Source organism: Megalops cyprinoides, chromosome 11, assembly GCF_013368585.1.
Source record: "Megalops cyprinoides isolate fMegCyp1 chromosome 11, fMegCyp1.pri, whole genome shotgun sequence".
In the NCBI taxonomy this organism is placed as follows: domain Eukaryota; kingdom Metazoa; phylum Chordata; class Actinopteri; order Elopiformes; family Megalopidae; genus Megalops; species Megalops cyprinoides.
The window spans coordinates 26,256,460-26,327,601 of NC_050593.1; the positions used below are offsets into that span (position 1 = coordinate 26,256,460).

Sequence of the window (71,142 nt, forward strand, 5' to 3'; positions counted from 1 at the left end):
CGATAGAAATACAGTTACCATTTGTGCATGTATGATGTTGGCATATTGCAGCCTGAACTAGACTGAACACTGCCAATATGTTTAGTGGAATGATGTGATGTACATTGGAATGTGTTCCTCTGGAAGTGCAGGTGTGCAATGTACTGCTCTGAAACAGTGCTCTGGAGTATGTAACTCTGAAACTGTGTTGTGGAAAAAGTTACTTTGACACACTGTTGTACAGAGTTTTTCATTGCAACAAGGCTATGGAATGTGTTACCTTGATGCAGTGCTGCAGAATGTTACTCTCTGGAAACTGTTGAGAAATGTATTACTCTGAAGCAGTGTTCTAAAATATGTTTCTCTGGAACAGTACTGTGGAATGCATTACTCCCAAACAGCAGCATGGAATCTGCTTCTCTGAAACATTACTTTGATCTGTAGTGTGTTATGGTGCATTCCCACCCGTCCAGCAGATATCCACACCGGGCTGACATCATGCGTCAGATATAGTTCCTGACATGTATACCTCTCGATAACAAGACACAGTCCGGTTAACAAATCATTCCGTGCTCGTTGCAGTGCAGCTTATGGTAATGAAACTGTGTTCTGCTCACTAACTCATGCTGTTTAAAATGTGTGAGAGTGACAGGTCATAACTCTGCATATAAGAGGGCACACACATATTAACGGCCATGTGTTTTTCCCATTAGTTTTTTCTCAGCCTGCGAGTCAGTGAACCAGTCCATAACACATATCACAACCTGAAAAAATTACACAGCTGATAAGTTAAATGCATGGTCCAGAGGAAATACAAGGTTGCATATTTGATTCGGAAGCTAAAAAAGATGTTTGTGCATTACACGGATATAGGTATTTAAAACCTAGAAAAAAACATGTGAAAATGTTAATTCACCATGAAACTTGAGTACTTTGATATGATGAACCTAAAACCCCATACATTTTTCCTGGCTTTTTAAAGGAGAGAAGACCTTATCCAACAGGAATGAAATGACATGGGAGCATGCCGCCACTGCTGCATGGGCTGGGCTGTTCTGCAGTTTAAGGTTTTATTTTTACCCCTTCAAATCAATGTGTATATCTATAGAGAGTTTTTACAAACAAAATAAGTATCTCACAAAAAAAAAAAAAAAATCATAATATTTTGTAAGAAGGGACAGTTTCCAGAGTATAGAGTATAGAACAAATTGTCTCCCTTCATAAATTCATGTGGATGTGTACCACATGTGTTAGCATCATGTTGCTACATGAAATTAATTTATGCATTTTTGACCATATATTGCATAAACGGTATATGCATATATATACATGGGGAAGACAAAATTATGGAAACACCACAATAATATATGAAAATTTATTAATTAGTAAGGAGTTGGGTTGCCATTTGCCTTCAGAACAACTTCAGTCCTTCTTGGAATGCTGTTAAGTTTGTAAGTTTATAAGTTTGCAACCGTTTCTTGTGGGATAGTGGACCGTTCATCAAGAAGGTAATCCCTGAGTTTCTTAAGAGATAAAAGAGATCTACACTGCACTCAACATTGCTCTGTTTAGATCTGGTGTTTGAGAAAGTATGTGACTTCATCCTGGTGTTTGTGAAACCACTCTTGAATTATCGTCATGGAATATGGGAACATCTGGTCATCTGGTCATCTGGTCACCTTAAGCCGTGTTCCTTAGATGTAATTCTATCATCCAGAAAAAACAGTTGGGCTCCCATGAGATAGCAGCCTATACCATATCATCCCCCATGTTTAACAGGAAATGTAGCTTAAAGCCTTCCTTTGGCTTTATCCATCCAGATGTAAGAAAAGAAGCAAAAGACTCATTTAACTATTACTTTCTTGACATATTTCTTTCATTTAACTGTGCAGAAATCAGGTTATTGATCAATGCAGGTTATGCATTGTTGTGCATTGGCCCTGGTTACAAGTGGCAGCCTTTCCATTTAGGCATAGATGTATATGGACATACTGTATGTATATAGTTACACACCCACATATAGGATCAGTATGTATATTGGATCAGTAAAAAGCTCTCTGAGCGCCACATTCCTAAACAGCTTTACTGTACATCATAAATAATACAGCACTTAATCGCACAATCTAATAAATTATGGCCATGTTTTCCACAAATAGCACTGCTGTTAGCCAAATTTAGTCTTAAATGTTTGTTTACTGCATAGTGTAGGCTCTAGTTTTGTGTACACACTCTCATAAGCTGGTGCAGAGCTCTTGTCAGGTCCTACTGTGTAATGCTGCAATGAAAGACATCAGGGATGAGCAAGGAGGAGCCTCTCCACAGTAGAAATGACTTTAAATAGAACACTGACAGTAAGTCTAGTAGATTCTGTTGCTCCCACCCATTAAACCAAGGTGCCAGGGAATCCCCAAACTCCCACCCAACTGGATGGCCCAAGACCCAGAACAAGACCCCAAGCCAGACACATCCCCTACACCATCTACAGCCAAGCATTCCCCCCGCCGGTCTGCTCAGAACTAAATCCTGGTTACCCCCCACAGAGCCACATCAGGTTTTAAATCGCCTGGCAAGACATCTGTAGGAGATCATGCAGGCTTCATGACTGTGTTTCAGAGGAGACATTGAACCCAGATCTTGACCTTTGTCAGACCATATTTGTGTCATCACAGTAATAACTACTCAGATTGTCTTTCCTCTTAGTGTTTAAAGGGGGTCATACAGTCAAATGTTTTTGACATTACACATATACACTTGCACAGGCATCAACATGCACATGTGCACGTGTATAGATACACACATGAACAGTGGCCATACAGGTGCGTTACAGGAAGGGGAGGCAGAGAACTGCTTTTATGATTAACAAGCTTTTAGCAAATTAATCACGTTTTACTTTTTTATGTCTAATGTAGTCACATTACCTTAGGGTGTGGTACATGGGGTTAATTGTTAAATTATTTTCATTGAAACAAAAACAGACTGTCAGAACCACCACATTAGCTGCTATGAATTAAAAAGGATTCAGATGCTAATACAGTGCCAGTCAAAAGTATGGACACACTGCTCTCTCTTTATTTTTACCATTTCCCACATTTTACAATAATAGTAAAGACATCAAAACTATGAAACAGCACAAATGGAATTATGCAGTGACCAAAAACTACTTTAGATTCTTTGAAATGGCCAAAAATATTTTTTAAAATTGATTTTTTTTTTTGGAAAGAAATTCATACATAGGCATCAACTTGATGATTTATATTTGCCTAAGAAAAAAAAATTAAAGCATTTAAGGATAAGTCTTTAGATCAAAATGTCTCCATATTTACATCTGGTCTTTCACATGTTAACTTTGTTCTTACATGTGAAAACTAAAAAAACGAGGTATTCCAAATGAATGTATACTGCTGTACATTGTAATAGTCAATTTTTAGCTTTGTACCTTTAAAAAATGTGATTCATGATTTACCTATATATGAACACCCTAGCTACATTAGTAACTTAGTGGAGACAAAGTCATGACAACGCTGTACCCATTAATTTCCCCCAGTTTCTCCTATCAGCTTTCAACAATTACAATGTGTGGTGTATGCCAATGTCTTTTATTCAAGCATGATAAGGGAAAAGCCGTGAGACCTGGCATTATATGGTCCATTAATATGAAGTAATAAATAAGCATATTAGCTTACTGATACTCAAAGCAAGGGTCATTCTGTCAGGCCCACACCACCAAAAGAGCGTGTAACAAAATACAGGAAGAACATATTAAATAAGACTCCTGATGAACCCTATAAATGATTACCCTATAAATGAAGAGCTATGATGCACAGGCTTGTCCCCTTACTGGGCACAGATCAGGCAGCAGCGCCAGAGAAGGACTGGGAGGTCCTTCCCTTCCTGGTGGCCTGGTACAGCTTTATGCTGAGGCTGGGCAGGTCATAGATGAGTTCTGTGTCGAAATGCTGCTGGAAACGCTCCACGAAGCTGTTCTCAGGGTCCAGACGGAACCGCATGGCCCACAGAATCACCGTCTGCTCCTGGCACAGGTGCTCAAAGGTGTCCATTAGCTCGTTGAGGTAGGGATGGGCGTACACCACATCTGCTGCCATGATGTAGTCAAAGTGACAGGAGGCACGGGGAAAGCGCTTTTCCAGGTCCTGCCCCCAGATTAGCTCCGTCACACATGGTCTGTGTCTGCAGCGCCCCCTAGTGTTGCGGGTAACATTGTACTGCAGGTTCCCCAGTACATCAGGGAGGTCAGTGGACGTCACCTTCGCCCCTGGAAGAGAAGGAAATAATAGTCTTTTCATCCAATAAGAACTAATTCATTTAGAGTTTAAAAACATGTCCCCATGTGATCAGAGGTTAGGAATATCCCCGCACCAATCAGAGGCCAGAAATTTTTCTCTCCTGACATCCATTTCATTTCAGTTTTTTAATCTGAAGTCAAAAGGACACAGACAGTTTGTTGTAAATGGACGTGAACTGAAATTTGAAGGTATTCAGTATATTTATGGCACTTACAAGTCAATGCATCAATACATTGTTCTGCTCTGACAGGTTGATTCTTACCCAACAGGCTGGAAACAATAGTCACAAGCCCAGTGCCAGCACCCAGTTCTATAATGTTCTTGTCGGTCAGGTTGTACTGGTCTTGGTTCGTGTCCAAGAAGTGACAGAGTACCAGGGCCTGCGGGATGCCAGAGGGCTGCAATTAAACTGCTCTCCCATATTCCCCCCTCTACAAAATACCATAAGACACTGATAAGAGATCAGTATTAGCTCTTTTCACATAATGGTTAGTGGCATGATTGGGTTGGATTGGCTGATTACACACACCTTCAAAAGATTCTTTTATAGCATCAATTTTCTACAAATTTCTACAAATCCTAACAAAATTTGAAATTCCTGTGTAAATTAAACAACAGCCTCTTCATGTGTTGCTTCTTCCAGAACTCATTTACTTGTTGGTGACATGCATTCAATGAATAAAGAGGGCATTAAGTGAACATAATCAAAAGGAAAAAAACATTTCATTACAGATTTACCACAGCAGTTACTATCCGGGGAGGAGTTTCTTCTCTTTAATTAAAACCCAATCAAAATTCTTCCTTCATTCTTGTCAGAACGCATCCGAAAATGACTATGAAGATGAAAATGATGATGATGCTGATGAAGATGAGGTACTCTTACCGAGGGCCACAGCATGGCTCCGTAGCAGTCAGTGGACTCCTTGATGCGGATCTCGCAACTGGCGAAGTTGAACCCCTCCCATGTCTCCGTGGTGATCAGCGAGGGGCAGAAACGGCGCCGCATGATGGCATCCGCCAGCTCATCCCCTGCCCCATTTGACCAGGGCAATGCCACCAGAGACAGAGTACAGCAGCAGGTTTAATGGACACCAATGAAGGGGTTAATGTGCTGCTGGTAATGCTGGAACCCTGCTCTACAAATACAGTACACACCACAGATAGTTCTGCAAAGCACAGCATACAGTATTCAGCCATACGCAAAAGTGGGACAAAGGACTGCAGGAAATAGGACCAGCTCAGGGAATGGAAACAAGAGTGTACAGGAATTACATTTCTCTTGAAATGTGGTGTCAAACACATAACAAAATACGTTTCTAACATTCTTGATCAAAAAAAAAAAACTATGTGAAATGTATTTTTAACTTTGCTTGGAGGTTAAGATGCAATTAATATTTAATAAATTACTTTTTCAGTTCCAGTGTTTTCATCGGTTATTAACATTCTACATAGTACCTGAAGACCATATAAAACCAATAAAATGATAATCTGTCTGTACTGTTTTACAAATTATTCCTTAAGGACCTCACTATCCTTGTCCATCTGATGACAGTGCTCACATCAGTGATGGCTAATCTTCCTTCTAACACTGTCTCTGCTGCAGTTTGGCAAATACCCAGCCCTCCCCCTCCCTGCTGAACTATATAACCAAGAGCAGAGGAGCCAGAAAAGAGGCTATCTAGCTTCATGATTCATACTTAAACACACATTTTAACACTATGGAGGAGCATAATTCACCCTCTCTACATACACATATGCACATATATACGCTCAGGCACAGATACTTTCACACACATTCCATGTGAACCAAAGCAACATTATATTAGAACTGTAAAACCAGTGTAGGGACACGCTGAGTGGTGTCTGTTACTTAAGGGAATGGTAACCGTACGTGCGCTGAAGGTCAGTTTAAAATGCACACCAATCGTGAGTGAGCGCGGTGAGGCAGACTCACCTGCAGCTGGTGCCTGTGTTTCCCCCTCAGCAGGCTCGGGTTGGGGGGGCTCCATTGTCTCTGGGTCCCAGAGGCCCTGGGGCCTGGTTCTAGGCTGGGTTTCTCGGGGGTACTGTCAGCCTGGCAGGCTACTCCCAGTGAGGCTCCCCTCTCCCTGCTGTTGCGGAGTCTGGCTGCGCTGTGGGTGCGTCAGCGGGACAGAGGAGACAGACAGAAACAGCTGCAGCCAGAAAACTGGGCCGGCCCTACAGAGGGCCGAGTTACAGCCAAGGATTGCCAGCACCCTGATGTAACACTGTGAATTCAAAACATTACAATAGTGTCACATTAACGCTCTGAGTACAACATTACAATACCACAACATGGCCCATGTAAGGCAACAGTCTCTTTAGCAGCCGAGTGGAATGTGCCAACACTCACACAAACTCTCAGTGCAACACTATGGTCACACTGTCAGTACGTTACAGTACAATAACATTGTCAACACAACTTTGAAATGCCATCACACTGACAGCATCAATTTGATCTCAGTTGTTTGGTTCAGCCTGGAGTCTTTTTTTGTAGATGAAGATTATGCCCAGTCTGGCCTTGACTGTAACTTGTTATAGGATACCAGGTCCAATTTGGGCTTGGTTACATCTCTTTGTAAAATGACATCACATCCAGTAAAGTGTCTATTCTACCTGTGTAAAATGGCACAAGGTGCAGCATGGTTTGGTGTCGTTGACTGCTATGTGTCTGAACGATGATTCTGGTATGCCTGCTGGAAGCTGGTGTTGTGGTTATCTCTGAGCGAAGGCTGGCTTATTATAGGACATGATGAGAGTTGGATGGAGTGTGGATTTCCTCTGGTAATCTGACCAGATGGCCATGTCACTCGAGAGAAGAGGGTCAGTGATGAGTGCCAGGGCTCAGAGAAGGGAAGACAGGAAAGGCAGGGAAACACAACCCGTAGCTATAACACAGTTCTCCTGGTTCTGGGCCAGTGCAACAATCAGATGAAAAGATGGATAAGGGGCAGTGTGTTTGCGTGTGTGTGTATTTGCTCAATGTGCTGGAAGTTTTATTTTCCCCTCATTATATGCAAAAGTTTTATTTTCTCTCTCTCCACAAATGACACAAATCTTACAACACATTTTCAGACAATCAGACAAGATACACATACAACCTGCTTTCCCAATGGTCCACCTTAGCTTTAGGACTTTACCTGAGATGAGCTGGAGGTGTGTCTACAATAGCTGAGCTGGGCCGACAGCATGCTAACTCACCCAAGATATGACAGGTTTACCTACAGCACAGATGTGACATAAGGAAGTAGGTATATTTCTCCTAGCCTAAAAATTTTGATGAATTTAACAAAGTTTATTCCTAGCCTGGAAACACAGTCTTTTCACACTTCATTGGACAATAATTTGGGAAAATAAATTGATCTTCTTTGCTGTACAACCACATCCACCTATAATCAGTATCTTTCACTGCAAGCTTTTAGTTGTGGTCTAAGCACAACTAAACTCAAATTAAGCATAATATTTCTTCAAAAACATACCAATAAAATGTTCATGTGAGGCAAGACACCTAATAATTTATATTAAAAATATGGTATAGGCAAGAGAAGGCAGTACTGAATAGGTTCAATAAGATGTCAGCAGCAGTACGTGACTCAAACTGCCATATTTGGTCACAGCAGAAGGCACATACAGCTAAGGCAAGTATGGCTTTAGAGAAATAGTTTAACCATTCCATTATTATTCCCAAATAGCTTAAAAATACACATCACACACAAGTATACAACAGTCTCAGATTCTGAAAAAACTATCATAGAATTTGTTTTGTTTATATTTTGCATGATCTCTTTCACATTATTCTTTTCATTTATTTTCCTCCTGTTTCAATCTGTGACACATACAATGACTGACTGTAAGACATGTCACTTACGTTGATGTAACATTTCACTTCCATAAAATTCATTTTATATTTTCTCTCAGTTCATACAGAAACATGGTGATGATCCTAATGGCTGTCCCTGGGCGACAGTGTTGTTCTCACACTTTCCTCTTGTTCTTCCCCCGCCCTCCTCTCCGTCCCCGACCCTGAGGTTTACTCTGGAACACAGAGCGCGCGGTGACCATGGCAACTTTATCGTCATAGTCACTGTCCTCCCCGCTGCTGCTGCTGCGTTCTGCCTTTAGGCTGCTGAGTTTTGGCGGAGCCACGCGGGGGGCGGCCTCCTCTTTCCAGTCTCCAGCCCCTTCCACTGCACCCAGAGAGAGGGTGGAGTCTCCCGACCCCAGGAACCCCCCTGCCCACTTCGCCGGCTCCTCAGACTTGGCCTTCTCCTCCTCCTCCCCTGTCTTCCCCTTTTTGGTCTTTGTTGGGGAGCTGTCCTCTTCATCCTCCTCTTCCTCGCCTTGCTCCTTCCTCTTCAGGCAGGTGACGGCCCGCCGCAGGCGCTGGCTCCGGATGGCTTGGCGGTCCTGCTGCTCCAGGCGGAAGAAGGAGTCGATCCTCAGCTGCGTCTGAGGGAGGGGGGGGGGGGGGGGGGGGGGGGGACACCCTGAGATGAGGACACACCAGGCCTACATCTAATCTCACGTTATATCAGAACATACAATACAACATATCACATTACCAAATATTACACACCACAACAAACAGCATCACCTCATACATGGGCATAGCGTGCCATCGTTTCATACCATATGTGCCTTACAAAGTGGTCCATGTTTACTCCTTTCAAATCAGAAGTATGTGCTGAGGGAGAGAGCTTCCAGAGGAGAAAGCTGCCGTTTTAATGATGGAGAACTAGTGGATTCAGCCTTTACAGATCTGTCTCATCTCAGGAGACAGTGACTCGATGCATTGACTGGAGCCCACCTTATACGGACTACATATTGACCTACCATAATAGCATAGCATACCTAGTAAATGATAGTAAATATAACAAATATTCTCCTGCCCTACATGAGTGGGGTTACCAATGCTGGTATGCCATGCATCTCCTGACTAGTTGTTGTCTGGCTGGCTGGCAGTTGGTCAGCTGCGCAGTCAGATGGACTGATAATCGTCACCCTGTCCGTCTGCCAATTATTACATTACTTAATGGTTTGTTTGGCATATACTCTCATCTAAAGTGACTTAAATGGTGCAAATTTTACATTTTATCCACTTGAAAAGCTCTTCACTTGAGCAATTCAAATCAAATTTGTTTATATGTTCATTTGGCCAGAGGGTACAATAGCTGACCAATGACCGATCAATGACCAATCTAAGAAACGAACCTTCAACTCCATTGTTACAAGACCGCTTCCATTAACACTACGCCACACTGCTGCCCAGTCATTACGTGTCACAGTGTAACTGTCTCCAGCCGTAGTTACCTGCTGCACGCTGAGCTGCTTCATGACCGGCTGTAGAACGTCCTCTGTCTTCTTGCCGCTCCAGCCGAAGCGACTCAGACAGAAAGTGAAGCGGGTTAAGGAGGAGATTCAATATTTCTGACAGCTACATACAAAGTGTGCATGTGTGCACACACGCCCCGTTTATAATGACTGTGGAATAATACTATATGCTTACACCCAGTGTCTCTTAAACACAAAAGAATAAACACTACTGCTCAAGTCAGTGTATGCAGTGCACAAATCTACACACGCAGACAGGATATTCCTTGATGTTCTCCAGGTCGGGCCGGCCCCAGGTGAAGGTGGCGCTGGATTGGTCCACGGCGGGCTGCAGGTAGGCCTGGGCGACCGCAGGATTGGGAAAGCCGGGATGCAGCTCGATGTTTCTCAGCTTCTTCTTTACTTTGGTTTCATTGGGATTTGCAACCAGCTTCTTATTCTCCTGGGCCTCTTTCCACCACTCACTGCATGAGAGACAGATAAACAGAAACCAATATTATGCAGCACAAATTCCAACAAATCCAAAGCTGAGGTTTTCTGAGACCCTGACAGATTACAGTAGCTTTTGAGGGTGCCCAGAGCAAATTCATGAGATACACACAGCACGGCATCACCACAGGAATACACTATTCACTAGACTTCAGTTACATGTTTAAATATTGCTTTCTACTTTGAATAAAGAAGGAAAAATTCAAGGTCTCACGAGAAACTGATTAGCGGCTCCATGCCTGGTCCTGGGAATTCATTGAGGATCTCCATGCCTGTCACATATCCCACACCTGCAATGCCCTCCGTGTAGTCACTGCCAAGCAGATATGCCAGATTTATGAGCTTGGAGCGGTCCAGGCCTACAGAGTCAGGAAACAAGGAAAGGCTCAAACAGTCTGACTTTAACCACCAGGAAGTGTCACACGACAAAGAGAACGTCATCCAGACCCCTGTTGATTCATCATGCAGGAGATTTTAAATGAGGGCTGGAACCATTTAACACCAGACTACACCAAGACCATCCAAGACCAATACACAAAAGCCTACACAAGATCCATGAATATGACCTCATCCTGGTAACCCCAGGCTGGTCCAGGTTACACTCACCCAGCTGAGCCTGAAGGTCGAGGTACTGGTAGTGCTCCACGTATTTACTGTGGCTGAAGAAGTTCTTGTAGACGTGGCGGCCACCGAAGAGCCAGATGTCACTGTCGTCGGTGATGGTGCCGTGGGTCTGGTCCGATCGGTCCAGCACTGCGCACTGGGCCTCCGCTTCCATCGGCGCCACCAGGAAGGGCACGCCAAAGAGACGCAACAGCTCCTGCACAGAACCAACTGGACTGAGCTGGCGGCTTGGGGGAAAAGGGATGCTTGGCACTGTCTTACTGCAACTCCAGTGTCACAGCTAGGACCAACCTCACCCCCAAACCACTCCCAAAGCAGGGTTTTCTTTAGGTCATGAAGAGAGTTTAGTGACATTCAAAACCCATCAAATGAAGCACACACTTAAGTTAAGGTAATACGAGGAGCACAAAAACTTTAGGTGTTGGGTTTAGTCGTGGTTTAAACACAGGTTAAGTGGATGATTCATCACTCTCAAATAGTTGAATAGATTATCTATGTGTTTAAGTTAAATAAGAGATTAGTTGCATGTGCTCAGTGTTTTGGTAATGTGTTTAAATATGTATGCGTTTGATATTTGTCATAACAGTTTGATAAGTGTGCATGTGAGATCATTGTTTATACACAAGAATTTGTATTTTATCACTGAAATCAGAAATGAGGTTAAATGTGTATATTTATCTAAACAGAGACCAAATATGTATTTAAACACTGATAGAGTTCAAATGTGTCAATTTAAACATTGATTAAAGCATGCATTAGATCACTTTTTTAAAATATTTCTTTTGATTCCAGCACATTGTCACCAGTTCAGTGGTCACTGAAGGCAGAAAGTACAGTGAACACAATTCAGAGAAAATCATTCAGAAAAAAAAGGGCCATCGTGGATATACAGGGAGGTGCTGTGTATGAAGTCATGTGTTCCACCAATAGTTAAACAGGGGGACGATTAGGCGCGCGCGCGTGTGTGTGTGTGCGTGTTTACTGTTAGAGGTGCCACCTGGGGGCTGTAAATCCTCTGCTCTCTTTCAGAGGGTATTAAACAGTTGAGTGAATCAAAACGGAAAATCCGTTCCTTGCCAGGGTATATTCTGCTTTATGGGAGCAGTGTGAGCATGAGGGGCGGGGGGTGTTAAGCTTCTCTAATCCTGATGGGACAGTATAATATATGAGAATATATTGGGCGGGGGGTAGAGGGTTAAACTTCCCACATACTGATGGGACAGTATTTGAATGGGACAGTGGGGTCACACCAGGGTTTCGACAGCTCAGATGGTAAATAACTGGCACCACTCCAGACATTTCCATCCGTTCCCCTAAGGCCCCCTTCCTTCTCAAGAAGGACACTCCACACCTACACACACACACACACACACACCTACACACACAAACACACACACACATACACACAGCTGAGTTTAGCTGCAGCTCTGAACTGTGCTAAACAGCAACCCAATGGCCCCTAACAACCCACAACTGCCGATGCCAATTACCACTCTTTACAACACAAGACATATGAGACAGAGCCCATGGATCTGGGTAGATCAACTTAAATACTCTGGAGGGCAGTGAAGGAATTTCTCTACAATGATCTTCACAATCAAATATGAAAAACACAGAATAGTCTTTCACTGTTCACACCCTGCAAACTACAGATGCAGTGCTGATAGCAGAGTAGGAAAAGTAGTGCTAGAGGTTTTTTCAAATTTAGTTGGAACTGAGGTTCTTTTAACTGTATAACTTTAAAACGTAAACTTTTCCGAACTTTTTCCGAATTAAAAGCCCCGCAAAGATCTGACTGTGCTTTGACTGAATATTGAAAATGGATCATGGCTGCTTCCCTGAAGGTCTGAATACTGAACGCTGAAAGAACCGCCTGTTCCTTTTTTGGTACAATGTATTCTTCAATCATAGGCTCAAATGGTCCTGAAGATGCATCTTGCTTTCCGATTGGCTCAACAGTGAAAGGCTGTGTGCAGAGGACAGGCCTATATTCTACATGTAGAGTCAGGGACAATGGCTTCAGACCACGGCTATTCGCATACCATGTTGGGCACATCTTTGGGGCCATCTGTCTGGTTGGCTATTGTTGCCACAGTCTACTCTGGCTTAAAGTTTACCCACTGGACTTGGATATCGGTAAACAAGAGCAGAGATCTAATTTTAGAGAGCGGACCAGGCCCTGAAGCACTGCCATTGGAAACACTGTCTATCCTGGTGCTTCATATCCACCAGAGAGACCTCCGGCCTCAAAACAAATGCACTACGAGACATACAAGCTCTCTGCTGATCCCCTCAGATGAGAGTGGTGATCTAAGAATGCAACATATAAATGATAGGGAATGCTGGCACTCTGTAGTAGGATGAAAGGAGGGCAGCTCCCTTTGTTATCCTGTCACCATTGTTCCATGTGTTCATGACAATAGCAGTGTTGTTTGGGGGTAAACAGCTGTGACTAAAGCCCTTGCTGATGCCCGCATCAAGGGACACATTTTTTATTTTTGCACAAGGTGATGTGCAATGAGTGCACTTATACAGATGAGGATATCTCCAAAAGGTGCTCTTGAAAAACAAGGGTGAAACTTATGGAAAAGAAATAGGTTCAAAAACTCCCAAGGGAGAGAAATCCCCATAGCAAAGAAAAATTCCCCTCAAAAAGTCAGCATACTCAACTAGTGAACATAATAATAATCTTTATTTTAAACAGCAGAGCAAACAGATCAATGTGTTCTGGCAATAGCTTTTTTGATCTCCCTTTTTTCATAAATATTTTTTTACTTGCAGTCATCACTTGAATAGCTCAGTGGGGAATGCTATTAAGTAACCCTTAATAAATTTTGCCTCATAAATGCAATGAATTACCGGTTCAAAAATTCCTGCAGAGACGTTGCCTGTTATTACATTCAAAGGAATGAGACAATTTTTCACCATGCTGCTGCAGGTTTGTATGTACACAGCTGAAGTCTAAGCAATACAAAACAAACAAACCTTTTGCCAGCAATTATTAATATATGTTTATAGTCTTCCGATTTGCAACACTTGTCTCTGCATTTAGAAGAAGCCAGCCGCACCCATTCTGCTTTAGCACCACTCCAGAGAGTTGAAAATGAAATGACTTGTGAAGGCTTGCAGGGTTGATTCCACACAAATGCGATGAATGGAACTCTGCTAGTCAATTACATCAGTGCCAGCATTCTCGTTTTATATTTTGCATTCAATAATTTCACATACAATTATAGTTCTTTCACTTAATTTTTATACTAAGCATTACAATTTAGCGTTGCACTGATGTATGAGGCGGACGGTTGATCAAGATATACATTCACATTGTGAAAATGTGACTGAAACATAAGTAGCGCATTGCTACATACAGTACCAGTCAAACGTCTGGACACACCACATGCATTCAAAGCCATTTTGATCTAAAAACTTGAAACTTGTTTCTTAAATATAAATGAGTTAAATAAATATAAAGTTCATATATCACTTCATAATTCCATTTGTGTTATTTCATAGCTGTGATGTCTTTTATTCTACTATTATTCTACAATATAGAAAATGGTAAAAATAAAGAATAAAAGTTGTGTTCACACTTTTGACTGGTGTACTGTAAGTGAACACCGAATGTTGTGAAACTCCAGCAGAAACTTGTTCAGCATGGGGGGAGACTCACCTGACTCTCTAGGCACATCTGCCCTGTGACCGTGGCAGCGACACGCTCCTGCTGCTGTTTCTGCGCCTTCAGGCTGCTCTCCTGTGACTGCAGAGAGCTCTCCAGCTGCACTAGCTCCTCCTGCAGGACAAAACGGGTGCCACACCAAGTAAAACCACAGACATGTGGGTACCAACTTTAACGGATACACTTACTGTATGTTCGATTGTGGGGGAAGTCGTTAATGGACGTCTTCTAAATGAATGTAATGTAATGTAACATCATCTCAAAGAGTGCAGGGATATGACTGGGAAAGGGGGAGGAGGCGGGGTGAAAGGCACAGATGGATAGGGGGAAGGGAAAGGGAGTGGGGTAAGAGGTGACAGCTGGGATCAGGCATGGCAATGGAAGGAGTGGGAGAAAGGACGAGAATGAGTGATGGTTGTGGGGCACAGAACTTGCCAGGAGTTCTATAATGTCATGTAATGTACGACTGTAATGAAGTTTAACAGGTGCAGCAGCAGCTTAGTTTACCATGTCAATGTGGGCCCAGTCGTTGGCAGCAGGAGCAGGGGAAGGCTCCTGGGGGGGCTCTTGGGGGGGCTGGATATCCTGCTGCTTCTCACCATTTGGAGAGGGAGACCCGTAACATGAGGACTCTGATGGGGGATCTCCCCCTTCTCCCTCCTCTCCCTCCACTCCTTCAGGGGCCTTCTCTGTCCAGTTCTCTTCTTCCATCTTCAAGGGTTGATCATCTGGCTCCACCTCCTCCTCCTCCTCCTCCTCTTCCTCTTCCTCAGACACCTCGATGAAGCTCTCTGTGGGAACATGAAGAGCACTGTTTGTTCCATCACTGTAGCACAAGCAGCAGGGCAGAACACATAGGACACACATGGAACAGAAATGACCTCTGAAGTCCACACAGCAGTACTGGACACTCGCGCTTAGACCAGGAATGAACACTGTAACACACTCGCTACTCATGAACACTAGCACATAGTGCACTAACTGTAACAGAACAGATGCACTACAACGCTAGTGGACCTACCTTGTGATTCACTATCTTCACTCTCCCCCTCCTCCACACTCTGTCTCACCCCCTGCTCACTTTCCTCTGAATTTTGGGCAGGCAGTGGGGTGACAGCTCTCAGAGGTCTTTCCTGTTGGGCATCTTCAGAGGTACTTCCTGTCTTGGTGGCCACTTCCTGTTGACTGAGTGGACAAGCATGTACAGCAGCTGCAGGGTGAGACTCTTCCCAGTTGCTGCCTCCATTCAGAGCCTCTCTCTGTATAGAGTTCAGTTGGTTCAGTGGTTTCTCCAGGGAGACATCTGAAGAGCTGGAATCGGAGAACTCTGCATCTTCGAGAGTGTGGGGAATAAGGCATCCATCCTGCTTGCGGTCTACACTCTCCGTCAGCTCTGCACTCTCTCTCTGTCCCTCACTCTCCTTTCGTCCTGCTCTCTGCCCCTGTTCTGCACTCTCCCTTGGACCCTCGCTCTCCCTCTGTTCTTCGCTCTGCCTCAGTCCCTCACCCTCCGTCTGTCCCTCGTTCTCCCCCTGCCCTGTTCTCTCCTTCAGTCCCATGCTGTCAAACTGTACGGTGGAGCTGAAGGCCCCGTTTCTTTTTTCGGTGGCCTCCTCCACCTCCTCCTCAGAGCTGCTGATAATGACGCAGCCTCCGATGGGTGAGGCATTGCGGGGTAACTCTGCATGCTGAGGGGGGGCTGTGTGGTCCTCTGTCAGGGCACGCTGGATGGCCAGCAGGGTGCGAGGGGAAGGTGGCCCTGCGACCTGCAGATTTTCCGGTTCCCAGCTCCTGACTTCGCTGTCCTCATCTGAGCCGCTGTCCATCATGGCTGCCTGGATGGCCTGCAGGGTCCGGGGGGAGGGAGGTGCCCCGGCTGTGTCGTCCCTGCCAGGTGGTGAGGGTGGCTCCTCCTCAGGGCTGTCCTCTGACACAGGTCGCCACAGTGGCTCCGGTCTCTTCCTCGCCGCTCTGGTGCTGCTTGCCCATGGCAGCACAGCTGGCTGCTTCTCTACAGCTTTCTCACTGTTCTTAGACCCTGAAAAGACAATAAAATCCACATCACACAACAGCCCTACAGCATCTTATTTGGTCAAATTCCACCGTGTGTGAAACTGGACGTGTCTTTTGCCAACAATGTCAAACTTCGCTCCATTGAGGATAGGGGTGGGCACATCGGTCAGCGTCCCCTAACTGCACTGATTCTGTTCTGCATCTGCCTCCTGGTACACTGTGGAACTTGTAGGGTGGGAAGTTCGCAGTAGGCATGAGTCTATGCATGACTGGTGACTAGAAAAGTTGGGTGAACAAGGGTGTAAATGCAAAACTACCAACAACTCATTCCTCTGTGCTCTGTGCACTCCTACCTTTTACAAGGATGTAGTAAGTATGTACCTTCATTAGTGTGTGTGCGTATGACTGCAATGACTGTATCTTTTATGGGGATGTCGTGTATGCACTGTGTGTCCTTTTGATTGTGTGCATTTTGTGCGGTCCTACCTTTGATGAGGATGTAGTGAGAGGTGTCCTCAGACACGAGGCGCTGGGTCTCCACGTTGTGCCCCTCCCCCTCCTCTCCCCTGTACTGCTCCACCACTGCCCCAGAACTCCTCTGGTTCATCTCCTTCTCCACACCCTCGATACGGTGGTTCAGCTTGTTCCGATGCAGCAGGCCCGCCAGCTGGTACTGAGAGAAGTCCCCAGATCTCTGGGAGGAGGAGGACATGACACACACGCACACACACACGCATGCACACACACAAACTTAGAGTTTCTTTGTTTTGAAACACATGATGGTTTACACAGGAGTTCAGGATGGTGAAAACACAGAGCAAACTCTAAGTCTGATGTGGAGAGATTTCCTGTGTGTGTGTGTGTGTGTGTGGAGAATTACCTCAGGAGGCTTCTCAAACATGGTGCGGCGCCTCTTGCTGAACTCTTTCATGTCCTTCAGGATCTCGTGTTTCATTTCTGCAGGTAAGACGGCGAATTCCTCTGAGTCAATGTCCATAGCGTTAGGGTTCTCAAACATCATCTCCTGCAGGACATGAAGAGAAATGCCACTTTCACTGAACAACCAAAGACTCAGTAAAAGGAAAAAACTAAGACTGATACATCTATAAATTGAACTAGACGGCACATCTGATGCACTTATTCATTGTGAAACACTGCTGTTTCTGCTCATCAGAGCATCAGTGTCCCTTTCAGATGTGCCTTCATCCAAAATGTTCCTCAGACACACCGTTGTGTGACACCAGCTTCTGACATGCCCCCACCTGAAACATATATTGCCTCTGCTCTGTCTGCTCCCACTCTTTCTCCTCCTCCTCATCGGAGCTGTGGGAACAACGCAAAGATCAGCTGCAAAGGAACCCTCAGAACGAACTGCAATAAGCAGAAAGGAGTAGAACTGAACAGAGCATACCCAGAATCAGGCAATGCCAACACGTTAGATAGACAAACAAAATCTTGCATGCGTACATGTTTTGTTTGATGGACATGTTGCACCAAATTAGCCTGGTCTATTGCCCCAGTCCACTCCACTTTTAACTCCATTAGTCACATGTGTCACTATCGGTCTCCTTTAGTCACAAGACAGAGTGCGTGGGACAAAAGAGCTGTTAGCATTAACTGTGGAAGCACAGACGTGCTGTCTGATATGCACTGATGAAGAGAACATAAAGGACACCATCAGGAGGCTCCTCCATAACCACAGATTTACTGTACATCACAGAGCCGAACTGATGTTGGAAAACAACTTAAAAAGCAGCATACAGTAGTGTAATAGGCTAGTGATTTAATGGTGAAGTTTCTAGGGCAACATATTAAACTTGTGGCATCTAGTGGTCTCTTGCAAGAACTACACCATGTTTGAACCCTGGTGATGTACAAGCGGCAGCTTCACCTGTTCTCCTCCTTCTCCTCCAGTGCAGGCAAAACGTACATATCGTCCACCTCCTCTCTTCTCACAGAGGAAATGCTTGGGAATTCCTCTTGACTGTAATAAAAAAAAACACAAAACAGACGGTTTGTGCACTGTTCTCCTACAATAAAAGCACCCCTCATTGGTCAACACTGTTCATTTCCGCCCTGCTTTCCTCCACTCTCTTCTCACCTCCTCTCCCCCAGCGCTGCTCTTATTGCTTGTCTCTTCATGAGGGTCTTGAGAAGCTTCTCATTGGTCTGCTTGGACTCTCGGGTCATCTCCTCCTTCCGCTGCCTCCTTTTGGCCTGATAAAACAGAAGGCAGGTCAGCACCCTTCTACCACACTGTGACTATCCCGCACGCACACCCTCACTATGACCACCCACCCATCTGTCCCTTCTATATTACATTACACTATTGTCATTTAGCAGACACTCTTATCCAGAGCGAAATACAATTTTTGTCCATTTATACAGCTAGATACTTACTGAGGCAAGTGTGGGTTAAGCACCTTGCCCACGGGTACAGTGCCAAAGTGCCAGGAGGGAACTGAACCATGAACCTTTCGGTTAGCCCTACTCCTTACCACTGTGCTACACTGCCGGCCCTATAGCATATTCACCAGCACAGTCGGCCTGTCCATCTGTCCCTCCACGCAAGCACTCACCACAGTCTCCCTCTTGAGCAGCGGCGTGTCTCCGTCGAAGACGAAGACGGGCCTGATGCGGAAGAAGAGCAGCTTGCAGAGCCGGTGGAAGAGCGTGAGGAGGTGGGCATTCTGCACGCTGTTCCCATCCCGATCCCTCACCCCCTTCACGGCCTGGTTCAGCCAAATGCTGATGTCTGCGCAAAGGCTGAGGACTATACAAAAGCTGCACACATACACACTACACATTCACAATCAGCCACTTTGCACACACACACACACACACGCAGACTGCATACAGTCGCCTCCTGGAATCTGCATGGATGCTATTTAAATACTAAGGTGGATTTTAATGTGACAAAATACATTTCCATCTGCTTGACACCGTGAGGGATGAGGCAGAACAAGTAAGATTAAACACTTCATTATGTAAACACTGTTTGACCATCACCTGCTGAAGGTGCGGTGAAGGTGAAGCATTGCCTTACAGAAACGACACGTGAAAACAAGATGACCCCAACCCATCCCACTGTTTACTTGGAGCACCTGGACGCAACTGGACATAAATAACGTATTCTCACTCTGTGTTACCGCCTCTTTAAAAAAACAATCAAGCCCTAGGTGACTACAGCACGCCGACAGAAGGATACCGACAGCCAGAATCTTCCCTTCCAGCGTCTCTGGATTGATGGGCTTCCCTGTGCTCTCAAGCAGCTTCCAAAGTCCTTGCACTCCCATGACAAGCTGACACTACACCTGCACAACACAGCGTTGTACTAGCCTTGCTTGTATCGTTTCAAACTAGAAAACATTTGCTTGCCGGCAAGGTGTCTGTCTGAAAAGAAGACCGGTAACAATACACACGTTAGTTACACAGGATCTGAAATAACTGCAGCCAGCTTTTATTTGCACTACTTACAGTCAGCTAAGTTATATTAGCTAACCTGTTCAAGAGCAATGTCATTTATAATTATGTGTATCTTCTACAGTCATATACCTTGCAAGCTAGCTAACTGGTAAACACGCAGTACTGTGTCCTTATGGGAAGAGTGAGCTTACCCCTGTTGCGCGTCAGTCAACTGCACTCAATGCACATGCGTATGGTAACTATATAGCTACCTAGACTGATCGGCACGTCGTGATTTTTGTCAGTGTGTTCTATCATAATAATAATTACACAGATGTCGTGTGAATAACAGTTACTCAGACACAGGATGTGAACCGAGTTTGCTTTGTTACTGAGCCTTAAAAGATGGCGACCTATGACGTAAATCTGAGACCCCAAGTTCAATCGTACTTGTCCGCTAAATTTAGCCTAGTCAACCGCCACCGTGTACCATCTGGCGGAAGCAAGGGGCTGAACTGTGTATCAATATTTATCTTCCTTGCGACACCGTAGATGTGCGTGCTGATAGTTCCGCCTTTGCGTAATCTCTTACATGTAGTTTGTTCGACACCCAGATACGAACCATTCATGTTTAAAATGTATTTTTGTTTCCTGCGATTTGGCATGGAATTGTTGGCTGGATTTCAGTTAGCTAAAATTGCGTCATCATTTACGTAGAGGATCTACCTGCAGGTGACGATTTCCGGTGATACCGAGATGGCGGATATGGCTGTGAACGCGTAACTATCGCAGAGGACGTGTCAACACGGTAATCTTATGGTTTTTATTGACTGTATTAGTAATAATATATTTTTGTCATATGACTGATAGATTATTTACATGTTGGACGTAGCTGTGTATCTGTTTTTTTTCACTTGAGAGTTTAAAAAGTCAGCTTCTCCGTTCAGATCGGAGCATGCCGGTTTCCTCAGACTCAAACAGTTAGATAAACGGATTAATGAGTAATCGAGACGTTTAATTCTCTCCTGGCTGCATTTCTGGCAGCTCATAGCTGGTTTTATTTTAAATTATTTAAGGTAGCGTAGGTTTTTTTTTCTTAGTGTAGTTAGGAACGGATGGTGTTTTCTTTGTTTACATTTGCTTCGTATTACGATAACAAGTGGGCCACAGATGCATGCGAGAGTGTTGGCACTTGTGAACGGAAGTAAAGATGTGAGCTTCGTAGTAGTGTAAACATACCTTACATCGACATAATTTATCCTTTTTTGTTAGATATGGACAAATGTTTTTTTCATGAAATTACGACTAATTTATATCATTATAAGAAGAGACACTTGTTATCAGACCTCTAGCCGCTCCATATTCTTGATGGCATGATCGCTTTTTCTTAAGCTACAGGAGTGGAAAAGATCCCCTGCAATCATATCTGGTCTCCCTCCTCTGCCTGCTAGGAACTCTCCATCATGTCTGCTGCTGTAGACCTCAAAGGTGAGAAGCATTATATTCATCATCATATCATAAAGTAGTTTTAAAAACAGTTTTTTCAGGTCCTAAAGTTTTTTTTCTCACTTCATCCAGTACTGAGATGCAATGTAGCAGCCACACAGTCATGGCACACCAGCCATCGTGACATTTATCTAACATGGCACTGAACCTCATTACGTTTCAGATGTCTCGTCTCCAGCCGTGGTGCCGGTTCGTGGCCTTGGCGATGGGATGGAGATGGACGAGCCACCTGTTGCCCAGGAGATCACCCCGGACCCGCCGGTGAAGGTGTCCACACCCCGGCACAGTCCCTGGGCCTCGCCCCCAGGGGTGCTCCACCTGGGCAAGGTGAGCAGGGAGGCCTGTGCGGAGGTGGAGGCGGTGCGCATAGTGGTGCCCCGATCTGCCATCTCGCACCACGTCCCCAGTAAGAGTGCCCGCTCGGGGGCTGGTGAGGGAAAGGGCGAGGCCCAGCCGCAGCTCGAGGACCCCCCAGCGGACCCCCGCAGGGAGATCCAGGACTGGCGGAGCGCTCTGGACAAGCTGCAGAACTCAGAGCGCAGACTGCTGCAGGACAAGGAAGGGCTCTCCAATCAGCTGCGTGTCCAGACTGAGGTACCTCTTGTTGTTATTGCCCCCTTGCCTTACCACACTTATCTTTTTGTGTGCATGTTGATTCTAAAGAAGCAGTTAAGGGTTCCAGTAAAAAGTACGACATTGCCATAGCCATAACTGCTCATGGTAGTATGTTAAAATGTGAATGATAACAACATGAATGACCAATTTCATGTCCTTGTAATGAATTGGTACGCATGTACAGTACACAGTTTTTGTAAGCAGAAGACAATGATCCAATATGTACTTTTCTCCTGTTTAGTCAGTGGTGTGAATAGATATGGAGGGCACTATGTGAACACAGTATCTGTTACAGGCTGGAGGGATGGATATGTGACTGTAGCCATGTGCTGCTGTATGCGTGATACAGACAGAATCTGTGTCCAGGTGTGATTCAGCGGTGCAGGGGTACAGATACAGATGGCTTTTCTCTTCTGTGCAGGTGAACCGGGAGCTAAAAAAGTTGCTGGTGGCCTCTGTGGGGGATGACCTGCAGTATCACTTTGAGCGTCTGGCCCGGGAGAAGAACCAGCTGATCCTGGAGAACGAGGCATTGGGCCTCAACTTGGCCCACACTACAGAGCAGCTGGAGCGCATGAGCATTCAGTGTGATGTCTGGAGGAGCAAGTTCCTCGCCAGCAGGTGTGTGTGTGTGTGTGTGTGTGGGGTGTATCTCTGAATGTGCGAGGTGCATGTGTGCGTGTGAGAGAACTGACTGGTTACCTGTTCTCTCTCCAGAGTGATGGCAGAGGAGCTGACCAATGCGAGGGCAGCTCTTCAGCGCCAGACCAGAGAGGCCCAGAGCGCCATCCAGGACCTGCTGAGAGAGCGAGAGGAATTCTCCAGGGACATGCTGCAAACACACAGGTAACATGCTCGCACAGTAAAGTCCTGATTCTTAAAAGAGGATGCATAGAAGGAAATTTAGGAGTGTTCTTACATTCTCCCTTTTCCAGCGTGGCAATAATGAACGTGTGCTGTGGTCATACAGGTCTTTGGAGCAGCTGCTGGTCTCTCTGCAGTGGGGCAGACAGCAGAGCTACTACCCAAGCGCCCAACCCTTGAGCACAGGAGAGCTGGCTGCAGCCAACCGTAAGCTGGCTGATGCCGTGAACTCACACCTGCTGGGAAATCTAGGCAGCAGCAGTCTGAAGAGTGATCAGGCCTCCGAGCTCTGCAACACCCCAGCTGAGAAGATGGCAGAGAAGGTAGGGGGCTTCTCTGCTCTCATAGAAAAGAAGTAATATTTTTTCCTTCAGTATGAGCATTTGTGACATTGATAACCCTGTTTTATTCCCTCACAGGTGCTGAGGATTCTGGACCCCATTTCTGGCTCAGACAGCAATTTTGCAAGCCCCCTTTCAGACTCCTCTCCCTCTGCCTTTCTGCCCAGTAAGAAAAGCATTGGGCGATTCCACCCCTACACCCGTTACGAAAACATAACCTTCAACTGCTGTGAGCGCTGTAGTGGTGAGCTCATTGTGCTGTAGGTGAGGCCCTAGGCTAAAGGTCATATATCCTCCTACTGGTGCTGTGCTGTTAGGTGACTAGCGAGTGTCCCGTTACGGTCGCCTGCTGCCCCCCTTCTTCACCAGCCTCCTTCAAATGACAGCTCGTAAGGGTAAGCACAATAAGGTTTAAGGTTAAAGACATTTTCTGTAAATAGCAAGGCTTTTACTCTGGAGAAGAGTGAAATTGCACTGTGAGTATGTAAAAGTTTAATCTTACTGAATTTACTACAGATGACCTCTGTGTCTCCTGAATGATGATTGACCCTGGATGTGTAAGATCTATGTACATGTGTTACACTTGACTACTAGCGATCTGGGCTGCTGTGGTTGTGACAGATGTTATCATGCTTTCCTGGCAGTGCTTCATGGGAACACCCTCATTGAGAAGGTACTACGTATTGGAGCTCTTGATAATATCTGGAGTTTTGTAAAATGGCAAAAGTGCAATTTCACAAATAATATACTGTATATAAAGACACAGTATTTTTCCACAAGGATGGATACAATTTCAAAAGGTGTAATTCAGTGTTTTACAGGATATTTATTTATCAGCTTGATTTTGTATTACTGGAGTATTATTGACAGGAGATGCATTTCATTTGTGTGTGAACTCCTGGTGCTGCAGAGCAATCCCTGCTTGTACTTGACACACCTTTCATGACATTGAGTACAGGTTAAATTTTCAGTGGGGTGCATCTGTGCTGGGGTTCTCACTGTTTTGTTCAGGCCGGTGATGTGAGCTATACTGGGCTCAGATGTATTCTAGATTGTATACAATACAATATAGGTGGACAGTTTGTGTGTAACATTAAGCTGCTGTGGAATCATGTATAGAAAACAGAGCTTGTTGTTGTGTACAACTTTGTGAATCATTTGATAATAAAATGGATGGAATTTAACCAGAAGTAAAGTGTGATATTGGTGTAACACACTGCCATTTCCTCTTTAGCAGCACAGTCTCAGAATTTCAGAATGCCTACACCTCATGGTCAGAGCTACAATATGTCAATCACTGTATTCCCAAATCCAGTTAAGGTAATGGAGTCATCTTAAGAGTCTAAACAACACAGTTCTGCTATTACAAAAAAGGTATTTAACAATCCAGGGCTCCACAACTGCTTGTTGTTACTGTCTAGTATGGGGTAAAATGTTTAACCAAGAAAATCTACATCTGTAAAAACCTTAAAAAAATATTAGGCAGCTGTGATAGCTGCAGTGGCTACACGATGTGTTGACCAGCCTAGCAGATCATGAAATGTCATAGAGAAAAGGGATACAAGGATTTTGAACGAAAGCTGGTCATGGATTGCACCGATTACTTGATGTATCAACGACGTGTCCATTTTTGCCAAATTGAATTGACTGGGGAGGACAAAGTAAGTTCTCTACATAAAGTCCCTAATCATTCCACAGTTACAGATACATCTCCAAAACCAGCTTTGACTGTAGTTTTTCTTGCACGGTACCAATACCAGCAGCATGGTTGGACACTACATCCTAAAAATGATTGCTTCTCAATCTGTGTATCATAAATATTTATTTTGAAACTGTGTATAACCGCCTGCAGCCATATGAATATGAAATGAATTTGGTTAAGAGATTCGTAAACAACCTCTGGCAGAAACCAGTGGGCTCGCTCACTGGAGACATGTAAGGAAATGTTTCCCTGTTGAAATACAAACTTCCATTAACTTCAATTTCTCTGGAAGAACACATGCGCTGGATATGATTTCTCAACAGAAAAAAAACTTTTATTTACACAGAACTGCCCCCTCCACCGTATGTATGACTATTAGTCTTTTGGACTTCATGTGGGGGCAGGTGAACCGAATGAGTAGATTAAAAATGCACATGGTAGCTGTGGATAAGAATGAGGGAAAGCTTTCGGCACTTAATTGCTTGCAAAACAAAATGTCCAATAAGGTTATACAGCATTTTCATATTTCATTTTGTGAGTACTGCTAACAAGAGAGATAGGGTGTATAATTAGCTTGCCTTTTAATCTTTGTTTTTCAAAAGTCTGGATGTTGTAGACTAACAAACAGCTACTAGCAACAACAGGCGGCACGCCAGTCAAATTAAGTTGACTGCTGTAATGCCTTATCAATCCTGGATGAAATTAAACACAAAGTAAACAAACCGCTGTGCTTGGTAAATGGACAAACTCTGCAAGTTGAGGCACATTTTATGAGTTTCTTTGAGGCGCCCAGGGATGAAGCACCCATTTCTAACCTTGTGAATTAAAAATGGCAGTTACATTATTCACAAAAAACTAAACTGGTAGCACAGGCCTAACAGACTGTTGTCATCAATTGTGCACTGAAGGATCAGTGGGCTGAAACTTGCATTCTCTCTGGAGATTGTTATGCTCATGACCTCAGTCTTGCTATTCGTCAAATGGCGAAAGCCATCTCACAAGCACTTTAACTTTATTGAGTTTAGGGCTGGATTTTACATTCATAAGCAGATATAATGGATGGATATAGTTTTTTCATAGCTATACCTGAATCGTAGTTTCACTATAGAGCAGTGTGGAGTGTGCAGAGCATCAGAGCTTGAGGAATAGAGGAGAGAATGAGCCAGTCAGCCACCCATTTTTACACAATTACTGTACTACAGCCAGCACATCCTTACAAAAAGCTCCTGTGGCTATATCAGTTAAAATGCACTGTAAATACTTTTTCTTAAATGTTGCATCATCATCTTAGATTAGATCAGAGCTGTTTAGATTATATGTGTGTTATATGTAAGTTAAATATACAGAGGATTTATTTTTCTTGAACACTTGGAACTCGCCCATCTACACAACTGAACAGCTAAAAGGTCCTTCACATTTATTTATACCCTTGTTATATTTTAACAAAAATGTGACAACAGGAAAAATGGCAATGTTTTGTTTTACATGAACTGAATGTACGCTTACTTTTAACACTGAAAACTTTCAAAAGAGCAACATCTTCAAAGAATGGTGTTTTACAAAAAACTTACAAATTTATCACAAATCAGTTATTGGCAAAGTGACAGGCCATTGTTTTTGGGAGGGTTTATACAGAAATCTCTCCATCATTCAATACAGAAGCATTACAGTAACAATTACAACATGTAGACTGAAGATGCATTCTAAGAGACAGGGAGAAAATCCCATCATAATTATAACTAAGGAACATTAATAAGCAAAATGTATGCATTATTTGCATCTCTCATGAAAACAATACAAACCAACACAACTTGCTAACAATGTAACAAGCTTAGACTTACCAGCAATATGAATGAAAAAGGTGAATTTAAAAACATCAATATTAAATAACTGATTTATTGATCCATTTATAAACGTATTTATTGAACTAGCTAATTGAACAGAATCTATGTAGTGCCTTTTGGGATCTTCAAAAACCAGTGGATTGGGGGATATAACATCCCATTTACCTATAATGTAGAACATTAATGTTGGGTGGTGCACTAGCAGCCATTGGATTCTAAACTCATCACAGTCAAAGCAAAGACTCAAAAGGCGCATGAACACCGCTTCCAGCAACCTGGTTCTCACATTACAATCATGTGGCAAAGGTCACCTCTAGCCACCCCCACACTCTTGCCTGCGTAAATAAACGTAGCACTTACTATAGTTAAAACGGGAACAGTGAAAGGTTAAGAAACTAAGAGAAACTTATGGAGCAGGGCAATATACTGTAGGCAGGACACAAAGAGTTATTTACAAAAATCTATTTGCAGAGATGAGAGGAGTCTACAACTACTTAAAATCTGGCACTCAACAATCTTGCCTTTTGAACTCAAGACTAGGCAAAAAATGTCAGGAACATCTCTTCGAAATTTCCAATGGTCTCTCAGCAGTGTACTTCTCCTTACTTGTCTTTAGGTCTTCACACCCATTTGGTCATGTTTTGCTTTAATGATTTCTTCTCCTGATGAACTCACAGCATGCTTCCAGTAAATAGCGGTCATCAGAAACACTTGCTTAAGAGGGACACCAACTCTGGTCGATGTTATTAACCCCTTAAATCGTAAAAGAACGTTTCTTTCAAATCAAAAGGAGAGGTTCCTATCACATTGTCTCAGAAATGTCTCCAGCACGCTGGAACAGGATTTCTCCTTCAATAAACAACTCAGGCTAAAAACAACCTCTTTACATATAAAACACTGAAAGTACAGAAGAACGAACAGTTAAAGCACAATTATATGTGCCATCCCATTCTTGGTAGATAACTGTGTGCGTGTTTATCTGTGTGTGTGTGTGTGTGTGTGTGTGTGTGAGTTGCCAGCTTGTCTCTTAGCGGCAATGGTGTGTGTATTTGGGTTCATAATTTGGGTTCATAATTTACCAGACCAGACAGGCGAAAACGACATTTGTTTGTCTGTGTGTGGGTGTGGGTGTGCGTGGGGTAAAAATTTGGTCAGAACTGTTGGAACGGGCAGCGCTTGTGTGCGTATGTAGGAGGTTAGCCAGTGGAGGTGGCAGCTGTAAAGACTGGGCCACTGTACACACTGTCCCCGGACACCTCCCCCATGGCCTGCAAGGCCACCGTTGCTGCCATGGCTTTGGCATGCTTCTTGTTGGGGCTGGCAGTCTGAGGCTGGTAGTCCGTGCCATTGATCACCACCTGCATGTGGGAGCAGACAGCAATCAGGTGTCTCCAGAGAGATACAGTTACACACATGCACATGTAACGGGTGGTCTCTTGCGTTGTGTTTTAATGTGATGTTACGTGGGTCGGCGAGTGAGCGAGTTTCGAACTGAGGTTCTTACTGCTCGCTGCCAACCCCTTAAAGCCAGCGTCGTTGCCAGTTGAGCAAATTGCCGTTAGGCTGTCGGCGAAAACGCTACTTAACCAGGTCTCAGGGGGAGTGACGTAGCCGCTGCAACCACTCGGCTACCTGCTACCCGCTACCTAAGGCTTTACGCAGGACTCACACGAGCTGATCACTTCAGCTCTGCTACACACATAGACACACCGTGCTCTAGCCAAAAGCCAAAAGGCTCTTTCACACTTGCACACTGTCCGTCTGTCTCACACACTCTCTCACACACACACACACACACACACACACACACACACACACACACACACAAACATCAGTGCTCACAAGCGCACTCACAGGGACACAAACATGTCCAGTGAAATCACTCACCCTTAGGGCTGTAGCATTCTCACACATACAGCTGAGCCATGCTGCTCTACACACATGAGCATGTACACACGCACGCACCTTGAAGAGGAAGTTCTTGCGGTGGTCAGGCCCGCTGTCGTGCACCATGACAAACTCTGGGGGCGCCCACTTCTTCTTGTTACACATCTCCATCAGCGCTGACACAGGATGTTTTCCTGGATGGAACAGGAGAGGATCAGCTACTGAACTTAGATTTACTTAGCCGTAGTTTTAATTTAGATTTACTTAGATACTATTATTTGGTGGTCTGCTGATGAAGGAATCGTTACACAACAATGGGACGCACCCAGCAAGTCCTTCATTACCACCAGACTGCCAGACTTCTGGGTCTTCTCCCCCTCTGCTACCAGACCTGTGCCAGAGACACAAAAACAGATAAGCTCGCGTCACGCTTTTAAACACACCTGGAGAGACGTCCTCAGTATGAAAAAGTTCCTTTGTTTTTGCTGTCACTGAAACACCCTGACTACTACTTCTCTGCAGTGAAACATGCCAGTGACACATGGTCTCTCTCGTACCTTTACGGTCGGTCTTGAAGTCGATCACAATGGGTTCCACAGTACCCTCTCTGTATTTGCCCAGTCCCTCGCCCGCACGCCAGCCCATCTTCCTCATCAGGAACTCGCCCACACCCCCGGAGACGGGCGCAGCTCGCAGGAACTGGTCCTGAGGGAGGGGGGGCAGAGAGAGGGGAGCACACAGGGTACAGACACTACATCAGCATCTCAGCTTCACACGTAACAGCAGGACTGTACATCCAGTACAACGGCCAGATTGTGTGTGTTATTAGGAAGGTAAATCCTGTCTGACAGCCAGATGGAGTTTTGTGTCAGACTGTTTACTGCACTGCAAATGAATGTACCCACACTTAAACAGTAATATCTCCCTCACTGTCCTGAAACATGGACCTGTGAGGAACTCAGCGAGCTTATGACACTAAAGCTACAGGTCTTTACATCATGGAGAAAATCAGTCACTCTTGTCAGATGCAAAATTCTGTATGATGACTTTAACATGTTACAAAAATGCCTCATATCCTGACAGCCACACAGAAAAACTCATCTGCTGAATATGAAGCTGGCTGCTCAGCATACTTCCTGCAACATACCTTTAGAGGGTGAAGTAAGTGGGGCGCTACGCTCAGGGTCTAAACCTGGGTCTTTGAATCATCAACCGACCCCCCCCCCCCCGTGCTTGTGTGATCACAAGCTTAGAAATTCCAATGAAATGGCAAAACGCATGCAAAATTAGTCTTCTGTTACGTGTTTAATCTAATTACGCTGCGTCACTCATTGGAAAGACTTGCTGGAAAAGTGTTTACGTGAACAAGGGCGCGTCTGTCTCTCTCTACTGCCACGTCTCCACAGCCAGGCCAACGTGATGTAAATCTAACAGCCGCACAGTCACACTGGGCTGAGAGGGGCAGCTGCTGTGGATGTAGGTGCCTGAGGGACATATCACTTAATGAAATGCAAGGGGTTGTGGGTGCAGTCATGAGTCACAGTCTCAGTTCCCGGATGCGTTTTGGGACTGCCGTCACCAGGTAGGACATGAGGAGGAAGGGGAGCCCAATCCTGCAGGCACTGGGCTCAGGAACCAGAGAGAGACAGGGGCCCTGATGATACTCAGGGATCATGCCATGCTCTGCACTCAACTGACTTTCATTTTGGAGATCACCTCTGAGCCAGAAATAAAAGCCCCACGGGAGAGAGAGGCAGCGCTAACTGCACACTTACTGAAACGACTCAATAAATGTACACAAATGCACACATAATTATATATGTATATAAGGGTGTTGTTGATGTACATACCTTGGCCCCATCATCGGCCGTGCATCTGATGAGAACAGAAGGGGCCTGACAGTGACCATGGCAACAAGGCAGCTACAAGGACTGACCCTGCAACAAGTTTCCATACAGAGGGGTGAAAGTTCACAGGTCAAACTGTGAACTCCCACCTCTCTCACCTTAAACCCCCCTCCCGCCCCGAGCAAAGGAACACTCCCCCTTTGCTGGGTCCATCCCCAGCGCCTACAGCAGCGATGCCCCAGACATTCTGATCCAGACACTCAGCATTGATGTCATCAAGTATCCCCCAATTCTAAACTATTAATATGACTACTCAAATCACACACATTGGACCGACTTTTATAGAGCAGAACCACACTCGTAAATGTACCCCTGTGGCAGAACAATACCTCTGCCACAGATGTACACAGGTGGAAGCTGGCCAGAATGGACATTATGAGATGATTTCATGTTTCAAGAGGCCTGTTACTATGTGATAAAACAAGCAAAAGTGAAAGAAAAAAGTGAAAGAACCTCCATAGATTTTGTGAACCATCGACTCTGGCTTGGAGCTGCAAGTTGTGCTGGGAGAAGGCCAAGCTGTGACAATCTGCTGAAGGTGAAGCAGAGCACCGTGCTGCCTTCTGTAGGTTTCTGCATATGACTGCCAGGAGATTGCAAACTCTATAACAACTCTCCTACCCACTGCTCCAGGGCGACAGTGCCACCCAAGTCCTGTATTATTCAAAAAACGTGGTGTAGTGTGTCCATTTAACAAGCATGTCCTACAATATGTTAGGAGGGCTGTGTAAGTTAGCACTTGGCACATAAAAAAAAAATTCCAATTATAAGCCCTTGACAATAGATAATATGACTATCCTATCAGAAGAGGTCACTGCACTATTGTGCCCCCATGGTGTGCGGAGGGGGGGGGGGGCCTTCTAACTTGATGACATTCAGAGTGAGTGAGCAGAGGGGCTCCGGGTGCCAGCTGCAGCGCCCACACGGTGCCACTCTACCCTCCGCGGGAGAACACCCAGTCCAGATGCTGGCAGACGTGGTGGGGGGGGGGGGCCGTCGGGCGCACTCTCGTCCTCCTCCCACCCTCTCTGCAGAGTTAAGAGCCCAGAGGCAGGGCGCCCATCCTGTACCTGCTTTGATAAAATTTCACACATAAAGAGCTGCATCATCGTCTCCAGTGGTGTACCCGCTTCACACTGTGGACACAGGCTGGGGGAGGGGGGAGGGGGGGAGTTGGGGCTTTTGGGACTTTTGGTTGCCATGCATCAAAACTGCCTTTTCTGTAACAGACCAATTCCCTCTATACTGTTCACATGTTGAGGATTGAGCTTGATGATTTTGTTTTTAGATCACTATGTCTGCTCTTCCCTTAGAGTAGGTTTTATGGTGAAGAGAATACCGTGTTAGAGTGGGTCCCCTACAGAGATATAGGTCTCTGTGTTGTGGGGTACAGTGTTGTTATGCCACCTGAACAAGGCTCAGTGTGTTAACGTGGAAAGGTGACCTCTGCGGCGCTGCACGTTTTGACAGGCAGCTGAAATGGTCATGTTACAGTGACGAGCGGAACAGACAGGCAAGAGTGGACCTATCTCAGCAGGGCAGCGAAAGAGGCGCTACAGGTTTGGCTGCATGAAAACCAAACAGGCCGCTTGGGATGCGGTCGCTGACCGGCGAGATGCGTGAAGCGGGTACACCCATGGACACAGACGAAACAGACACCAGCACACCAAGTGTGTTTCCTGAGTGGGCCAGAGTGCAGAGGGAAGGGGGGCGGGGGGGCAGGTGTGTGGCAGGTCAACAAGGCCTGGGATTCCTCCGAGACATCAGGTCAGTGGTGTTTTTACATGATTAGGGATGCACAAATTACAGTGCGTGTATGTATGACTGAGTGGTGTGAATGTGGATTACTGCATTGAATTTAATTATACCTCAGTGTAGCTGGTTTTCTTTCAAGCACACTACCACCAGGTATACCAAGGTGGAGACAGGCCCGGGACTGGGATCTACAGATCATGTGACACTCCACGTAGCCAAAGGGCACAGAGGAAATAATTATGCTTATTGTGACATCATGGATTACAATACATTTTAGTTTGCACACAGTTCCCAAATATAAAGTGCAGCACTAAAAGTGTTTGTGGTGGTTTTATTGCATACCGTGAGATTGTGAGAAACTTCACAAATGTGGTGCAAGAATATTGATTTAATAACTGCTGGTTTTTATTACTCCAGAGTCACAACTGCCTTAGAATGTAATATCCGTAATAAAATGGCCCCAGGGCGACAGTCGTGACTACCTACTCCAGTGACTGTATATATGTGGTTGCATGTATGTTCAGATAGTTTGGAGGAGGGGGAGGGGGGGGGGGGGGGGGGAGTACTCTGCTCTCAGCCTCACACAATCTCTCTTTCTCTCTGTGTTGCCATCCCTCTCAGACACCCAGTCTGCAGTGTGCACACACAGGCAGGATGTTCAGGAGGAGGGGTGAGGCTTTACCCAGTTTGCAGTACACTCACAGGTGCGGGGGTGTTACCTTCTTGATCCAGGCCTGAGGCCCACTAGTGGACAGCTCTTCAGAGGACAGCACCTGGGCGCCCGTGGAGCCAGTGAAGAGACCCGGGATGGTGTTGGACTGGGCCCATGCATCCACCTGTGGGGGTTAAGGGTAAAAGGTCTGAGGTTAAGGTCATGGGAGGTTCTGCCTCCATTATCATGGGGCAGGAGAATTCAGGTTTGTGGATCATGATTCTTCCATGGGCTTTAAAATATGCTCCAATTATATGGGCTAAGACATTGGGAGCCCTCACTGACTGATTTAGCACAATGGTAGGGCAATAAAGTGGAACCACAAGGTCTGCTGTTCATTATGCGAAATGCTTAAACCTGGATATGCATTAACCACTGAACAGGTACAATAATGTACTGTGAAATCAAAACTAAACACAAATGAGTATGTGTGTACATGTGGTGCTAGCTGATATTGAAAGATACAGTACCAGTCAAACCTTTGGACACACTTGATTAAGATTATGGGAAACATGCATTCAAAGAAATGTTGATCTAAAGGCTTGTGCTCAAATGCTTGAAATTTGCTTCTTAGACAAATATAAATAGTGAATTGATGCCTATGTATGAATCTAAATTTTAGGATAGTTTTGATTTGTTTAACGCTGCATATTCCCATCTGCTTTATTTCATCATTTTGGTTTTTTTACTCTTATTCTAAAATGTGGAAAATAATGAAAATGAAGAATAAACGTTGTGTCCATACTTTTGACTGGTACTGTTTGTAGATCAGTTCAACTCACTTTGAGAGTACATCGGGGGAAATCCCTGAGTAGCTGACATTCACTCATGCAAACAGCCTTTAATCTGACACCAAATAGCTGGGGCAGATGTGTTCATGATGTGTAGAAGCCTTCTGTTCTTTGGTTGTGTGTGTGCAAATGGGGATATTAAACCTCCCTTGCAAACACAGTCCTGCTGCAGGTGAACAGTATATTGAAGGGCATGGGTTTGAAGGATGTAGGCAGAGATCTGAATCTCTAGGTTTCCACAGCAACATCGCAGTCACCACTGAATTTGAGAACTCAGTTTTAACACTGAAATCCTCCTGTAATGTTCAGGCTGTATGTCAATTGATGTTGAGCAATTTATTAACATAGATGACTGATAAGCTAAAAAAATCCAGTATGAGTGAAGGAACCCTAAAACAGGCACATTCCATGAAAGAATAATTTTCTGCACCTTCCTCACTGTTTCCATATGACTTTTTCCAACAGCACAACTGACCCGCTTGGTTCAATTTCTGTTGCATGACTGGACAATTTCAACTCTACTCGAGCAGAAATTATGTATATTAATGAGTATCTGGCTAGTTAATTACTTTTTACTGGCTGTCTAAATGGAATATGCTTCCAGTATAAATGTGTTTGATTCAGGATGCAGAAGCTAAAATCCAAATCTACCAGACTTACTGAACAAAAGTTGCTTAACAGAAGACAGTGTTAGGAAAATCAGCTGCGAGGAAACTGGCATCTTTTTTAAGTGGGTGGAGTTACTTGCTTGTGGAAGAAACATGCTTTTCATATACAGAGGTAACGTAGAGCTTCACCAAAGATGAGCACAAGGAGAGCAGAGGTTAGCTCGTAGGTAAGTATTACTCAGAGTGGAAACTGTGGTTTGGGAGCTGTGTTAAATTTGGTGGCCCTTTTCACTCTAACTTTGAACAGCAAAATGCAATAGGCAAGGGCCAAGTTAGGAAACCTGCAGTGGCTGACACAGCACATGAACACAGTGATCTCTCTCTTGTGTGTGTGTGTGTGTGTGTGTGTGTGTATATGTGTGTGAGACTGCTGAGGAAAAATAGCAAGAGGTGTGACCACACAGCTGGATGTCTGGCATCTGAAACACCATATTTTGGGTAAATGATTTTTTTCCACTGACAAACTGCAACTTCACAAGTGGGATTGCAGGAAGAGTGGAAAACTGGAAGCAAAAACCATACGCTTGAGTGCTTGAAATGTGTGAAGGAAAACCTTTGCCTTTCCCCCAAAACTGTCTGTTTGTTCCACTGCCACTTTCTTGAATGTATAAGGATTGTTGTCTTTCCATTTCCATCATTGTCAATAACTGAGCTCTTCGAACAAGTAGATGCCATACAGGTTAATTTTTAATTGTTCATTGTAATAGTCTGTCTGTGGGAGCCAACCAATAGATTAACAAGCCATAGCTGCCTAATTTGGGGCATGTTAAATACAGATATGTGGCTGGAGAGCAGGAGGCTCAGTTTTCAGCTACCTGTGCTTAGGTGGGTTTCATTCCTTTGTTGGATTTCTGAATGTTTTTTTAAATAAATTTTTGTTTTTTGGTTCATTTTTGTGAGAAATGTTAGCCAGCTTCTCCACAAAATGAAACAATAATCCAAAGCAAAAAAAAAAAAAAAATCATGAGTGTTCAGCTTCATTTCTGCCACCAGGTGATGGTTACAGTAATTTTCACAAACAGGCAAGTGAAAGAAGCACGTCACTTGTCTGTGTGTCTGCTGGTAGGTGCGTTGCCTGACAGTTCTCATTCTCTCTCTCTCTCTCTCACACACACACGTACATCCACACACTGTGGAGTGAAGTCACCGGGAGCTTACCTGCTCCTGTGCCCGACTCAGCATGCAAATGGCGTTGACATCGAAGGGGTTCTCCGCCAGCCGCTTCTGCGCCACGGCCCTCTCACTCACGGCTAGCGTGATGTCCACAGGCTGGGAGAAAAAATGCCACCGGTCAACCAAAACACAAGCACACACATCCCCATACATCCTGACCAGCTTGCCATGTTTCTCCTGGTTTCCCAGGTCCAGCCAGCATGTGTGAATGTCCAAGGGCCCAGGTCTCTGGGGAATCCCAGCTGTCTGCTCTAAAATCAAAAGCAGGATAAATAACAGCAGGCAGGGAGGGCAAAATGCAAGCCTGCCTCCTACAGGTGGGGTAAATATATTAACTTATATTATTAAATATATTATGTTTTTTTTATTTTGTTTGTGCTGCAGTTGACTTAAAAAAATCCATTATGCAATGGAACATAATGCACAACAATACACAAATCAAAAACTGAATTTTCCCATACATCCATCTGTGAAAGAAAAAGAAACAATTCAAAATCCTCTAACGTTTTTGGCAGGTTAAATAAATTGCATCTAAACAGCGGCCATATGAAGACAGCTTGATTAAAAGAATCCCACAGTTTAAACCCAACTTGAGCAACGCAGTGTGTTCAGAGTTAACTATATATCGTCCAGTAGTTGGGACCATGCAGTGCAACAGCAATCCTGGAAGAAATGACAACCTCTTTCTTTCTCTCACAAACACACACGCATACTGCAGATGTGTACTGTTCTACTTTGGTTAATGAAGTCTCAAAACAACTCAAATCATACAAACAGAATGAAAAATCAAGCATGCTAGAATGATTTTCAGAGCTTAGTTTAATAACCAACATTGCATTGTACAGAAAGCAAACAGAACATCCTAACAACTAAAAAAGGCTAAAATGCTACTTTTAATGAAGAAACAAGCCTAATGTGGATACATCAGAGGAGAGGAGTTCAGTGGGAATGTTGAGTTCTGTATTATACAGAATAACTAGATTGGAGACTGCAATCTGCCATCTACTGTCCAATTTAGTGTCCAGAATGACCATATAAAATAAGGAAACAGACATTCTAGGACAAATGGCTGCTCTATGTGCAAACATTTGACCTCTGTTCTACATGGGTGTATCCAATCTAGCACCACTCATTATCAGACATAATCTCTATTGGCTACAGTCTATGACCTCTATAGGAAACTACAGCCTGCTGCCCTTGCAGTTACTTTACAGTTTCCAAAACACCCAGGCACTATCTACACAGATGTTTTCCTCACCCTCTTCTCACATCCCAGTCCTGCTGTTTAAGGTATTAGGTGACCCACTTTTCTCTTGCTTAACAGACGTGTTGTCTTTTCTTAAATTTGTGTGCAGGTGTTTGGCTATCCTTTATAACTCACGTAAAAATTACTGACGCAGATTCACAATGTGGTTTTGAGTCACATGGAAACAATGCCATCAAAAATTCACCATTTTAAACACTTGTCAAAGGGATTGGGTATATGGCAGAAACAACAAGCCATTTCAAAATTAATATTAAAAAAACACCACTCCTAAATAAGGACTGTGTCAAAATGACTTCATGAATTTATCCAGAACTTTCTCCAACATTGTCACCCGATAGCGGAATGGACTTCCACACTTCATCCATTCTGCCAAAACCCTCATTATCTTCAAGAAATATCTGAAGACAGAGCTCTTCTGCACTCAGCTGAACACCAGAAACACTACCACCTAACGCAATTTGTGTCCTAAACTTTATTTTCCTTTAAAAAATCAAATATAATGGTTTACTGCACTCGTATCTCTACCAGCTAGCTTCTACCTTGTCTGGCCAACTACTACTAAACATGGTCATGCAGCACTTCTAATACTGTTGACTCATTATAAGGCTTTTTGCTTGTGTTGTATTCTGCCTCACTTGTAAGTCACTTTGGATAAAAGCATCTGCCAAGTGAATAAATGTAAATGTAAATGTAATTGTAAATGTAAATGGCCTAGTGTCAACAAGGTGACAGTTATGCACAGGTAAGCCACTCAGCAATGGAATACAGTTGCAACACAACTGGCCACAGACGTTAGCAATCATTCTCATATTGAATTCTTCACTGAATATTTAAGGGTTAGAAACGGACATATAGTAGTTTCACTATCTGCAAAAAACTGTCACTTCTTGTGTTTTGCTTCCCTTTTGATTAAAAACTATCCATGAGTTTCTTTAGAAAGACCATTCAAACACCTAGTACATGCACAATAGACTAGTTTTACAGTGATTTTTCCAATGACCTTATTTATTTCAAGGAAATACCCAAATATACAAGGCTTGGTTACACAAACTGAATAGCCTAATCAATCTTCTAACCTGGGAGTTCACTGAGGGAAAGACTGTTTGCTATGAGTTGTCTTCGCAAAAGTGTGGTGCTCTGCAGCTCTGTGTAGTTCCTCCTCCCTGCAGACAGGGGGTGAAATAGGAAAAAAACAAAGAGGCCTGGCATTTTGTGTAGATGGCTGGTCTGGTGGAGGAGGATGGGGGTCAGGTCAAGGGGAGTAGGTGCCTGCCTCTGGCAGGCCAGATCAGCTCTAACAACCACTGTCCACCTGGGCATCCGCGACAGCTGGGGACTGTGGCATAGGAGCATTTCCCACCTGAAGAGGTGCGTCAGGGAAGACGCTGTCGTTCTCCTTGCCTTCTTCGTCCGCTGCTGAAGCTGTTGTTCCTGCAGCCTTATCTCCCTTCTTGTCTACAGGAACCCACTCTCCATAGGCCCCATCACCCTCCCTCTTGCGGTGCTGAGACCCTGAAGACACTGGGAACTCCTTAGCGTAGGCCGCTTCGGTTCTTGTTGCTGGTTTTGCCGATGAATTCTGGACAGGGTGAAAGGTGGGAAAAGGAAGGGAGAAGGTTACTGCAACATTAGGCGAAAACAGTGAATAATGCAAGCATTTCAGGAATGTTTGCTTTAAAGCAGAAAATAACTTTCAACCGCAGACATGTTCAGCCACATGTGAAAAACCTGAGATGACATCTGATGTTTGATGAACACAAATAGCTGTGAAAAGATAATACCCAGTTAACAAAAACACTATTGCAGGAATAGCTGGGTAGTGTTGTGCCTGTGGAATCAAAATCTGTATGTAAAATAAAGCAGACAGAAAACAATAAAATGAATAGATTTCACACACAAATAAAAGCCTGGATGTATAATGAATACATTGGACAGTTTACATTATATTTAATGAAGTGGGCATTACGATGCTGAAAATTTTTTTACAATAATACTGCCTGACTAAATTCTAGCCACTTCTCTGGGTCAGGTTGGCTGCCACTGATGTACAGCACATCTATAAATCTTCACACAACTGAACCCATTTCTTGCAGGAAATGGTGCTGTGGCACTGGGAGAACACCACGACAGTGAAGCCTTACACTGAGGCTGAAGGTAATTCCCTTGTTCTCCCTGAGACCCACTCCTGCGAATGGCTTCTCGTCATCCTCGTCATCAGACACATGCGGCTTGTTAACAGCCATCTCCTCCTTACTCTCTGCAATCTTCTTACACTTCTGCAAAAAAAGAACAAAAAAGAAATAGTTATTCACAGTGCGTTTCCCACATTTACCCCCATCACAGCTGCTAGCAAAACACAACTACTGTTTGGGTCTGGATGCCTAAATCTCAGTCTATTCACTCTCTAAACTGTTTTCAACATTAACATGAGAAATAAAAGATTAACTCTCATTCAATGAGGAAAATTCTGTGATAACTCTTGGGAAAAACAGGATCTTGTGATCTTTCTTTTCTTTTCAACAAAAAGTATATTTTCACACAACTGCTGGGTACCATGCATTTTATGTGATCTCCACGTAATGGGGTGCATGGGGCTCTGTGGCTGGGCTTCTCCATTCTCCACATCTCACCTCTGTGAGCTCCTTGATGCTGATGCTGTTAGCCTTCTGCGCCACCTTCCTCTTGACCTCCTCGATGTTGGCAGTGTTGGGCACAGCCGTGGCTGGCGGCTTGTTGGTGATGGTGGGCAGGGCAGGCATCGCTGTGAGGGCGCTCATGGTGGACAGGGCTGCGTTCATGGTGGCCACGGCTGCACTCATAGTCATGTTGGGCATGTTGGACATGCCCATGGGCAGGTTTACTGGGAGATTCATGGACAGGGGCAGGGACATGGGCGTGGGGACTGGGGCTGGGAGAGGCAGCTGGAGGATGGCCTTGGGCCTAAGGCTCTCGGGAATAGGCATGCCGGCCTTAGCACACATGGCAGCTGCGTTGGCCTTGGCGATTTCAAGCAGCTGGTCCTTATCTGCGTGGAAAAGGGAGATATGAAGAACATCATGCTTCAGATGAAATAATTCTGGTTACAAACTGTGTTAGAGAGAGGCTAACTTGCCAATTTACATACAGTATAAATGTAGGTTCTGGGTGTATATGTGTGAGCGGAGTGCTAGAACGAAGCACTCATGAGAAGTGGCCCATTTACAGTATGGAGGTCATGAATTGATTCAGTTAAGATCCAGCAGCTCAGAACACAAAATGTCACATATGTACAATCTTGATCGTGGGTTCTCACTGTGATTGCTGGTTTTAGTTCTAGCCCAAATTACAATGCCATAGTGAGCTGCTGTTGGTATAAACCAAGGGATATATGACATAAATGATCACTGGAGATGCCTGTGGTATGGAAAGAAAGGGCAGCCGTACCGAGCTCAGTGAGGCGCGGTGGGGTCTTGCTAGAGCTTCGGCGGGCGCGTGAAGCGGACCTCCTCTTGCGGAGGATGAGGACAGGGGAGTGGCTTGGGGTGCGCTTCCACCGGTCCCGCCGATTCAAGGGGAAGCCACTCCTCCTCCGGCGAGAGCTGGAGCGCGACTGCCGGGACCTCGAGCGGCGAGCCCTGGACCGCGACCGCCTCCTCCTGGCCGGGGAACGGGATTTTGAGCGTTTGCTTTTGTCTGCGGACTTAGATCTCCTCCTGCGGCCCGGAGACCTGGACTTTGAACGTTTCTTTTTAGTGGGCGACCTGGACTTTGATCGCTTCCTTTTGGCAGGAGACCTGGACTTTGACCGTTTCCTTTTAGGGGATCTGGACTTTGAATGTGACTTGCGTTTTCTAGTCACTGACTTCGACCTTGATCGCCTTCTCCTTGCGGGAGACTTAGACTTGGACCTTTTCTTCCGACTGCGAGACGGAGACCTGGATTTCCTCTTCTTTGCTGGAGACTTGGACTTTGATTTCTTCCTTCGAGCAGTAGTTTTTGATAGGGACCGTCTTCTTCTAGAAGATGAAGTGGACCTAGAACGCTTTTTACAAGTAAGTGACCTGGACTTTGATTTCTTCCTCCTTGAGGGACTTCTTGACTTTGAAGATTCCTTTCTGGTAGGAGATGCTGGAGAATGTCTTTGTTTAGACAATTTACTTTCCGGAGTGGACTTGGTGTCTCTTCCAGCATGTGGCTTTGCCTCTGTTAACGGTGACTGGGGTCTCAAAGAATCACCATCATGACTGGCAGGAGATCTTGAATGTGAGCTTCTAGGCAATTGTATAGACTTCTCATCACTTTCAGTTTTCTTGTCCATTAATGTAATGTGATTCGACTCTTCCAGCACTGATCTGTCTGACAAGGGAGGAAGCGATTCAGACCGCCTGTCAGACTGTGGGGAAACAGACCTGGACCTGTCAGTCTGCTCGCCTCTACCATCAGACGCACCCTGTGACTCAGAATAGTGCTGTTTACAGGTCAGTTCTGATTGACTGTCAGCACAGGAGTCTGAGGGCACTGAAAAATCCTGATGAGTCAAAGCCATCTCCGCTGTAAAGCACTTTTCAGTTTCACCCCTCTGTGGAGATCTACTGTCATGGGGCTCCTCAGAAACATTAGCCTGGGCTTTAGAAGAGAAAATACTTGCCACTTCTTTCATAGGAGAAGGCTTGTTCCCCACCTTGCTATCAACTAAAAAGGGCACTGGTTTCCAGGACCCAGTGGGGACAAAGCTTGTCTCTGAGCTGTCTGTGCTGTGTTCAACAGACACAGCAGATGGCTGTCCCATTTCAGGGCTGGCAAAATCTAAAGGGGGTTCTTCTTTCACTGAGTGCCCAGCTAGAACTTGAGGAGTAATTTCTTCAGAAATAGCATCTGCCTCATTTGTCTTCTCCAGAGTCAGACTTGTATGGTGGCTGTTTTTTGATTCATTTGATTCATTTCTTGTGGGAGAGCTTGATTTCGAGTGCTTACACATCTTAGGAGAGGAACCTTTTCTTTCTTTACTGCCATGTTTAGGAGATTTAGATTTTGACTGATGTCTTGTGTGGGATCTTGATGTTGATCGCTTACTCCGGTGAGCAGATCTCGATTTCGAAACGCTCCTCCTCTGAGACTTGGATTTTGATCGCCTCCGCCTCACTGCTGACCTCGACTTTGAACGCCTGGAACGCCGCGGTGACCGAGATTCAGACCGCCGTCTTTTTGGGGACCTTGTTCTGGATCTATTCCGCCTTGCTGATGTGGATCTTCTGTTTCTCCTTGAACTCCTCAGGATAACTATGGACCTTGATCGAGTCCGCCTGGTTCGCCTGGTTGACCTGGATCGTGACCTTCTACGGCGTGAGCGGGACAAGGATCTGGACTGCCTGGTCCTTCTAACAGACCGGGACCGAGAGCGTCGGTTTTGCCCATGAGACCGAGACGTCCTTGATCTGGACCTCGAATGCTTGCGTCTAAGTGATTTTGACCGAGACTGACGCGAGCGTACAACAGATCTGGATCTTGTGCGACGAGTGCGTTGCACTGACCTAGATTTTGACCTCCTTTTCCTGGTACAGGACCTGGACTTAGAGCGTTGTCTCCTCTTGGCAGAAAGAGATCTGGACCTGCGCCTCCTTGAGCGAGACCTAGAGCGCTTTTTCCTGGGGCTGTTCTTCCTCTTGGAGGCAGATCGAGATCTCTTCCTGGAGGTGGAATGGGCCTTTGGAGAACCAGATTTACCAGACAATTGCTTTGGGCTCCGGGAGGGACTGCGGCTCTTCTTTCTTGGGGTATGACGAGTTGTCTCCTTCTTTACATCCGAGGGGGATCGTGATCTGGAACGTGATCCAGACCTGTTTCCACACCTCTCTCCACCTTCTCCATCCTGCTTCCTGTTTTCATCTGTTGGGATGTCCAAGTCCTCCTTGTGTTCTCCCCTGTGATCAGGTGAATGTGCATTGTGAAAATTCACCTGCTCACCATTGTGCTCTGCAGCCACACAGTCCACAGCTGAAGAGTCTTTCCTATCAGTGGAGTCCACCATTTCCTCAACAGGCAGTCTGCATGACATGTCTTTGGTGCTAGGTTTTACGTGATCCGCATAGTGTTCTACAAAGGTGGATTCACACTTTACAGTCAGTGCCTCTATTGAGGGCGTTGCGTTCTCCATGTGTCTGACATTATCTGATGTGACCACAGGCGATGAGGTGGAAACCAGCTTCAATGCTTGCTTTGACTCCATCTCAGATTCAGTTCCAGAAGCCGAAGTGCTCTCCGACCGAGAACGGGTTGGAGATTTCTTTCCCAGCTTCTCCTCCTCTCTCCTCCTCTTTTTTTTCTTCTTCTTGCTTGTGTGTCGCTTCTGTTTTCTTGTCCTTCCCTCTCCCTCCTCTCCTGTTGGATCTGTGAAAATATCATTGCAGACTGAAGTAAGAATTAACACAAATGAACAAAAATGATCAAAATATTTTATAACAACTTCAAATATAAATGTAGTTTTTCAGTGGAATGGACCACACACATTCTCTGCTGACATTCAATGGTTTTCAACACATAAACAGAATGCTTGCACCAAACCAAAGCCCCAGGCCCGATATCAAAATCTAAAGGAAGTGGTTGTGGATTTATCAGAGATCCTACCAAAGGACCTTGGAAAGTGCAGTTTTAAGATGATTTCATTCATTTCCCCTTAACAATGAGTTTGATGTGTTGCCAAAAAAGGACTTGGAAAAAGTGCTTCCATTTTGTCTGCATCAGCAGTGTTATACATGATGTTCTGCTTCTTCAGGCTGAATCCGCTGTTCACAACTTGCCTGTGTGCAAACGTCTCGAACCTTCCTCCACATCATCTCCTTGGTCATTGTCTCGTCCCTGTTTATTGGCTGTGGCTTCGTTCTTTGCACTATATTTATAAAGGAAAAAAAATCACAAGTTACTTCTATGCATTCAAATAAGTCTCAGTTTCCCCATAAACAATGCCCCACTATATTTATGATGTATTTGTATGCATTTATTTCTAAGAAAACTCATTTCAACTGCCTTTTCAAACGTGTACGTTTAATGACATTTTTATACATTTTCCCAAAACAAAGGAATATTGACCCCCATAGTGTACCTACCCGTGTATACCCAAGATAATAAATTTGCATGTCAGATTAAAATAATCCTTTAACTAGTGATTCTAGGTGGGTTGCTGACAGTATTATTTTAACTAACTATTTAAGACTCACAGGAAATGAATTTTCAGAAAAGGTGATGAAAACCACACTGGAAGACTAGGTGAAGGTAATATTAACTGGGATTATCTATATCCCTTTTGCACATCCATCATTCCACATAAACGGGGTCCCACCTGTGTCGATTTCGGGCGTCTCCATCTGAGTCCAATCCTGACTCAGAGCTGCTCTCTTTCTCTTCTCTCTTTTTCTTCTTTTTCTTTTTGCTCTTATGTCGTTTGTGCTTTTTACTTTTCTTACGTGGCGTTTCACTTCCCTCCTTGCTGACCAGCTCCTTCACGGCGACCGTATTGTCAAAGACTTTGTCTGCCTCTGCTGAAGAAAAATGCAAAGTACTAATCATTTATTTCAGTGTCATGAATACCACGCATTCTTTAGGACAGATAAAGATCAATTATCCCCAGTCCTTACACATAGGCCATATTTCCCTTTACAAACACTCATAATTTCCCGAATCTCATAACACTACACATCCATCCAAAACAGATATTGGCAACATCTTCACTCAAAATATTCTTAAGTCTTCATTGTCTTATAAGTTAGGGGTATTCATTCCAATAGCCAGAATAGTCATTCCATGTGAAACAAGACCGACTCTGGCTTGACTCTGTAATGAAAAATTGCACTGTCTGAAAGATGCCTGGGCAGGCGTGAAAATGGCAAAATGTACTACTGTAATGATACGATCGTACATTTTGCCTATGACAGAAAAACATGAAAAACATAAAGGTTTAGGCTAAATTTCCAGAAAATGGGGGTTATGCCAAAATTGGTCCCATTTCACATGAAATAGCCTTAAACTTCCTTAAGCAAAACAACAATACAACTTCCCTTACTTTCACCATGACAAATATTTTGTCCATTAAAGAACATTTCAGCAAGATGAAACAAGAGCACACAAAAATTCAGTATCAAGGACAGAATGGTAAAGTTTCAGGAGAGATTTCTCTTGCAAGCAAGTTACCAGAAAAATTTCCTGTTGGCTCAAAATAACATCATATGCTCCCATTCTGACTGGCTGCCATGTTTACATAATCTGATACCAGGGGTAGGGAATCATGTCACTGACTTCAGCATATACATTTGGTCAGTTTTTGGATTTTTGATAAAGAGGTACCTTAAAAACTAATATTATAATAACAGTATTACAATAACATAATACACAGTGAAAATACTTGAAAAAGATCTGCACATTGTGCGTCCTGATATGGCATATCTGGAGCAATGCTAGTTTGAAAGTTGTATGTCCAGTATTTATTATGTTTTGAGTAGAAACTGAATAAAATTAAAATCCAGAACAGTCTGCATGATATTCACATGCAAGTGAACAACACCAAAACCACACAATGAATCTTGCATATCCTGAAGGGCAAAAATACTACAAATAAGGAAATTTGACAAGAAACTACAAAAAGGCCTAAAGGGACACCGGTGTTGGTCCCTGCACAGAAAAGTGGCCTTTGACACTGAAGGAAACTCACCTAGTTGTGCATTTGTGGGATTTTCCATTGCTTCAGATGGGTGGGGGTGTGTACGGATTTCCTCTTGGCTCTCCATTTCATTGGTTACCCTTCCTTCATTCTCCACAGAGTGGGACACTCTGCCGTTTGGATGTCCTTCGCTGGTCACCCTGTTTGAGAACGAGTCCATCAGGCTGGGGACAGCATTTCCTTGAAACATCAAAGCTAAATTCTAACACCTCATGGCAAAAAAAAAAAACTTTACAGTGCTACGTGTGGTCCGTAAAGGAAGCCCCAAACCAAATTCAAAGGATAAACTGCTCGAGTTGAGTTTTGGCTATTTGCGAATGCAAAGTGCTCCTTGTTATCTGCATTCAGTGGATGTGCTGATGAAATAATCTATTCATTGGGAGTGCTGCTTGGTTCGTAGATAGAGGACTGAACTACAGACACAGTGCTGTTAAATTATGAACAAGGACAGTTCATATCCTCACAGTCGGAGTAGTATCATTAAAGCACTGTTGCAGCTCACAAAAGACTTGCATGTGAATCCTTCACTTCCCCAAACAAACACAGTTAAATTTTTTCAAATGAATAAGTGTCACAGCACATTCAAATCCTTACTACCTGACAAAATTTTAATGACATTTTAACATGGCAGCAGAAAACAAAGACAAACGCAGCGCCATAATCACTTGGTCTGGCCTTATTTAGTTTCTTCGGTTCTTTGTTAGTTTTCAAGGTCATTTCTAAGCTTCCCTTTCGACTTTCAAGCTCATATATCAAACCGTAACTAAATACAATGGCAGTAAAAATCACAAGCACTTCTCTATGGCACTGTATTAATAGCTGGAGTATAGTGAGAAACAGCAGTGTGGCAGAGTGGTAAGCAGTCAGTCTTGTAACCAAAAGGTCCAGTTCCCTACTGGGGCACTGCTGTTGTACTTTGGGCAAGGTACTTAACCCACAATTTCCCCAGTAAATATCCAGCTGCATAATTGGACAAAACTGCCACCTAAACAAGTAACTCTGGATAAGACTGTCTTGTAAATGAAAATAATGTAATGTATTCCTCATACTTATATGTAAAGATTTAAAATAAACTGTCCCATATCAAAATAAAGTCCCAGCTCAAGTGAATATTACAGCTCTGATCATACTTAAATATCCACTCTCCCTACCAATATTACATGCTTGGTGCGTTGTCTAAATAAGCTACTCTTGCTTTGCTCTACTCTCAGGTATCTGAACTCTGCAGTTTTGTCTTTTTTCCACAGCCTCCTCCCACTACCTTAATAAAAACTGCCAATCAATACTGTGAGAAAGACAGATTTCATTTAAGATACTCCCACCTGCTGAATGAACGCAGCACAGAAAAACATAACGGCTAAAAGGAACCAGAGTGAACACTATTTTTTCTATGTGTGGGTCTGACAGCTAAAAACAAATCAGAAATATTCTTTCTCTGAACATTTAGAGCTGCACATTTTGATGGTGAACATTTCCTTTGCTGGATAACTTACAACTCCCACTTGCTGACTCACAAAATCCCAGAAAGGCTTTAAAGCTGGCACACACTATGACTTAAGCTCAGATTTAGAACTGTCTTTTCAGGTTTTGTCACACTGAAACTGTACCATGGCTTAACACCTAAGATAATGTGGTGTGAGAATCCCAAGAGCGATAATTGCTCGTCCATTTACCTTATGAGCTGTGAAGAGATATCAAATCTTGATATTTTTGCCAATTCCTGCTCACAGCAGGGTTTGATTAGCATGGAGGAATTGCCAGCAGCTAATGGAAAATGATCGCTCAATTAGGATGCTGTCACACTGCTGGCCAGTGCACTGCCTATACACATACATTCAACCATCACCACTCAATTTATAGATACAAATAAAAAACATGTCACTGACTTTGCCAGCAAACATTTTAAACCAGCAGTGTTACACAATTTTCTTTCACATAAAATTAAAAATAAAACATTGTGACAAAGACATTGACATAATTGACAGAATCTACTGTTTTTTCCTGTGGTTTGCAGTTACTCCATAATGAAAAAAATTGTAAATCAAACTGCTTCTTGGTTTATTAAGATTACTGTGCGTAATAAAATGTTGCTCATTCGCAGACAGACTGTATATAATGTGTTTCCTTGAATGACAACTACACAGTCTGTCACAGGAGAAGAGAGTAACTCCTGACAGACTGCTTCAGGAATATGGAACAGTACTGGGGGACAAGGTCAGGTGCACAACTAGCTGTGCATAAGATTGAAACCAAGGGAGTGGCTCCTGAGCAATGCAGACAATACAATTACTTGCCTGTGAAGAGACATCATCAATAAAGGTTTTGTGTAGACTACCGCAAAGTAAACACGGTCACTGCGTTCAATTGCTGTATATCTTACTTAGATGACACAGCCTACTCTCAGTCCACTGGGGACCATTTGCTACACTTGTGTCAGGTGTCGGAATGCCTTCAGACACATGGTCTCATGTGAAAGCCAGAGAAATGTGTGTTCAGTAGCAGGGACACTGCGGGCTGTGATGGCATCAGTCCTAACCCAACAACTATGGAAGCTATCCAGTCTTACCTGACACCAAAGAATGTGAAAGACATTCAGTGTTTCCTGGGGATGTGCAACTGGTACAGGCCCTTTGTGGAAAATTTCAGTGATGTAGCTCAGTTGCAGGAGCACTGCCTGGACCTGGACGATGGAGTCTGAGATAGCTTTTACAACACTTAAGGAGGCCCTAGGGGCAATGAAAAAACTCCATTACCCCGACTTTGACAGGCAGTTTAAACTGCAGACCGATGCAAGAGATGTGGGCCTGGGCACAGTTCTCTATCAAGTAAAGGATGAGAAAAAGAGTATCATAGTGTTTGCTAGCCGTGCACAGAGTCAGACTGGGTGAAATTATCAGATGATAGAAAAGGAATATTTGGTGGTTGTGTGGGCCATAAAATAGTTTTGGCCTTACCTAGAGAGCAAACTGTTCAAACTGGTCACTGACCAAAATTCCCTACATGGGCTCTAGACGATCAAAGACGGCAACAGCCAAATTAGCTGACTGGGCTATCCTGTTACAAGAATTGGATTTGGAAGTGGAGCACTGCAGCGGAGAAAATAATCAGATGGCTGATGCTCTCTCCATAGTGCCCCTGGCCTTAAATAGAACAGACACAGTGACTCCACAGGGGGATGCCTGTGTGGTTCATCCACACTCAGTAGCTATGGCTGGTGCACACGTGTCCTCCAACAAGCCCGATAATGAACTGATGATCTTCCGGAGAGCCAAGCTATGGGCTGCCCAAAGGCAAAACCTACAGACTGGAGTGCTGCCCGGGAGTGCAGGAGCTAGGAGTCAAATTGCGAGGGCCACTAGACAGTATGTCATTATTGACAGACTTCTTGCAGAACACACAGTGCAGCTGACATGCTGGGTGGTAATACCATCGAAGCTGTGAGAGAAAGTGCTGCAGTTCTGTTATGACAGCACAGTTGCTGGCCACCTGGGCTGCACAAAGACATCGGAGATTTGTCTGGAGGGGAACGAGGAAAGAGGTGGAAGCATATGTGAAATCCTGACCAATGTGTCAAACAATCAAGATGGAAAATCAGAGCTAGTGGGTCTGTTGGTGAGTAATTTAGCCAGTGGATGCTGGGTGCAAGTTACTCTGGACCTTCTGGGCCTATTTCTGTGCAGCCAAAGGAGTATGGAGTACCTCCTTGTGGTGATGGACCAGTTCTCTTTGTGGCCTGAACTAAGAAGGGCAACCTCAGAAAACGTTTGGAGGCAGATTGAGGAGTTGGTGATATGTAGATGGGGGGTCCCGAAGCGGGAGTTAAGAAAAGAGAGAGGGACCGGTAGCGGAACGGTTTAGTTTTTGGGTTTTTAAGTGCGTGTGAGGTTAATTCTGCAAGAAGAGCAGAAGCAGTGTACCAAGTTTACACACAACTTACTGACTTCCCAAAAACACTTGCAACGGAGTCAGCGGATACGAGGCGGACAATGGAACGCGACTCACGAACAACGTCTTACCAAGTGGATCTCTACGGCGCAGCACAGCTGGATGTCGGAGAAGTGAACTACAAACCAGGGCAACGAACTAAGGGTGGGGCGTTAACAAGTCCAGGCCGGGCAATGTTCAATGAATTTAGATTTTTGTACGAAAATTGATTCTGAATTAAATACGCGTTTGTTAGTTTACCTGGAGTTAAGTGGTGATTCCCTATATGTTGACTTATAGAAAGCACTTAGCTAACACTCCGTCAGCTGTTTGATTTGAGGGCACCAATCAATACTCAATCAAGCAAAACAGCAGCTGGTTGATTTGCGTTTCGGTGTGATTAAAAACTTCACTACTTAGACAACCAAGTAAAAACTCAACCCAGTATTTCCCACCAAGGTAGCTAGTTAGCTGTCACATTTAATCACAAGTTTGTCACGTTTTAGAAAGGCACTATCGAAATGGACAACACGCCAATAGATAGGTCAAATGCATCTGTTCAGCTGTCTGAAAGAACGCTAACCTTACCTTACTCATTAGCTAGCTACATAATTGGACATTCTGACACCTCGGTGTAACTGGCTTGGTAGCTAGCTAGCTAACTGTACTTGGTCCACAACACGACGTGACGCAAAATGCACACGCTAGCTAGCCACATATTATCTGGCTAGGCAGCTCACTTAGCCAGCTACCGCCAGCGTAAACTAACGTTACACTTGGTCGCTAATGCGAACAACACAAACTGGCTAGCCATCGTGATGCAAGCTGGCATTTGCTGCATCCATCTCTACGATACATAGCTGTATAACAACAATCGGCGATAGCCAGTCATTTATTAAATTATGTTAACTAGCGAATGAGCTATGGTTTTACGAATTTGCCATCTTTTCTAAGTTACGTAAACACAAAACTCATGCTGTTGTGCTGTGTGCAATCGCACTAGCCTGCGATTTCAACCGTAGTCAGGCCAGTGCCTGGTCTCCAATTACACCAGACATAATGCTCATATAGCCTAGCCATCTGTGTGCACGTACAAATATTTTAATTTTAAATATCTTAACATATGCTTACCCTGTATGCTGCACTTCGTCTTCAATTTGTCGTATTTTATTCATAACGAAATCCCGGAATATTTGCTCGATGTTGGTCGCCATGGCATGACCGAGAAAACAAAGTCCTCCGCAGTCCCAGCATCCTCTAGTGATAGGGACTTTGCTGCGTCAAAGAGTACAGAATGACAAGAGGGAAAACAAAACCAGAGCCGTTCAACGGCTGAACAAAACCCCCTGTCCTTACAGGCAAAAACGATGTCCTCTGCCGCGGTTGCACTAAAATTACAAGAAAATGCAAAACATTCATTAAAACGCTTATTTTCGATAGTCTATGGTACCTGAAATTAACGACACTGCATGTGATCACCAGCATGAAAAAAAAAAAAAATGCTGACATGGAACTTCAATGTCTCTTACTTTCTGCATTAAAGATAGCATAACTTTAAGTATGTTTAAATGCAGTTATTACGCTACATGCAAATGATACAAATTGGATAAATACTCCTTGTAAATTATTACATATGTACAGCTATATAATATACTGTGATGTGTAATTATTGTTAAAATAGTATGTGTGGTCCTCAACCATAGGTGTTTTGAAACACCCAAACCACCTGGACTTTTTTTTTTTTTTTTTTTTTTTTTTTAACTTTTACTCGCTCATGTTTCAGTTGGTTGAAGCCGGATGGAAACAGTGCTTTTGATTTATATGTGTCTACAGAACAATGTCGGATTCATAGCCGGCAAAGGTGCTGGCTTGATCAAAGTGGGTATTTACAGACACGGTGTGGAGTGGTGGTTTTAGCCAGGCCAAGTCCTGTCTCATACATGTGGTTCTTTATGGTGAGTGAATTCAGTCCTAAAGATCAGCAGCTGTGCAGAAGACCGCTTAGTCTGACCTGATTCCACTGCATCTTGGCTCCCAGCATTTCTTTTGCTCATTTCCTTCCCCTGTGTCCACCTGCTTTACTCGGGCTTTGATTTCCAGGGTCAGGGAAGCGTAGATTCTCCGCTCCTGCCCTTAGCTTGCTGTCAGGCAACCCCTGCTGGGTTCAGGTGTGTTCTTTTTAGATGGAGGCACCCAGCAGAGTAAAGCCAAAGGCCAGTTTGCTTTTATCATTGCTTTATCATTTTTTTTGCCCACGATTTTTCATCTTTTTGAAGTATTTACTTTATGTATTGTCACCAGAGTGAACAGGACATGTAAAGCCTCATCACTTTCAGCTGGGGAAATACTTGGACCTGTCAGTGACAGATCTGTAGTATCAATACTCACTGTGTCCTACAGGGGGCACACTTCAGTTGTCACTGGCATATCTGTAGTCTGACCACTCAGTCTGCTCTTCAAGGAACAGACATAGCTTGAGATATGGAAGTCTGAAATGTTCTTGTTTGTTGGCATCAGTCTCAGGTAGGTGCTATGCAGACTTACCTGTGGATGAGATGTACTCATTTTTGTCCACTTTCAGCCAGTTCTAACAATATACAGACCAGCTGATTTGTGATGCCTGTGAGCAAGCAGTAGATATCCACTCTGACCTTTTGCCCTGGGGTTGAGTGCAGCAAGCAGACATAATTTACATAATCTTCATAAGTACTTACACTGTTACTACAATTAGAAAAATTCATACTTAGGGCACTGCAAAAAAATCTTCTCAGGTGCAGTAATGTCAAATGTGTCTGAGATGTATGTGCATTCTCCCTTTCTAGACTGTGTATGGCCATGATTTGCACATGCATATGAAAATGCACATATCAGACGGTTATTTAATCAATCAATAAAATGTTCAGCATAGCATCTCTCACAAAAGGATTATTACAGAGCACAATGCAAAGTGCCTTGTCCTAATTTGGATACTGAGCACTTGTTGGGTTTACATTTGATTGGTGCACTAACACACCTGGTAGTTTCAGTTGTGAGGGGAAGGCTGCAGTGACACTCTCCCTCCAACAGAGGGCATGTTTGGCTTGTGGCTTGTAGAGGAGAACTGCTTGGTAGTTAGTGAATGTTTGGTGATCCTGACATTCCCACAAAAAGAGACCTGAAATGACTTTCCCCTCCCACAGGAATAAAACAGCAAGACAGAGAAAATAATCTCTTCTTATGGAGGAAAAAGCAATAAGACATTTGACTTGGCCCTTCCTCCTTTCCATGGACTCCAATTTCATCATTTCTATTAACTTAAAGAAATAGTTTTCGGGGGAGATCACACTGACTGGGGAAAAGCAGGGCTGTCTTGTGAGGCCTCTATCTGTGCTGTCCATACGCTGTTCTGAAAACCTGTGGAATCTAAGTTTATATTACTTCTCAAACATTTTAATGCATAGACCAGCCCCAAATATAACATCCTCTTCTAAACCGGCCTTGGTATTATTTGCTGTGCAGACCCCATGTTAAGTTTCATAACCAACAGTTTGGCATTTAAATGGTTGGACAAAGTTTAGAGGAATTCAGGTGAAGAGCCTTGTCTGAGCTGGGGTATGTACTTGCAACACTCTAGTCAGAAGCTAAAGTCAAACCCAGACACTGAGAGGGGTCCTAGAGAGTCAGTCAGGACCCATGTTAAGAAAGACTAAGGACATGAAGAAGGCTGGTGCTATGTGAGGAGGAGGACACCTCTCAGACTGGCCTGCTGTCCTCAGTGTGAGTCAGTGGGGCTCTTCTTCCTGGGATGGGGAGGGATGAGAGGCAGTGGAGTGTGTGGTGCTCCATTCCTCTCAAAGGTGGAAGAAAGAGTAGAGAAAGGTGTGACATCCAAATCCAAACTTTTACCATCCACAGGAGCAGGGGCTGAAAATAATCAACACGACAAAATTTCACCTACGAGGACAGTAATTCATTCAACTAGAGAAGCAAATTACACTAAACAAAATCAAGAGGGCTACTGGATACTGACTATATTAATATTATCACCTGCCTGCCCATCTCATAAACCCAAATGAAAAGAGGAACCATCAGACTTACATCATTGTTGTTTAAAAAATAAAAAATTCAAATTACTATGGCAATAATACTTATATGACTCTAAGTGGTGCTCTAAGACCACTATAATATCTGTGTTTTCACAAACAAAGATTAAGGGGAGGATAATCCATTTCCTAACTACGTACCTGAAGCAGATGACACCAGTTCTCGCAATCCCACATTTCCATACTTTTCTACATTTTTGGTGTCCAGTGTTCCTTCTCCCCCTCATCTCCAACCCTGTTCCTTCCTCTCCTACTCTATGAGGTCTTGGGGGGTATGTGGTGGGGGCTCCCTATTGCCACATCAGTTCTCTTGGCCCCTGAGATAAGATGTCTGCTTAGCAACTGTGAGAGATCCAAGCAATTCTGAAGATGAAGTAGCAGCGTACAAGGGAACAAGGATTAAAGGGAGACTATTCAGACCCTATCAGCAGCAGAACAGAATTATACCTAACAACCCTAGACCCTAGACCTCAAACAGAGAAGTCTTTCAGTAAACAAAGGCATTCAGAAAATTTCCAGCCAGAGCTGGTTAACATTGCCAAGCACACACAAAAAACATAACATGTTTTATTATCCCCCAGTTCTTTCATATCACTCTACCTCCTCAGAATCACAGAAATGAACCAGATCAAAAAATCAGACTACATTTGTACAATCAAAGGAAAACAGAAGAACACATTAGGCACAGCCAGAATGAACAGAGATAAAAATGGTAATTACTCTTGGGTAGGTGGGTGATTTTGAGAAGCTTTATTTGATTCTCAGTCCTTCCATCATACTAAGGATGCATGTCTCCCTAATGAGTTATTGGAAGAAAACTGGTGACATGAAGAAATTGTGTCTGAGCTGTTGATACTGAATTTGGTCTATTAGAGATGCATATGAGAGCATGACGAGGTGGGGTGGGAATGAACTGAAATGATTACATTCTGATTGCCCAGATGCGCACACGCACACACACACACACACACACACACACACACACACACCCCTATAGTGTAAAGGCCCACAGAAGTACAAAGAGGAAGAGAGAGATCAAAAATTAAAAGAAAACAAAATCCCTCTCTCTGGAATTTGATGTGGGAGTTGAGAGTCTGAGTCCTGCATATATCACATCACTGACCGCAGGAACAAAGACTTACGTGGTGATTCAGAGAATTTTCACCAGCCACAGCCCTCTACAAAAGGACCAATGACCTCACTTGTTCCTTAGAGAAGTGTAAAGCTATCTGCCTCTTAAAATGTTTTGCATTGTGAAGTACACTGATCTTGGGCTTGTGACAGTAAGGAGACACAGGAGACACAGTCCCTCAGAGGAACTGGTGCTACCCAGTGCCGAAACGTCTGTTCAGCTTTCCCCAGTGGCCCCTCGTCCCACAGCAAGATGGCATCGGCAGATCGCAGGGAGCTGCATGAACAGCGAAGTGGCTGCGTGCTCAGGGAGAGAGGCTCAGATATCCACATGCGTTGCATCCACTTACCTCCCACTCATTCAATCACTCAGTCACGCGCAGCAAGCAGGCTGGAAAATGATGACTGTCCATATGCGCGGCTCCACTGGTGACGAGCTCCACCTGTGCATGGCCCTTGGGACTCTGCAGCCTTCCTGCCGGTCTCACTCACAGTACCCAAAGGCAGCGTGAGAGGACTGCCAAAATAAATAAATATATCAAAAAAACAAAACTGTTCTTCCTGTTCAGCCTGACTCCTGCTTATTAAGGATATCTTAAAGGGACTGCTGCCTATCACAGTGAACTCTGAGCAAATACAAAATTATAATTATAAATTATACAAAAATACAAGAGTTACTTTTTCCCATTTAATTATTGTGTAATTATAGTGTCTCTCTGTCCACCACTTCAGACTGCCCAACATGACACATCCCTTGTCATTTGATTGTTTCATTTTGTGCTTATTCATTGGCACCAGAGTATATGCTGCACAAATACACTAATTGACACAATATAATTATTGCTGTTTATAATCAGACCTACATGATGTGATAAGATAAGTGTATCTTTGCAATGACTGCTGTAAGCCCATACCGATGAGCAATGTAATAATGTTAATTCAGTTGTTTACTGCCTTAAGATATCATTTATGCATTTTCAAGTCATAATATAGGCGAAGCCATAATATACTCAACTACAGTTGTAACTCCCTCTCTCTTTCTGCATTCAGTGTGTCTCTAACACAAAAGAAATATGTTAGTTGGTAATTGTCCCCATTGTGTCTATTGTATAATCATCACCATTGACTGAAACAGTTGTTGGAAACATTTGATGTTAATTATCCAGCATCAGCTGAAAGTGATTTATGTGATGTCTAAAATGCAGGTTATTTTTGTCTCTTTCTTATACTCTTTGCAGAGGGTTGTTTCTGAAATGTTGGGTGTCGGACTTGCGGCTGCTTTGAAGCACGTTGAATTAAAGTGACTTTATTTGTGAGAGTGCATCTCTCTTAGTTTCGCAATGCATTCTGCACTCTCCCCAGGGACTTCCACTTTTTTTTCACGCGAGAAGCACACCCGTTTAATTGTGTTATTTCATGCTGTCAGCTGCACTGAATTTGTCTTGGATGTTGAGACAAATGTTTCAGTTTACAAAATAGCCAGGAGTAGATTTAAAAAGAATTTAAAGAATTTAAAGATTTGAATCACATCTTATTCTTTTCATACATATTCAATAGCCAAGTGAAGATTTTATGGCAAAGACAGGCGGTAATGATCAGCAGAGACTGCAGGGACACATTATTACAAGGCCACATAAGGTTACCGTGTAATGTCACTTATGTTCCTTTCAGAGCTGGAAGGTGCATCTAGATGTTCTAACATGAGCTCTAGTATGTATGAACAAAATGACGATGTGGTTTTTGTGCTTTATGCACAGTGTGCAGCCTCTCCCACTGCAGTAATTTCCGAGCAAAAGGCCGTGGCTACCCACTCTCCTACATTACTCACCCAGAGAGAGGGCTTTACATCAAAACACCGGCATCGAACACCGGAGCAGGCAGCACTGGCATACAGACATCGGTCAAAATAATACTGTCTTATCATTTTTGAAGTATGAATGAAATCGCTTCTTAATTACCCTGTAATGTCATGCGCACTTTGTTGCAATGCATGTGTCAAGTCCAGCGACCATTAGAAACACGGGTTTCAAAGAGTCGTAAATCATCTAAATGACTCCCCCACAACCTGCATAAAGATGTGGCGTATTACATCCGGCTATATAAACACAGCTGACAAAAGCACCTATGGTAAAGATGTGCAATAAACAACTAGCTGTAGAAATAGAGATGACAAAACCACCCTACAGTAAAATTGGGATATACAGCTGGTTATTTAAACACAGTTGACAAAAACATTCCCTCTCACTTTCTTTTTACTGTACACACATAAATATTATATTATATATGTCTGGAAAATGTTCTGAAAAAGTGTCTAAAGAAGTGTCTGAAAAAAATGCAAGGGCAAACTCAGTCCTCTGTGGAGCTCATTTTATATCGCTTTGTTCAGACTCCATCAATACACGGTCTTTGGCCCAAGGAGAAATCAGAGAGGATGATGGGAGGAAAAACTAATAGGAACTCTAATCCAGATAACTTGTAGGTTGAATGGCACCAGTCACATTTTGATAGATAATAAACCAGAGAGTTGGGGGGAGGGGGTCTACTCTGTCCATGCTTCAAACTCTGTCAGGTCACAGTGTTACACCCAGAGTCAGTGAATATTCTCCAATCTCCATTTCCCCTCTCTGAACAGTTGAACAGATGTGGTCATCCTCTGTCACACACTTCCTGCTGCTTCATTCTCCACAGTGGAGTCTCTTTACCTAATGGAGCTTATCTCTGAGGCCACCACATGCTGTGAAAGTAATGGACCATCTTTTTTTCAAGGATTTCTCAGATCCCCATAAACATAAAAATTGCTTCTGTGTTCCTGTTCTCAGTGACTGACATTTGAGACCTCCATTACCGCTCCATGGCTCTGTGTCACTTGACCAATGCTTGTAGGTAACTTGCTAAAGAAAGGTAATCTTTCACAATGCTGATATTTATTATGTTAAATTTAAATCAAATTCATTATCCATTATAATGGATAACTTTAAGGGATGGTGGCTTACACTACTAAATTTAAGTCATGTTCCTATAATAAAGACAGAATATATTCATAAAATTACTGAATATCTGGTATTCATTCCATTATGTGAAAAATTCATTTTAAATCTATTCATGTTACAGTGTGTTGTGGCTCCCTGTCAATAATTACCTGTTTAAACAGCCAAAAGGTCATGACATCACATACAGTCACCAGATGCGATCATGTATAAAATGTTGTCCCATTAGTACAGACATATGACTACACACAGAGGAACTCTGCATTCACACTTTTGCAGAAAAACCGAAGCTGCTTCCATACCTTCACACGTAGTTTGACCTCAGAAAATGTTTCTCCCTGTTTTCCTTCCCTCAATGCAAGTGCAAAGCAGACTTTTTCTCCCAAGCAACGGTGTGGCAATCTCACAATGTGGCACTGGAGTAAGAGAAATGCAGAAAAAGCAATGTTTTTTCAGCAATATCTAAATACAGGGAAACACTTGCGCTGGAAGTTCGTTAAAGGGAAACACTATGACCGCCATGTTTATACTTATCTCTAAAATATGTTGCTGGATTTCTGATGATGCGCAGACGGCAGACATTTCTGTATCATCATTTCCATAAACAGTGACTCCTCGCATGTCATCTCCTTGGGTGGAGATGTATGTACTAAACCTGAAATTCCCTGGCTTTTTGTGGTCCCTTCTCCCCTTGAAATACAAGTACAAGAGAACAACTCATCAATCAGTGATTCAGCATACCAGAGTGCTAGACTAATGACAATAAAATGACAAGATGAGAAAATAGCAAACATAATGTAGCAAGTAGTGAAGAGCATAACAGTCATTATGTTAATAAAATGTGCAATTTAGGAACTGAAATAAATACATGCTTACTCTCCCCGAGTCACTGATTGAGGGCAGTGTGCAGTATGTGATTAATAGTTATTAGAGGGAGAAGAATCATTGAGTCTGTGAATGACACCTCTACAAGATCTCTGCATAGCTCAAGGTGTTTTTTTTAAGCACTGATGCAGAAATAGCCTGTATTCTCGTTTCTTTCCCTCCTCTCTGCTAGATCAGAAAAGTGGTAGGTGTGGGTGATACTTGGGCAGTTTACAGGGTAAATCAACTTGGTATTCATTTGCAAGGTGTTCATTCAGGATGAATTATATATTACCAGTCGGGTATTTACTGATGAAATTCAGGTCAAGCACCTCGTACAAGAACAGAACAGCAAGGTCTCTGCTGTGAACAAAACCTGAAACTTTCTCAATTTCTTAAGTCAATTTCTTAAACTCGATACACATCGTCAACTCAGTACTACCCCTGTGTCAAATGCCAGTCAGTCAGTCAGTCAGTCATTGAGTCACTGTTCCAATCTATATGTACAATGCCAAACATTACGCTGAGAACGGACACAATTTTAGCTCCAGGCAGTTTTGACTAGAACTGTTGATCGAAGGCTCGCTTTGTTGTTTTATAGTTACTGTGGTTAGAATTGTGGTTGGAGAATAACTTTTACCATAAGCCCCATCTGCGGGTGTCATTCAGGGGGTATTTACTATAAATAATGACTTTAAGGTCAAATCTCACTGCTGTTTATACTAATCAAGTTTATAAATGTAATCAGGTCCATAAATAAGTTGATCAAATGTGACTGATTAAATATTTGCATAACTCAAAGCCATCTTGGGTCATACTCATAAAACTGTGAAATCCTGAAGAACAAAACTGCTATTTTCCATCACTTAAAAAATGCGTGGAAAATATTTCCCAGACTTACCATGAATGTGGGCAGAAAGATCTTATTCTTTTATCCCATAATACTGACCAAATAAATTACAGCTTTAAATAACGTTACACCATTATCTGTCAACATACGGGCCGAGGGACATCTTGGGGATCATATATGAAACTGAAGTATGCAGCTTTAAAATCTTTATTTTCAGCCTCTATGAAAATGAGATAAAACACCTTTTTGGTCTTACCATGAATGGTGGTCAGAAAAGTCTTTCTCTTTCTTTCAATAATATTGGAATAGATAAAAATTCATTGTATTTTAATATTTTGGCTTCCTTCTTTACTTAATCTGATTCTGTATGCATACTTCCACATGTAAGAAGCTGTATAGTCTCTGTCTTTTTTATAATTTTCTTACTGCATGCTGTGTCTCATTGCTAGTCTGTCAGCAATTGGTCTGCAGCTCTGGGCATGCACCCAGTAAGCATAAAATAAGTTTAACAGAGATAATACCATTTAATGCCAATTCTAAATTAACAAGAAACTGATTGGTCTGCATGGGTCTGCATTGCGTTTTTGAAATTTGAGGAGAAACCACACACTATAGAATTACTGTACTGTGGAACAGCTAATATCAAGATACCATGTTATGAAATAAGATTGAACAGCACAGCACAATGGAAAAGAGCACAACTAAATATTGTTGTGTAATAGCAATATGTTACTCAACTCCTGCACGTCTACCCCTGTGCTTTGGTAGCATTCATCTGCTGGCCTGGTCTGCAGCAGCATACTTCATAGCATCATAGCATAGAATCATAGCATCTTCTCCCTAAACTGATACTGATTGGATGGACTACAAATATAAACATAAAAGTAGCTGTTTGACACGGTAACTGCACCTCATTAGAGTAATGAAACTTGTGTATTGAAAACACTATATGATCTCTGGTTTGAAAATTGTGGGCCTATTATGCATAACCACAGTAATCAGACAATTCCTCAATTAACTTGAAAGTTAATATAGTATTGCACAGTGGATTTATAAGAGTGCCTGGTCTCCTTCTGAAAGGACTCCATAATGACTGCTCTTGGGAAAATGGTCTCTATGTGTGGGTGGAGATTGTCAAGCACATACTTAATCTGGCAATGATCAGACACACTGGCCATCTCATTGATGGCCTCTGGAGAGATTGCCTTTTTTTTTTTTACTCATGTGTAAGGAGTCCATTGTTAAAATATAAAATATTGTATTGTATTGCCATTACAAACACTGTAAACTCATAATGTTTGTTTGTATCCACACCAGAGTCATGACAGTCTCACCATGTTTTAACAATGGTGTAGCACCATTGCAACAGCATTGGAAGTGTATTGTGAGGATTTTAAATGCTCTCGCGTCAGGCTTGGTGCCAGGAGAAAATACAGAGGGGTGCTGTTGCAATCCAAGATGGGGGCACAAAACATCATATCTTACAAAAATGTAATAAATACTATGTAGACATCCGGATATAAGGAGACAACTGGGGGTTCACTGAGGTCCGTTTGGGGGTGCAGTACACCCCTAAGCACCCCCATAGCACAAGCCCTGCCTCACGTCACACTTGAACAGAATCAGGAGAAATCGGTCATGGTTGATTTGGCTGCTATTTCTCATCTATGCTCATGTCAATGCTGCCCATTCAGAATGTCTTAAAATCACTTAAAAAGCACATCTAAGGTGTATAAAAGGGTATCATTTTTGTCTGTTATCATATGCCCAGCATTACAGACAGCTAGCAGTCCAGCAGCTCTGACTCAATCACAGACAGGCCCTGAATCAGTGTATCTGAGTACATTACAGAGACAGCTGGCCACTGGTCCTAACTCCAGCAGTGGTCTGGCATAAGACATGACTCCACTGTGTTTACATTCTGAATTATTATTAGGCCTTTTGTATGCCATTCATTATTTTATGATTAACTTACATCTGTTCTGATGTATGCGCTTGCTTTTTGATACACACACCATTCAACATCATATTCATCTGTGAATACATTCATACACAACAGATGGGGGTGACAGCAGAGAGGTGCAGTGCTGGGTCAATGAGCTCTGTCAGGCTTGTTACATCTACCAACATCCACCACAGTCTCTATAGAGACCTGTGGAACAGGCAATGTCTGGGAACAACCAAAACTTTAGAGAAAATGACAACTGAACTATAACCAGAGGGATTCTATCTGTAATGATTCTGTACGGTTGGAGAGGCTAAACTGTGAATATGTTTCATAAATAAACAAAACATTAAGGTTGAGGCACTCTCTGTCAGTGTGAGGCCCTCTTGAATAAGCTGTCAGAATCATAAAGAGGAGAACGTGTGAAGCCGGTCAACACCAAAGGCATGACACTAATTTTAATTTGAAAGCAAAGTGCTTTAAGCTTTGATGTTCCCCATTTACAAGAGCCAACATGGAAATACAAAGTTCTTTTACCCCAGCTCCCCCACAGAAAGCAATCAAGGTACACCAGGGGGTATTGCTTGTATCCTGGGACTTTCTTGAGTGAGCTCAGAGGCAGGGCTCTGTCTTATTCTACTCTCCCAAACAGACTGAAATCCCTGTCACAATCCGTCTCACGGGGATGGCATCCTCCCTCAAGACACCTCTTCAACGCCGCTGTTGGTGGAGCAGAGGATCATGAGATTATGGGTGACTGGTTCCTCCCTCATCTCTTCAGCACTACCCTGTAGTGAAAATGGGAAATATTTCAGCTTCTGTCATTGAAATAATGGATTTTCTTCTTTAAACTTTTTTTTTCAATTCACAGGTCAAAAACTATTTTTGACACCCAATGCGAAATTAGCATTGCCATAAAAATTGGATGTATAACTTCTGGATGTTAGAGTAAAAAAAGAAGATATATAATATCAGAGGTACAGAGTGGAAAATTATATTGAAATTTGCAATTTGCCTGTCTCCCTAGCATTGCACATGTATATGAAATTAAAATGGCTTGTGGGACTCTGGGAACTCAGACAGCATGAAAGTAATGTTTCTGGGCAAAGACAAGTGACTCGGGGGGGGGGGGGGGGGGGGGGGGGGGGGGGGGGGGGGGCAGTACATGTGTGACAGAAGGGAAGATACTCCCTTGGCACCCTTCTTCACTGGGATCAACTGACAGGAAGAGAAAGAGAAAGTGAAAAAGTGAGAGAGAAAGAGTTTAAGGAATGAGAAGGAGACATAGAGAGGTAAGATGGTGGTAACAGCTCAGAGAAAATAGTGAATTTAAAGAGTACAGAGGGGAATTCTAGGCCTGTCCAGTCCAGTTGAGTCCTTTTCTCTGTGTCCCATATGTCGATGTTAATTCCCTGAATTAACATTGACACAGGCATTCAATAAATCACTCGCTGTCTGTCTGCAAAGCTCGCTGTACTGAAAGTGTATTTATAACACATTTCTAAACAGGTGAAACATGCATATGCTGAGAGAGGTAATGAGAGAACTGCTAGTGTGGGCATGATGGTTAAGATTGCCACACTAAGTAGGAAAGGGGGCAGATGGTAAAAGGTCATGGGGCTGGTGAAGAGCTTTTCTTATTCTGTTTCCTTCTCTCTCTCTGCTGTGGTATGTGAGGTTCAGCTCCCACTCTCCCTTAACCTTGACCCTTTGCATCCACTGGGGCTGCAGCCCAGCTGCCTGGACATGGGATGGCATTGTGATGTCACTCACAGAGAGGACGCAGGGAGCTGACTTCTGCCCTCCTGCTGCATCACCGAAAGTCTCTTCACGTGGACACGACCCACAGAGGTCACAAGGGCACCGTGCAGCTGCTGTGACATTCTGAGTGGTTGTCATCTTTAGGATTGATGGGAAGGGGGTGAGAGTAAGAGCGGAGAAAACTTCACTGAAAGAAAATAAGGATATCTCAGCTGTGAACGTCAGCTTCAGCTGTCAATAGATAGGAAACATTGGTGGCTATGGGAATTAAGCTATATTAGCACACAGTAAATAAAAAGAGGTGGTCAACAGAGCATGCGCTAACGGTACACTGATCGGTGTCATATCACGTTCGGAGTTATTCACAGTGACAGTTAGATCACGGGAGCCACAAAAACAGCCCTTACCCTTCTGCCTGCGAGAGGAGATTGGTGTGTAAACCTTTGTCAGCATTTCGACCAGTAAGTCTCAGTTGGATAAGGCAACTTAAAAGAATCTTCATTTGCTAGTCATGCCTCAGGGTAGTCAACTGCATTTTAAATAATGAACATTTTTAGATGGATAGTTAGGTAAATGAAAATTAAATGAGCTTGTTATGGGTGTGTATTTCAGGCAGGGAGCAGCTGAGACAACAATTGGGCCCAATTGGGTCCAGTTGTTGAGTAGCTATGTGTAACCATGTGTAACTACAGAAGATAAAGGTATTCAATATGCTGTTACTCAGGGATGCCCATCACCTATGCCCTATTCTTTAACCATTTAGTTCAAAGGCAGGTTAAACAGCACACAAAGCTAATTGATGGAATCATGTTGTGATATGTCATTATTATTCATTATATTATTTATAATACTTGTCATAAATTTTCACATTAATGTTAATTAATGTTAAAGGTGAATATAGATATTTTCAATGCTCTTTAATTGCCTTTATTGTAAGTGTGATAATGACCTTTGTCTATAATGCCCAGATCTTCCAAATGTATCTATACAAGCCTCTGTACTGGAACAAATGACAGCATCCTGGAATGTCCTGGTACACTAGCCTTGTTAATGGGCACAAAGGAAGATGATTATGACAACATGTACACCATGACATGAGCTACTTCCTGGAGGACTACAACAACCTTCTACAGCACGTCAGCTCTGTGCAAGCCTGCTGCTTGGGTACGTGGGGCGAGGCAGAAGACAGAAGTCCTTCAGTGGACCACTTCAGTGATCATCTGAGGTGTGCAAAAAGAGCAGAGAAAATTCTGGAGTTATTCTCACAGGGCTGTCACACTTTACCGTGGTTGTCATGCAGACTGGTCAAAAGGGAGAATCACACTGAATCACTTCAGCAATACTCCCCAAGGCCTGAGGCAGGAGTTTGTCCTCTTCTTTGAACTGAAACCCAGGATGATGTACATTTCAGACACACTTGTGTGGCACTTTGTGCTGATTACCCATTTCTATTGATTTTGCTTTCCTCACTCAAGGTCTGCTTTGTGAACTATTTCAATAGTTTCAAACCTTGTAAAAGCACTGTAATTACAGCAATATTCTCTGAAAGCCTGTATGTTTTTCCTTTGCTCTTCGTTAATCCTCACTCAAACATAGCCATGAGAGTCACTTTGATGATTAACTCCTCTCATCTCGTCCCTCTTTCCTCCTTCCTGTGGTATCTCTCAGTTACGCAAAAGTGGAAAACCAACAAGCACACTGATATGGTCTCCTGAAACTCAGGGTGTCCTACGTCCTCCTTAACAATCAGAGATACAGGTTATGTCTGACACCCTATAATGGTCAGTTCTTTTAGTTGTTAATGGTCAAAATGATCCAAAAACTAGACATTTCAAAGAATTTTGTGTTTGCTGGAAAATGGCACAAGTAAAACGACAGTGTTTTTCTCCTCCCACTCTCTCCTTCCCAGTCTTCTCATACCACCTCTCTGCAAATTAAGAGTAAGATTATGTGTTTGGAAACAGATATCATTTCATTCTAAAAGTCATTTTGCAATGTGGCATACTTAATAATGTTTTGTCCTCATGGTCTCTGTGGGGATGTAACTGTAGTCTAATATATTGGAATTATTATTATGCTTGGTTTGTTTAATTGAGCTGTAAAATATTTGTTTATGCAACAAACACAAGTGATTATCTGAATGGCTGACTGGTGCATGAAGCTGATTGAGTTGCTGCATGATATTAACCAGTTAGAGTCCTTCTATATGGCAAAGACATATGAACGAACTTACAAACCACTGATCACAAGGAGATAACACCTGTAACACCACCACTTATAAGTCACACCTAGGGATAAACCCACTATTCAGTCTTCACTCAAATGTGGTGAAGAGCAACCCACAACATAATTCACACTTGGATATGTGCCTGTTTGGATCCTATACTTTGTTACCCATCAACACACTATGTAGACTCTGTTTGTGGTCCTGCACCATTGCCTTCATTTCCCACTTCCAGTGACAGAGGCCCATCATTAATATTTGCATGTTAAGAGCACAGTTGGAGTCATGATGCACAGTTTTACATTTCAGTGCAGTGTTTGTGTTTTAATTTCTTGTTTTGAGATTTGCTTTGTCATGGTCGACATGGTCGAAGAATAGAATCGAGTAAAAGAAAAACTGTTAGTTTGTCGGTTTTTTTTTTAATCTAGGAGAGATAGATGACATTTAATTCTCTCAAACTCTTTGCTATTCAGCCATCGTCTCATTCTAGCCAGGCACTTACCCACCTGATTCAACTTATTTTCTTGATTAAAGCAATTTAACTTCCCTCTCCAGTTTTGAAAGTGTTACTGGTTTCTGGGATCTGGAAAATTTGCCGGATAGCTGACTGGAATTGAGTAGCTTTGCTCTTAGTGCTGAAGTCAGATAAGCAGCTTGAAAAGTTATGTTTGTTGCCAGTCTGTGAAAGCATAATTTTGAATGTCTTTTGGATGCACAGGTTTTTGTGTGCCGATTAGAGCTGATATTATTTGATATGTGGTGTGATCTGGGGCCATCCTTGCTTGATGTCAACCACAGACGCAAGGATTGTCTGACGGTTTTGATGCCGCTATCTGGTTATTCCGAAACTTGTCTGGTTTGGTTCAAAAGAGTTTCTCATCTGTGTCTGCACAAAGACAATGACTAGAACAACTCAATGAAAAATGACTCTCTCCTCTCTGGGTTAATATCCATACAGCAAAGCCTGCTTTGCATTTTTATGTGATCCATCAACAGTAGAGCTGAACGCATTGAAATTTATTCACACTATGACTACATACACTCAGTGGTCACGGAGTTCTGTGGTCTTCCACCCGAGCTGTGACCACACAGCCACCCAGTGCACTAACAGAGATCACAATGTGTTGACCCAAGAAAATGAGAAGAATAACTCAGGGATAGAGAAACACAAGCGGCATTGATCACAACACATTAAGATCCCCTTCCTCCTGTGTCTGAAACAGCCCTTCGGTATTTGATACTTGACATGATCTCATTTGCGCTGATTTACAGAATTCCCCCACATGACCCTCTCTAAGGAGCGCTGGGAGGAGGAATCAATGATGGTATCATTCACCCCTATCTGGAACCCTGTAAAGCACTACTGCCACATGGCTGCCTGATAGTTTGGCATACAAATGTTTGCTTTCACAGAGTTTGAGCTGACAGCCACAGGAATGCTGCCAAAAAACAGGCTTTATAACAACAAAAAAAGATTTATTCTAAAATCAATGTGTTAAAAAACCCCCTACGTCAGTATCTTTATTCAAATCTCTGAAACAAAACCGTTGGAGCAAGCCAACATCACACGCATTTAGTCCTCTGTAAAAACAGAACATCTGGGCCCTGTTGCCCCTCATGGCCCTGCTAAGGCAGGGTTGAGATGCCATCTGGAACCAGGGTGGAGGAGCCCCGCGGCCGCTCCCTGAACCTCTGGTCTTTCCCCTGCTATTCCCTCTGCGTGACTCTGTGTCAGGTGTGTCATACCTGGCTCTGTTCCTCTGCGGGGGCACACCGGGCAGCCTGATAAATCACAGCAGCGGCCGGTGACAGTTGTAAACGAGCATTCTCATTGGGATAGACCAGCGCATCATTCTGTGTGCTATTTACTGAACGTACCACAGCACCATCTGCAGAGATTTAACTGGCTCATCATGTCTCTGGACCGAGGCAGAATTTTAAAGAGGACCCCCCCGCCACCACCGCCACCCCAACCCTCCCACAGTTCTCCTGCTGTGTCTCCCCTTCTTTTTCCCTGCTTCTGCTTTACCCTATCGTCACTCACGGCTCATTGCCCACCCTGACATTAAAAATTGCAATTTGAAGATGAATCCATGTTTTTCTGCTTGCTACAGCCATCTGTATTTATTTGAAATTCAGGCTTTGGGTTGAGAGAGATTCACTGGGCGAGCTGTCAGTGATGGGCCCCGCTGTGTGAAGAACAGGACATTTCCGCCTGGCAGAGTTTCTAAGCACACCACTGCCCAGAGGGGTCGGGGAAAATCAAGCGAATCCTGACTGCAGGGGCACCTGTGGGAGTCAGAAGTCTTGAGTAATAGCTCCCTCTCCGCAGGAACTGATATTTACACACGCCACAGGAATGAAAACATCTGTCTCCGCGATGTTTGGAAGGTGGTCGTTTCTTCTCCTCTGAGGTTGCATATTTTTCTATTACCGGCAATGATGGCGGTAACAATGAATGCCACATGCTGAGCTGCAGATGCATAGTAGGAATTGCTAACGAGTGAATGAGCTGGGATTCTGTAACATGCTTAGCACACGGACGGTGTGCGTCTACCGGAGAGATGCATGAGGTGTGTCTGAGAGAACGACAGGAAAGGAGTGTGCTTGAGAGAGGGGCGGGTTTTAATTAACAGGGTAGATGAAAAGAGGAAAACATATATTCCTTCCATTAAGATTCTGATCCAGATAAGGTGTGTTTGAGACACAGACAGGAGTTCAATATCAGGTAAGGTGTGTGTTAGAGAGAGGGAAATATATTTGTAATCAGATAAGGTGTGTGTGTGTGTGAGAGGACAGTTATTCATGATGTCGATGAACTGGAGGGCACTAGCCTGCAATTGAAGAACACTGCCAGCAGAGGGCAGCGATGGTGTGCTGGAGAGCCCTAGAGGTATGATCTCAGATCTGCAAAAAAAGTAGCAGGTCCTTCTCTACGTTACATGGAAAGATACAATGTTATTTAAATCGGTTTGTTTTTATATGCTATGCTCACCTATTCCCAATATGTAAATATATATCATGGATTATGTGGGATGAAAGACTCCAAGACATTAATAAATTTGATTAAAATTTTAGAACTTTGGAAACTGTCGACTATTGATCTATGGGCATTCCAGATTAGTATGAAGATAACTGCCGATTGAAGAGTTTGTAAATTGTTACATACGCTTGAATCTGAACAACTAAAAAAAGTGAGTGGGTACTGACATAGCACATCTGTTTTGTAAGTTCTTTTCTGAGAATCATATTATATTTTATTCATTGTAATTTTGGTATTGCAGGGAATGAAATATATATTATTGCAGATATATATCCAGAGGCAAAGTTATTGGTTATTCTAAAGATTTTTTCCATGTTTTTCTACAGGAGTTGCAGTGTGGATGTAATGAAAGGATATCAACCTGTATATCTGGGAAGGAGGATACTTCACATTGATAAAATTCTGTAGCTCTTTTATTCTTGATTTCAATAGCGAGCTTTATGTGGTGAGCTGTATAAATTGACCTCCTAGTTTACATGTTCCTTAAATTGAATGTGCTGAAAGTTTTGACATGAGTGAAGATGAAATTAGGACTAGATGTTTAAAGATTAAAAGCTGATATCCAAATATGGGATATAGATGAGTAATGCCTTTTTTGTTCGCAAATAGGAAAAAAAACGATGGTTTATTATGAATTGTGAAGTCAGGGTTGGAGCAGATAAAGGTGAATTGAAAGTAGTTGAGATCTGCCTATTTAATTATACATTGCAGTTATGTACGTAATTAAAAGATCTTTGTCAGCTAGTCGTCTGAGATGTTTTATGGTCTTAAGTATTGCAAATCTGATTCTGATCTAAAATTTTTCTGACAGAAGTTGAATATTGCTGTGTCCTGCTTTAGAAACAGTGAGTGGAAGTCTAAACATGGTAATTGAAAAGAAGTAGATCACATGATCATGGTCATTCGTTACATTAGTAATGAGGAAAATGTGTTCCACTGCTCAAATTATTCTTTTACAAGTCTGAATGGGTCATTGAGATTAGTTCAGAGCTGTAACCAGATCTAGGTTATTTTAATGGAATATTAGGATGCTCTCTCATCCCATCTGTCAGCTCTGAGAGGCAGAACCTTGAAGCTGAGTAATTATCCTGAAAGATGTAGAAGCTGTGGAAGTTAATGAGATGTTTGTTTGCTGGGAGAGATGCTGCTATCAAAAGTAAAACATCACCAGCACAGAGCTTATTTTGTGATGTGATATACTTGCACTAATATCTGAAATCTAACGTCTATTGTGACTGGTGAATGCCTTAGATTCAATGAATGTCGCTAACAGTAAAGGCAATAATAGGCATCCTTACCTCAGGAAAGTTTGCTACATATCCATCCGTGATAACTGAAGCAACAGTTTATTTGAAATATTTTTTGGAATTTTTGAAAGTTCCTTTAATGTTCACATTTCTTAGCTCTTTGAAACCTTCATAAATGTGGTGGACACATGGGAGGATTTTTGTTAAATGTGGTAAAAAAAGGATATTTAAAAAAATGTTGAAAAAAAAAATGCACGGTGAAATAAATGCAGTTTAAGTCTCATTTGGCACCACATATTGCAGAGTCAATGGGGGAAATGCACTGTGGAATTCAAACAGAACACAGGCCTTAATGAGCATTCTTAATGTGCCCTAAAGTGAAAGTTGAAAAGTCCACAGTACAATGCAAGAAGAACTGCCTGGCATTAGAGAACTAAACGCTCTTGAGAAGTGACAGTGTGCTCACAATGACTTTAAAAGCCTGGACTTTTTTGGGCCGTGCATTTCATTGTGACATTGTTATAATAATGTATTTTTTTAATACTGTGTTCCACGGAGATATGGTCTCTTCTGACTGGAGTGGGAGAGTAATTATTCGGGCTGTCCCACCAACAATGTCAGATTGCTTTTGTTCTCCAGCTCTGACGGAAAATAACTGACAGAATGTCATGTTGCATTGTAGGAGCTTAAAAAGAGCCTGTTTGATCGCCCAAGGAGCTGTGTCTTACCCTCCACTGGGGCAGAATTGTGTAACCCTGTGCGACTCCATCACATAAACCAAGTTGGTGTGAGACCTGGTGTACTCAAGTGTACACCTGGTGTATTCAAGTGTTTGTCATTATGTATGACCTCTGTGTATATGAAACAAACTAGGGTCATATTTGAGAAATGACCCTCTGAAAGAAAATTCCCTCCATTATCTGGTCCTCTGCTTGGCTGTTTCCAGTGTAGTATGGTGTCCCTGTGATCCAGACGTGGAGAGGGGTCCTCTCTGTGGGAGGTAAGGAGAGGAGGAGTTTATTGGATTCCTGTGAACCACTCTCTCCACTGCAAAATTTATTTTACTGTTATTATTAAAATTTATGGGCAGGGAACCTTCTTATGAATTCAGGAAATTAAGAACCATTAAGGTAATGTACAATGGGCCTGGTACCCATTTGGGATTTAAAGAGGTACTTTAAATCTGTGACGTCTGCTTTGTGCACCAGACGAATCACACTTATGTACACTCTTTCTATGGGTTTAATTCTGCTTGTAAACTGCTGACAACTTAACTACAAAAACTAGCCAATTTGTATAACTAATTTTATTACTCTGGTTCAGCTAGAGGATTGGAAGTGGGGTAGGCAGGTAGGAAACCTGAAAAATATTGTATCCACCTGGATTCTTTGATGGCCCTTATCCTAATAGTATCATCTGCTTTCATTGGCCTCCTGGAGCACTCTGTAGATATGGCAGGGCCTGTGAGCATCCCTTGACTGCAATCGGGGTAAAATAAGATTTAAGAGAGCGCAGAAAAGA

The 71,142-nt window shown here is 43.3% G+C and overlaps 4 protein-coding genes across 7 annotated transcripts; 1 reads left to right on the forward strand and 3 right to left on the reverse strand.

Annotated features, from left to right (window-relative positions):
• Positions 1-3,818: 3,818 nt before the first annotated feature.
• On the reverse strand, positions 3,819-6,409 carry mettl21e (methyltransferase like 21e). Its single transcript, XM_036541422.1, has 4 exons — positions 6,238-6,409; positions 5,167-5,312; positions 4,546-4,663; positions 3,819-4,252 (listed from the first exon to the last, which is right to left on the reverse strand). The coding sequence occupies exons 1-4, from the start codon at positions 6,290-6,292 to the stop codon at positions 3,828-3,830; spliced, it is 744 nt and encodes a 247-aa protein (XP_036397315.1). The 5' UTR covers positions 6,293-6,409; the 3' UTR covers positions 3,819-3,827.
• A 1,850-nt stretch (positions 6,410-8,259) lies between these two features.
• On the reverse strand, positions 8,260-20,241 carry ercc5 (excision repair cross-complementation group 5). The gene is made up of 16 exons (XM_036541025.1): positions 20,055-20,241; positions 19,646-19,830; positions 19,017-19,192; positions 18,539-18,654; positions 18,329-18,421; positions 17,700-17,760; positions 17,318-17,461; positions 16,924-17,131; positions 15,446-16,462; positions 14,932-15,215; positions 14,419-14,538; positions 10,731-10,944; positions 10,339-10,483; positions 9,899-10,099; positions 9,615-9,699; positions 8,260-8,753 (listed from the first exon to the last, which is right to left on the reverse strand). Exons 2-16 carry the CDS (start codon positions 19,731-19,733, stop codon positions 8,280-8,282), a joined length of 3,426 nt encoding a protein of 1,141 aa, XP_036396918.1. The 5' UTR covers positions 19,734-19,830; positions 20,055-20,241; the 3' UTR covers positions 8,260-8,279.
• A 337-nt stretch (positions 20,242-20,578) lies between these two features.
• blzf1 (basic leucine zipper nuclear factor 1) lies at positions 20,579-24,333 on the forward strand. Of its 2 annotated transcripts, none has more exons than XM_036541027.1 (7): positions 20,579-20,650; positions 21,235-21,330; positions 21,512-21,942; positions 22,385-22,584; positions 22,681-22,809; positions 22,934-23,150; positions 23,247-24,333. In XM_036541027.1, exons 2-7 carry the CDS (start codon positions 21,306-21,308, stop codon positions 23,430-23,432), a joined length of 1,188 nt encoding a protein of 395 aa, XP_036396920.1. In that variant the 5' UTR covers positions 20,579-20,650; positions 21,235-21,305; the 3' UTR covers positions 23,433-24,333. The 2 variants fall into 2 exon arrangements, with proteins under 2 accessions (XP_036396920.1, XP_036396919.1); XM_036541026.1 differs by having other exon boundaries at positions 20,580-20,650; positions 21,241-21,330.
• A 2,473-nt stretch (positions 24,334-26,806) lies between these two features.
• Positions 26,807-50,732, reverse strand: LOC118785467 (protein SON-like). Of its 3 annotated transcripts, none has more exons than XM_036540123.1 (14): positions 50,619-50,732; positions 45,555-45,703; positions 44,190-44,385; positions 43,651-43,739; positions 40,298-43,240; positions 39,505-39,899; positions 39,016-39,150; positions 38,235-38,453; positions 35,593-35,703; positions 32,983-33,099; positions 29,159-29,306; positions 28,927-28,992; positions 28,680-28,795; positions 26,807-28,072 (listed from the first exon to the last, which is right to left on the reverse strand). In XM_036540123.1, the coding sequence occupies exons 1-14, from the start codon at positions 50,699-50,701 to the stop codon at positions 27,911-27,913; spliced, it is 4,929 nt and encodes a 1,642-aa protein (XP_036396016.1). In that variant the 5' UTR covers positions 50,702-50,732; the 3' UTR covers positions 26,807-27,910. The 3 variants fall into 3 exon arrangements, with proteins under 3 accessions (XP_036396016.1, XP_036396015.1, XP_036396017.1); XM_036540122.1 differs by having other exon boundaries at positions 44,190-44,388; XM_036540124.1 differs by lacking the exons at positions 26,807-28,072; positions 28,680-28,795; positions 28,927-28,992; positions 29,159-29,306 and adding an exon at positions 29,814-30,538 and having other exon boundaries at positions 44,190-44,388.
• Positions 50,733-71,142: the final 20,410 nt, after the last annotated feature.

Excerpts from the sequence above, each read along its gene's own strand:
- mettl21e (XM_036541422.1), bottom strand. The coding sequence starts at position 6,292 with ATGGAGCCCCCCCAACCCGAGCCTGCTGAGGGGGAAACACAGGCACCA. Across the intron at positions 4,664-5,166 it reads GAGCCATGCTGTGGCCCTCG|GCCCTGGTACTCTGTCACTT; the intron begins GTAAGAGTACCT and ends GGCATCCCGCAG. Across the intron at positions 4,253-4,545 it reads TATTGTTTCCAGCCTGTTGG|GGGCGAAGGTGACGTCCACT; the intron begins GTAAGAATCAAC and ends CTTCTCTTCCAG.
- ercc5 (XM_036541025.1), bottom strand. The coding sequence starts at position 19,733 with ATGGGAGTGCAAGGACTTTGGAAGCTGCTTGAGAGCACAGGGAAGCCC. Across the intron at positions 15,216-15,445 it reads TGAAGATAGTGAATCACAAG|AGAGCTTCATCGAGGTGTCT; the intron begins GTAGGTCCACTA and ends ATGTTCCCACAG. Across the intron at positions 8,754-9,614 it reads AGCAGCTCAGCGTGCAGCAG|ACGCAGCTGAGGATCGACTC; the intron begins GTAACTACGGCT and ends CCCCTCCCTCAG.
- blzf1 (XM_036541027.1), top strand. The coding sequence starts at position 21,306 with ATGTCTGCTGCTGTAGACCTCAAAG. Across the intron at positions 21,943-22,384 it reads AGCTGCGTGTCCAGACTGAG|GTGAACCGGGAGCTAAAAAA; the intron begins GTACCTCTTGTT and ends TCTTCTGTGCAG. Across the intron at positions 22,585-22,680 it reads AGCAAGTTCCTCGCCAGCAG|AGTGATGGCAGAGGAGCTGA; the intron begins GTGTGTGTGTGT and ends TTCTCTCTCCAG.
- LOC118785467 (XM_036540122.1), bottom strand. The coding sequence starts at position 50,701 with ATGGCGACCAACATCGAGCAAATATTCCGGGATTTCGTTATGAATAAA. Across the intron at positions 43,241-43,650 it reads TTCGAGACGTTTGCACACAG|ATCCAACAGGAGAGGAGGGA; the intron begins GCAAGTTGTGAA and ends ATATTTTCACAG. Across the intron at positions 39,900-40,297 it reads ACCGCGCCTCACTGAGCTCG|ATAAGGACCAGCTGCTTGAA; the intron begins GTACGGCTGCCC and ends TTTTCCACGCAG.